This window comes from Mytilus galloprovincialis, chromosome 1, assembly GCF_965363235.1.
Source record: "Mytilus galloprovincialis chromosome 1, xbMytGall1.hap1.1, whole genome shotgun sequence".
Taxonomy (NCBI): Eukaryota; Metazoa; Mollusca; class Bivalvia; order Mytilida; family Mytilidae; genus Mytilus; species Mytilus galloprovincialis.
The window spans coordinates 86,940,008-87,012,096 of NC_134838.1; the positions used below are offsets into that span (position 1 = coordinate 86,940,008).

At 33.0% G+C, this 72,089-nt stretch overlaps 3 protein-coding genes across 3 annotated transcripts in view; all 3 read right to left on the bottom strand.

Moving 5' to 3' along the window:
• Positions 1-3,937: 3,937 nt before the first annotated feature.
• LOC143043190 (uncharacterized) lies at positions 3,938-14,394 on the bottom strand. The gene is made up of 2 exons (XM_076215609.1): positions 13,785-14,394; positions 3,938-5,210 (listed from the first exon to the last, which is right to left on the bottom strand). Exons 1-2 carry the CDS (start codon positions 14,061-14,063, stop codon positions 4,032-4,034), a joined length of 1,458 nt encoding a protein of 485 aa, XP_076071724.1. The 5' UTR covers positions 14,064-14,394; the 3' UTR covers positions 3,938-4,031.
• Positions 14,395-23,273: 8,879 nt separating this feature from the next.
• On the bottom strand, positions 23,274-31,115 carry LOC143043201 (bifunctional polynucleotide phosphatase/kinase-like). Its single transcript, XM_076215617.1, has 8 exons — positions 30,790-31,115; positions 30,490-30,671; positions 29,950-30,039; positions 29,513-29,633; positions 29,121-29,245; positions 28,684-28,815; positions 24,270-24,372; positions 23,274-23,804 (listed from the first exon to the last, which is right to left on the bottom strand). Exons 1-8 carry the CDS (start codon positions 31,022-31,024, stop codon positions 23,554-23,556), a joined length of 1,239 nt encoding a protein of 412 aa, XP_076071732.1. The 5' UTR covers positions 31,025-31,115; the 3' UTR covers positions 23,274-23,553.
• Positions 31,116-54,607: 23,492 nt separating this feature from the next.
• The window catches only part of LOC143043213 (uncharacterized), a 24,611-nt gene continuing 7,129 nt past the window's right edge, over positions 54,608-72,089 (bottom strand). The window contains exons 3-6 of the mRNA XM_076215626.1: positions 66,425-68,782; positions 60,652-62,805; positions 59,744-59,878; positions 54,608-57,874 (exon numbers count right to left, since the gene is read on the bottom strand). Coding sequence (XP_076071741.1) covers positions 57,807-57,874; positions 59,744-59,878; positions 60,652-62,805; positions 66,425-68,782 — 4,715 coding nt within the window. The 3' untranslated portion in view covers positions 54,608-57,806. The remainder of the gene's footprint in view (positions 57,875-59,743; positions 59,879-60,651; positions 62,806-66,424; positions 68,783-72,089) is intronic.

Genomic DNA, 72,089 nt, shown 5'->3' on the forward strand with positions numbered 1-72,089 from the left:
TGTGAGTACACAATCCTTCGGCTCCTTAAACTTAATGACTGGTGTTACAACAGTAAGATTGAACAATCATCTAGCTCCTTTCTATAAACAAAGACTGGTGAAACAAAAATACGATTGATTCCGATTGAACATGTTTGTGAATATGCAATCCTTTAGTTCCTTTCTAAAACTACGACTGATGCAACAAAAGTCGGACAATACATGTTTGTGAGTACCCAATCCTCAAGCTTCATGCACTAAACGAACTGGTGAAACAAAAGTAGGATTGAACATATTTGTGAGTACCCAATACTGTAGCTCCTGAAACTAAACGAACTGATGAAACAAAACAAAAGTAGGATTGAAAATGTTTGTGAGTCACAATCCTACAGCTCCTTTCTAAAACTACGACTGATGTAACAAAAGTCAGACTATACATGTTTGTAAGTACTCAATCCTCAAGCTCCGTGTACTAAACGAACCGGTGAAACAAAAGAAGGATCGAACATGTTTGTGAGTACTCAAAACTGTAGCTCCTGAAACTAAACGAATTGTTGAAATAAAAGTAGGATTGAACATGTTTGTGAGTACTCAATCCTCCAGCTCCTGAAACTAAACGCACTGGTGAAACAAAAGTTGGATTAAACATGTTTGTGAGTACTCAATAATCCAGCTCCTTAAACTAGATGAACTGGTGAAACAAAAGTAGGATTGAACATATTTGTGAGTATACAATTATTTAGCTCCATTCTATAAATTACGAGTTATGTAACAAAAGTAGGATTAAACGTTTTTTGTGAGTACTCAATCCTCCAACTCCTTAAACTAAACGAACTGGTAAAACAGAAGAAGGTTTGAACATGTTTGTGAGTCACAATCCTACAGCTCCTTTTTCTTAAGCACGTCTGATGTATTAAACATATTTGGGAGTACTTAACCCTCCAGCTCCTTAAACTTAACTGAACTGGTGAAACAGAAGTAGGATTTAACATGTGTGTGAGTACTCAATCATATATTTCCTTCAACTTAAGTAGAACTAGTGTAACAAATAGTACAGTTACCATGTTTGCGAGTATTCAATCATCCAGCTCCTCAAACTAAATTCTTGTTTCATTGATTTATTGAAATCTAACAATGAATTAAAATTTTGAATTTTGGACCCTCTTTTTTTTTATTGTTCCACATTGAGGTCAAAAGGATAAAAAAAATAAATATACATTTAGATTTGAATTTGGGTCCAGTTTTCAAGTTGGTTCAAATCGGGGTCCAAAATTAAACTTTGTTTGATTTCAGCAAAAAATAAATATACATGTATGTGGTTCTTTGATATGCTATAGCCAACTGTGTATTTAGATTTTGGATATTGGACCATAAATAGTAGGTAATTGTCCAATTTCATTTTTTTAAGCGTCAGAATCCTATGCTATGTCAAGTATTTGATCATAATCCAAATTCAGAGTTGTATTGCACAATTAAAAGAAATTGTAAGTTAACTACATAGTTAAATAGATACTGCATCAAACTCTAATTTTAGAAAAGAAATTATGTTAAGATATAATTTGAAATTTACTGTTCATTATAAGAAATTTTGAAAAATGATTACAGGTAGGTTTTATGGATTTTTTTAATGACATTGTATTAATGATGAATGGTATTTTGGTAATTGCAGGTCGTAAAATTGTTCCGGCGGCGTCAACATTAAGGTTCAGTATGTGGTTAACATTTTTTCAGTTATCAATAACTTTGTCAAACCTTCGTGGTATTTTAGGAAATTTAAACAGAAGCCTGTGTCTGACCAAAATACAATATCCAGAGCAAATGTTATATATATTATTCCTAACATCACCGAAAAGACATTAATTATCGAAATCAGGATATGGTGTACCAATTTTTGCACCTCATGTTTGCGGCATACCACATCTCCTCAAGTTTATTGTTTTCTGTTTTGTATTAAACTAATACATCTGGTGATCCGTTTATTTGGCAATGACATTCAGCAGTGTAACTGTTAAGGACATCCCAGAGTTAACACAGCCTGAACAAAACCAAAAACACATTTCTGTCTCTTCTTTTTCACTTAGTGATCACGGAATTGCCCTATGTTAAAACTGAATGCAAGGACAACATTTTTATTGCATTAAAGCTTGTAATTTATATTTGTTTAGTTCAGATTTGAATGTTTATGCACATGTATTTCAGTATTTGTCCTTGAGGAACATTTATGATAAATATGTTATTATACCGGCTACCTCAAATAATTATAGTTACTGATGATAAAATTATATAACATTCTCGTACAAAAACTCATAGGATTTACATATAAGATGAACGCTCAAATAGTTTTATCACACATTTCTTTGTTCTTTTGGCTAATATTACACAATAGTGTAAAACTGTGTTATAGAAGTCTCATTACAGTCCGGTCTCGCCTATTAACGCTCGGATACATAGGAAAATGTGATGTCAACTGGTACATCTTTGTTTATTAAAAAATCATGACTGAACGGCAAGTCTTATGAAGTTCATGCTATTATTGCACTCTCAACTTATGGTAATGCATTAGGTTTATAAATATTTTCTTTAAAGTGTTCTTTTATGGCTAAGTTGAATATCTCATTTTTCAGATATAGAAAAAATTAGGCACCGACAATTTATCTTTTAGAGTAAGGGGCCTTTTTTTCAAATAGTTTATTTCCAAATTGAAGGGATAAAAAAGTTTGTTTCTACTGAAAATAAATATTAAAAATTTGATAAAAAAAAGGTTAATCTTAATCCTGTTTGTTCAGTATTTCTTTATTAGTATTATTATGGTTGAAAAAGAAAACAACATACTGATGAATAAATTGATGTCAAATTACATATCAAACCGTCTTAAATCAGACCATACCATATCAAAGATGCTGTCATATGTACAGTTCAGATTTGGCCTGAGGAAAATCGAACACAGACTTTGTTGAAACTGTTTAAGCTTAGTTCAAGCAGTATGGTTAAAAAAAATAGTCTAATATAGTTCAATTTATTGTTATTTACAATTTTTCATTGGGCCCGTGTGTCAATACATTGAATATACATCTCAACTTCCATCTATGTATGTTAGACATTTATAAGATGAATAGCAATGGCGGATCCTTGGGCGCACTGAGCACTGAGCATTTTGATCGCCCTAAAAAAATTTAAAAAATCTCATATTTTCACGATGTACATATAATTTTTTAGTTCAGTATCGTCGATAAAATTTTGAAAATAAGATAACATATACAAACTTATGTGTATATTCATTTTTTTGACAATTATGCTCCTCCTTTTCGAAAACGCTGGACCCGCCTTTGAATAGTTAAATCCTGATATACGCAGGAGTTTCAAAGTGGAATCCTGACATTCTACCTTATTTGGAAAAACTACCTGCATATATATTGACCCTGTCAAATTTCTTTTATTTCTTATAAAAACTTACATATCACATAATCATGTAAAGGTAAGATGCCAAAATAGTTTACATTTTATTAATGCACTTTAAAAGTAAAGAAATGAAAGATTATTAGCTATTTACTGAGTTAATGAATATTTCCCAGTTGACACCTGTGGAGTTTTGGTCATTATAACCACAAATAACATTGAATATCTTCTTGGTCTATAGTATTGACATAGGTCAAGTGATTCTTAACACTTAGGTAGTTTATTAATGGTAATATGTTGACACCACAACTTAAATTGTCATTGTTAATAAATCTTATTACTTTTACTGATCAGTATGTATGTTGCCCCAGGAATATCACCTGTTATGCCATTAGATATTTATCCATATTATAAAACGTTGACATCTTCGAGATAAACTAGGATCATGTCCAATCGGGATCCAGATCAAAAACCGTTACACAAGATGTGATAATAACGGACATCGCCTAACTCTGATTAACATGATGAAGACATATAGTTACATAAATAAATAGGGCATGAATTTCCGTTACCCAGACATTTTATTATCATATTCAACAAATGTAACAGAGCATTGAAGTTTTATTATAATAAGCGACTATTTTTTACTATCACAGTTACAAGGCTGTTTCCAAAGCCAAAGTTACTTTAATGTCTGGCCTACTCGGCTCGTTTCGTTTTTTAGGACGAAAAACATCATCCATGTCTCTGTAATCTTTGTGGACTTTATTTGTCAATTCTTGTTTAGTAAGTTCGTCCTCGTCATGAAAAATGCCATCATCAGATTCAGTGCTTAGTGTTTGTATTTTATTCTCTTTTTTTGACTCTCTTTTATTTTTTGTATTAGGCTTATTGTCCATGAGAGACCTCCTTCTTTCTGGTAACTTTGGCACGGTTTCAGACAATCTCTCGTTGCTAGTCAATATCACAGGTAAACTTTGGCGTCTTATATTCATTCCTTCATTTCCTTTGGCTGCAAGAGGGAAGCTCTTTGTTGTATTTAATGTTTCTGTAGACCCAAAATAGTCTGACGTAAAACTGAGATTACGCGCATGCCCGATAGAATTTGTTTCTGATCTAAACTTTGTATTTCCTTCAGAGTTTACTTTGGTATTAGTGTTAGCAGCGTCTTGTTTGGTTAGTTTTTTATTTGTCGTCTGATCACCTGCCCATTCTGTAAGAATAGTTTTCAAATCTTTTTCAACACTGGGCGAGGTCTCCATTTTATCTTTCATTTTTATATCAGAAGAACTGCCATACTGTCTTGTAACAGCATGTACAGGAGAAGGAAAGTTATATTGAAGTTTAAAATCGGATATTAATTTGGAAACAGAATCTCCCCTTTCAAACTGTTTTGTAATAACAGCTTCACATTGGAAGCTTGCCCTACGAAGTTTTGGACGGATCGATCGGTCAATCGGAGGTGGCTTACTATTAGTTAAAGTGTCCACTTGAATACTGGCCCTGCGTCTAGGCTGAATTTGTGGCGGCTGAGCTGTCGGGAAATTTCTTCGAAAATTTTCTAAAATTTTTTCATTTGTGCGAGTTTTTATTTGGTCATCTATTTCTCTTGATGAACGATTAAGCGACTCCGTGCTTCCACTTATATTACTGTCGCTACTACACATGCTAATGTCCTTTAGTGAATCATCACTACAAATACTAAAACGGACTTTGGAGTGATGGCTTTCATCATTCGTGGTTTCGACATGAAATTCACTGTTAACCTGTGACTCTTCTTTGATAATAGCTAAACTTGAAGACGATAGTCTGACTGGACTACTTCTTATCTGGTTCTACAAAAATAAATATAAGCTGTTACTCATTTTACTAACAATATATTCTTTTTTTGCTATGTTTTAAAACATGAACAGTGTGGAATATGAAAATGAAGCGACTTGAGATATCAATATATATGAAAGATACACTTTTCCAAAAGCCTCATTTACGATCAGTTGTCTGAATGCCTTGGTTATGCTTACATTGTGTATAGAAATGTCGGAGAACGCATATATATATAGATTTTAAAAATATCAATTTGTTAAAAGATGAAAGTCAGACCTTGAAACGGGGGTCAACTGCTGTGTAAATTATTGTTCAATATTATTTTTTTATGGATACATATCATAACGGATCAAAGATAAATTAAGAACCTGAACGTAAACAAAGTCATGAAAATATTTAAAACTGATCTTATCATAAATAATAAAAGTTTTTAAACTGGTCATACTATTTTGACCTGTATATATTTTGGGACAGACACAAATGAATGATTTGAGGATTTCATTTTGAAAAAAAAACCTATTAAACATAATTATTCACAAAAGAGCATTGTTAATGTTAGTACTTATGTTCAAATGTATCGGAAGGATGGAAAGGGGGGGGGGTATATATTTTTTTTACTTTCGATACACCGACAGTTGCTGGAGGTGTGGTATTTTAAAATAGGAAGCACATGCTTTAATAAGCATAAACTCTTCGAAATTGTTTTTCAATACTAAGACCAACGGATAGCATAATTCATAGATTGTGTTTTTGTTTATGTTATCTAATTCTCAAAAGTTTTCTATAAATCAACATATTGACAAGTCTGGAGTAATTGAAATCTCGTTACAAGATTTACTGTAAATGTCCGGAATTCTAATGACCGTCTGAGAGGCCATTATCCTCAATAAAGGTTCGCTCTTATATAATTTAAATGTATTACATGTTATTTGTATGTGACTTATTTATCAATAAGATTTGTTATTGTACGAGATAAGAGATTGATATTACAATATGATACCAATAATGAACAAATAAACAACAACTTTACGGTGTAAATCTCAGTGTATTATTGAAAAAATTTGCAAAGAATTTCATTTTCATTTTAATTGAATGATATGTGATCCACTATAAGTAAAGCCTGACCAATGGGGAATACAATTGAGAATGGAAATGAGGAATGTGTCATAGTGACAACAACCCAACCGAAGAGCAGAAAACCGCCAAAAATGGGACAGGGTTAAAGACTGTTTGCGCTGAAGGAATCAACATAGCGCAAACAGAGTTACACTGCAATCGACAGAAACATGCATGTTATCACGAGTATTGTTCTTTGATACTGTAGGCCAATACTCTTTTTAATTAAATTGTTAGAGTTAAAGAATTAGCTAAGGAACAAAATAAGATAAATAATGATAAGTTATGGAACTTATTTTTGCGATATTTGATTCTATTAATTGGCGAGTAAAGGCTAACTCGGATTGTACATTATATTTAGCAATCACTTGTCTAAAATAGTGTAATAGAGATAACTTTTTAGATGCTGAACCATATTGCTAGATTTTCGATACTATTTGTAAAAACAAAACGAATACGAGAAATATAAAAAAAGTGTAAAATTTGTGTCATTTTTTTTACAAATTATTTACAACAGACCAGTTGCCTACTCGATCAAAGGATTTCTCTTCTATGTTACTGTATACAAACGTAAAACCAACGGGCTGATTTCTCGATAATCCGAATGACGCCCTTGACATGACTGAAAGTAAAATCTTATTTCAAAGCCTTTAAAAAGTAAATTCTTGATAGATTCCAATGATTTAAATATGAAATATTTGAATTTTAAACATGTGTATGTATATAGAGAAGGCATTAAATTAAGACTCTTATCTATAAAGAAGATGAAAAGATATTTATATTAATTCAACATTGGGGATTTATTTGACTTAAAATGTAAACCGATAGAAATGCGATTATATATGTATCATATCCCTGGACTTGCTGATGTGAGAGAATGTTTTTCCTAGGGCTGTCATGTTTTTCTTTGGTCACACTTTAATTGCATTTAAAGAGAGAAATCTTAAATGCTTCATTACCCCTGTCTAATTCTCCGTAAAATAATTATCGAGTGTTCCGTCTTTAAAATATTCCATATATGTATATCGCTATTATTACAGACCATGAAAATGTCTGATCGTTGTAGATGATTAGTGGAAGGTCGTAGCTGTGGACAACACGTGCGCATAAAAAGGTCCTTAAGCAAAAATGTAAATTACTTCACATACTTTTTAGTAATTAAAAGAAACATTTAGATGCAATTTTCTAAATTTTGAAAATGTCTCAATATAATTAAAATGTCTGACTGTTATTAAATTAAACAAACCATTTAAACTTAAAAAAATCTTTTTTTTTTACATTATAATAGTTCTATTAAAAAGAACTTTGTCCACTGAGGATCGCAATGAGGGTCCAGTATAATAAGGATCGTGTGGTCTTTGCCAATCTGACTTTAGATTGTATAGAATCGCAATGAGGATCCAGTATAATAAGGATCGTGTGGTCTTTGCCAACCTGACTTTAGAGGATCCAGTATAATAAGGATCGTGTGGTCTTTGCCAACCTGACTTTAGAGGATCCAGTATAATAAGGATCGTGTGGTCTTTGCCAACCTGACTTTAGAGGATCCAGTATAATAAGGATCGTGTGGTCTTTGCCAACCTGACTTTAGAGGATCCAGTATAATAAGGATCGTGTGGTCTTTGCCAACCTGACTTTAGATTGTAGATAATATCAATGATAATAAGGCCGTTTGTTTTCTTTAAAAGTATGTTTTCCCTAAGCACTGTATACCAAATAGTCTTTTTTATGATTATCGTTAGATCAAGTTATTTGACGGGTACAAAGGCTTCGTTTCAACTATATACAGCCGATTTCAATGAGCATGTAGGCACATGTGATATATTTGGTTAGCTTGCTTGCTAGCTGAATCGTGAAGTAATTGTTGGGTTAGGTAAACTACCCTCCACTTAGAGTAGACTAGTCCGACAGATAACCAATCTATTTGTCTGTAGGACTATGCTACTTCGAATGGAGGGTAGTATACCTTACCTAACAATGATCGTTTCGATATATGTTAGCGGCAATAAGTGAAATCAGGCATTAAGCTCAGCTAACGCCTAGGCAGTAAGTCTATTGCCTAAATTAAGTTAGGCAGTAGTCTTAAATCCTAGGATTTAAGCTTAAATCCTGAAAAATGTGTGCAGACATTAAGCGTAATGCCTAAAGTATAAATGCGAGTAAATAAAAGACATTTAAATAAAACTATGTTTGTTATATAATAACATTATGAGAACTGGAGCCTGTTTATCGAAACTGTCCTAAGATCGACCCTATAAGATATTCTTAGGACAGAAATTATGATAAAGTTAGGACCGACTTTCAACATGTCTCAGCATACACATCGAAGCTATCTGAGGATAATCTTAGCAAGGATGTCATAACCGCTGTCCTAAGTATTGGCATAAAAGAAAATAGCAAATGAAAAAATTGAAAAATTGTATCAAATTTAACTAACAACTTTAATTTATATACCGATTTATTATTGGCAAATAATTATTAGTTTTAAATTAAAGGGTAATAAATAATTTTGATATCATAATTGTACATTTAAACTCTTTGAAACAAAACATAAATATAACTATGTTTTATATTACAATTGAACAAACTCACTGTAAATAGTTAAAATTAAATATAAAATCGGTATAATCATTTATTTATATGCTTTGAGGGAGATGAATTCGAAGTGTCACGTTTTCATACTAAATAGATCAAAGGAAAATATCGTGCATCTTTCATTATAAATACAGAGAACTTCAACTATTTTAATTTTATTACTGCAATTAACATACGTTTGAATATGAGCAAAAGAAAAATAAAACTACAGGGCCCAGTTTCGCCCTAAATATAAAAAAGAAGATGTGGTATGATTGCCAATGAGACAACTGTCCACAAAAGACCGGAATTTAAATCACTCAGAAAACATGTTATTTATATTAAAACGCATCAAATAATAATTTTAAAATATGAAAACTTGATGGAAATTTGTGTTAAAATCATTTTGTTGTCCCAAATTGTGGAACTGTTAACAAAGAAAATGTACTTGTTCCATGAAAAGAATATGGAAAATGGTGTGAGCAATATATCATATCTTAATTTTGTCTACTATTGACCAGTTCAAACCAGTTCGACTAGTGAAGTGTACAAATTTTTAAATGGACATCATGATTATTCTATAGAATCTCCCCCTTTTTTCAAATGAATACAATAAAAAAAAAATCTTTTTAATATTTTGTAATGCCACAAAAACATGAAAAAAGTATGCGTTAGATCTGTTTTTTTTAAATGCTAAAATTACTAAATAAACTTACTAAATTTGAAGATCTGTCAAATGAATGTATATTTATATGCATAAATTCCAGAGTTTACTTATTGCCTAAATTTATGTTCGGCAATAGGATGAATAATTATCATCAGATTTCAGGAAATAAGCTTAATGCCTGAAAATTTCAGGCAATAACTTAATGCCTAGGCGTTAGCTTACTGCCTAGGATTTAAGCTTAATGCCTAATTTCACTTATTGCCGCTAACATATATATAACAAGACCAATATCGTGTCTGAACCTATTCCGCACAGTGTTGTTTTGAAAAAAAGAAGCTTTAAATGCGCTGTGCAATAAAATTTAGAGTTCTCAAAGATTGACTGATTGTTCTTTGCTTTATGTTACGTCCAGTGGCAAATGTTTCATTCACCTACGGTCAAGTTTGAGTGATTCCGAAGGAAAACCGTAAAAGTTAAACATGAAACAAACTAGGTACTTTGGCCTCTATTACCTCTATAGCATTAATACATTTGTGCAAACTTTAATTAATGTTGAAGAAAATGCAGTTGATGCATTGCACACCCTATAAATCGTCTATTTGAATGGACGGGCGAAGTTCAGCGTAAATACATGCCCCACCTTTAGCGATGGAGGCAAACAATGCGTGACAAGTAGAATCTTTCTGTAGAAAATGTTTACAGATCCCGTAGCATTCGAAACATTCGAAACGATTTTGATGATCTCATTAAGTGAGTGTTTTTTTGCAGTTTTGAAAATCGTTCAATGATTCCTGTTAAATTAGTTGGTATGATGTATATCATTATGTTCTTTGTTAAATAATTGCTTTAATTCCTCTAAAAAAGCAGAGAGTTAAATTTTGTGAATCTACTTTCTTTCAACTGACACGATTCTACAATAAGACAGGAGAATTAGAGATCTAATTAGATGTAGATAAATGTATTTAGCGACGTTTGGTGGTTTATTTGTATTAAAATCGGAAAGAAGCTACTCAAAGGAAACCCACTGGTACCAAAATGAGTTAACAGTACGTACCTACTTACATGTATCTTAGGTAACTCTTAATCTAAAACACTTAATACAATTAACAGAAGAACGGCTGGGATATCAAAACTCACAAATCGAAGAAAACCGAAAAAACGACGAAATAACAAACAACAGTCTACATAGAAAACTTCAGACAAAGCAACACAACTGTAGCCATAACTGCCAACCACGATGGCGTATAATGGACAAACGATATTCTCGAGATAGATCTATAACTAAGTCATATATATGACTCACTCAATTTTCATTGAATTTGCCAGGAAAACAACTTCTATGGGAAATGTGTGTACATAAATTTTGTTAACATAGAGTAAACTTTGCATATATTTAAAAAAATTGAATTTCTGGTTGATTTCACTTCAAAGTTAATGTGGTTGCAATCTGGGGGGAAACAATATACTAACTAGACCCCTTACAGAATGAAACGATGATTGAACTTGTCCCACGTCCAACATTTATGTCAACAATGTAACTCCGCATGAGAAAAAGGACGAACAACATTAATCTTTTGAGGGGCGATAACACATTCAATTTTTTAAATGATACTAAGTTTGGAGTAAATCAGAAATTGTCATCGTGGTTAATCATATGATAAATAGAAACTGTAATACATACAGTGAGTTATCAGAACGTTTATGTAAAGTACTTTCTGATTTTACATATTGCGATAAAAAATAATTATTTCAAACGGCAACACATTTGTTACAAAACAAGACATGTCATCAAAAAGCAAGTCATCACTTGAGGTATGCAAATATCACATAACTGTGTAAAGCAGTTTTTTCTTATCCTGTTGTTCATAGAAAATGAGCTTAATGTAAATAAATTTGATTGAACAAATAGATATAGTCATAATGTATTTCTTATAAATTGTATTTGATCTTAATTTTAAATCCTTTGGACTGGATTAAACTTTGGCTCTGTCTAGTAAAATATTTTCAATATTGTTACTTTGAAATAGATTTTCCTTTGCCAACTTAGCAACTATAAACTTAAAAGAAATGATTTAATGAATAAAAAAGACTGATAAACGACTTATCAAACTTCTTTTGCAACTAAAATGTAAATATAAGAATGAGACCTCCTTGATGTTAAATTTGTCGTAGGCCTTTGGACTGTCGGGCCTTTCAGTCATTTTGGACATTCCAAATTTTTTTTAAAGGGAGTCCAGTCTGATTTTCATATATATGTTTTGGCTCTACTTCAAAGAAATAATAAAAGAAAAAAGAGGTCCAACCTGGATCCTTCCCACTCTAGGTCAGAAAATGAGCATGCCTTTTAAAGTATCCGATGGACAATTTCTCTTGTCTATTCCATTCTTATGAAAATGAACAAAAGCGCTGCATGCTTGCAAATGAAAAAAAAAGATGTAATTCTACGAATGTTGTCATTTTATAAAGAAATATTTACTTTTAGGGTTTATCTCTGAAAGTTTAAACAAGTACTAGTATACTAGCCCTGATTTGTTTCAAATCTGATGGTCCTATATTCCATTCTTAAACATTAACAAATTGTTTTGTTATCGATTAGGCCGTTATAGTTTTCTCAATTGAATTGTTTCATATTTTTCAAGTCGGTGCCTTTTATAGTCGACCATGAAACGGGTATGGATTTACACATTGTTGAAGGCAGCACGGTTGCCTATGATTGCTTACAATCACTTCATTTGGACTTTGGTCGATAGTTCAAATTGTCCCGCATTTGCAAACATACCACATCACTTTTATATATAAGTCGGATGAATGTTTGTCACCCCTTGATAGTAACTATACATATGCCTTATGTGTCTCATGTAGTACATTAATGTTATGTGCGTTAGAAAGTTGATATTTATGAAGGGGGTAAGAATCGGTCTTAATAGAGACAAGTCAGAGGCTCGTGTTCTTTTCAATAAGCCCAATATGGACAATTTACAGACGAGCGACAGATTGTCAATTTTTGAATGGATATTAGAACAATGATTTTTTCTTCTATTTTCTATTTCTTTATCTACATTAATTACAGAGAGGTCCGAAAAATTTCCAGTTTAATTAAACATAAACCGACTACTGACTACTACCCAAGGTAGGTTTATTTTAGTTGGTTACTTAAAAATCCCCGATCAAGGTATCGATATCACTATAGACGGTGTAAGTGTAATTAAAGTACAGGACAAAATGTAAATATAGAACTTGTCATCGAGGCATTTTTTTTTGGTACTTAGTCTGTCCTTATGTACAAATATTTTCCCATAATTGCCAAAATTTAAACTAGAACTCATTTGTGGATTGTTGCCAAATAGTTTCTTAACAAGCTAAAAAAAAAAATATTTAAATAAGAATATGATTTTTCGTCCAATATAAAATAACACAATGAAAATTTGAGTCTTTTACAACTGAAAAAGGTTTCATTTATTGTGTATGCCTTGGGGTTTCATAGACCTATTTTTGAATAGCGTAAAAAATGCCTCACAGTCAGAGGTGTCGGTACAACGTTGTACAATATGTATTACTATTGTTGAAACATGCCTTAGTCTAGACATGAGACAGAAAAGTTACAATTTTATGAAGTGAACATTTTGTTTATAATATCTAAAAATTGACAAACACAAATGCTCATAGCAAAGGAGCTGCAAACGGTTAGACTAACGTCGTTTCTATTATGTGTCATGTCACTTTGTCAGACAAGAAAATCAGTGTATACTTTTGTCCTAGGCATAAGGTATTGTGTTATATTATCATTTTGTTACTTTATGACGTAAGTTTCGTAGATTATATAAGACTGCACTAAGGTTACCCTCATTTACTTTGATACAGTTGATGTATATTGATCGACCGATCGTAAATTTTTAAATGTAAATACACTATTTTCATATTGAAAAAGTCATTAAGTTTAAACATATATGGAAATTTGAAACTTGATGAGACGTCTCTTTTGACAAGTTAAACTTATAGGTGATTTTTTTAAAACAAAATTAATAATTCAAATTTACCATTCTAATTACCGGTATTTTATTTTGAATGAAAGATTGATTTTTGCTGGCTTACCGTCCAGTGACAATTATTTCATACATATTCAGGTCATCAGAATGGAAGAAGATCGGTAGTTGTACGGACTAGCACAGTTTGTTTAACAGTTCAATAACATTATACACATGTATCAACAATGAAAATAATAACAAACCTTTTCTTGAGGGACTAATGTAGCTGTTATGTCTTCCACCATTTTCCCATGTTTCTGTCGTAACATTTTTAGTTCCTCCAAACCAGCAACGTTTGCTTCATATTTTTGTTGAAAACGTGAATCTGGTTTCTTGAGTATTGGTACACGTAATCCACCAGGCAAGTCATCCAATGATCGACTTCTAGGGACATACTCTGGTGGCTTCTTTGGTTGTCTGGTATACTTAATGATGCTTTCAGCATCTTTGTCAGTCTCATCACTAAATATTTGCGTCCCCATTTTGGAAATTTACACAAGGTTACGTTTTAACATAGACACTTCTCATTTTTCTAAACTGAATAGCGTTTATTAGATTTTCTGTCCATTTTCTCACTGTCCTGTGGCGATGAAAGTGATACTTAAATAAACTAATTGCTGAATAGATAGACACTACTTTTTCATTTCTCGACGGGAATATCCAGACTATAGAAAAATTACAGATCACGCACAAAATGTTATTTAGTTTTTATGTAGAGTTACGTGCCTTCGAGCATTTCGAAATTCAGTATAAAACGTATTTATATATCAAAAACATTTTTCAATTTGAACATTTAAGGCTGCTATAACTATCTACACTGATAAGATATGCTTTAAATATCAAATTTATATACATCACCTCCAGGCGAACCAACAAATCACGTGCTTATTCAAAATTCTTAGTATTAGAGTTAAAAGATATTACAGTGAAAAGAAGGTAATATTTAACCGAGGACGGTATGCGAAAGAAATATATTTTCTACCTGAATTAACAAGTTTATTTACATACTTATTTAGAACCGTGAAACTTTATTTTCATATCAATGAATTGAATCAATATTGAAAAACATTCTTGCTTATTTTTACGAAATATTATATATTTGATATGAAAATCTATCAAAGTTATCCAACTGTAAAAATTAAATTTTCCTAATGTCAATGCTAGAATAGTGTCCTGTATTGAATAGTTGTGAGTTTGCAAGGTGTCGAATAATGAAATGTTTTAAGTAACAATTTAATGTGGTTTTGTTTTACGACAGTTCTAGCCGAATTCAAACAATATTTCCGTTACACATTGTTTTTATTTGTTCCTTTAGGCCTAGACTTCAAATTCTATTTAACATAAATTTCAAACATTGCTGAACATTCACATACAAATGATATAAAAAATCAATCTTAGTAAAAATCGTAGGACGTAAAATTTAATTTAATGAGCATTTATGTCAAAACTTCTATTATCAAAATTCCATTCAGATCTAAAAGTTTGAACAATTACTGTAAATGTAAAGTGCATCTAAATGCAATAATAATACAAAGATAAAGAAAATCTGATAGAAATATGGGATCCCTTTGCCAGAAATGAAGATGTGAAAATAACGAAAGAATTCACGATAAAATGAAGAGGATGTTAATGTAACATCACCAGTCTGTCCGTTTTTGTGTTCCATATTTGAATTAAATCCCTTTCACGTATATCAAAAAACATTTACAGATGATGTGCATTAATAAATTTTAAAAGGAATAAAACAAAAAACCAAAATCAAGTACATGTATGAACCTGGAAAAGCGAGCAACCTTTAAAATCCATACCTTGTTTGTCAGCTGAAGAGGGTTATAATGTAATTAAGCACAGTCGTCTTGAGGGAGATTTGTGGATTTTCAAGGTTTTTTTAGGGCTGTTTGTTAGAGAAATTTCTTTTTATAACTCATCTTTGTTAAAGTTAAATTTAGCCAAAAAATTTGAACAACACTGAGAATTAAAAGTATTACATGAAACTTAAGATCTCTCAAGTTGAAATAAGTATCAAATCTTTTAACTTTATCCGTAAATCTCTCTGCATACACGGTACAATGCACACACAAAAAAACCCACAAAAAAACAACACATATTACAAAAGAAAGTAGATATTTTGAGAGGAATTATTGAAGGATCTCAAATGTAATAAAAGACCTATTATTTACCTTAAATATATATATATATATATATATATATATAAGTGAAGCCGAGGTGGTCGAGTGGTATAGCGCGTCGGATACCTTGGCAGTGCAGGCGATTTGATATCACGATATCCCGGCGAGGGAAGAACCAAAAATTTACAGATCTAACATTGTTGATGATTAGACGAGTTATATATATATCAACACGATTTTATAACAACATTTTCGTTTAATAACACCTTATATCAGTACCGTTGTGCAAATCTTTAGACTGATATAATTTTTTCCTTATCTGCATAGTATCGCCTATTCTAGACGATCCGGTACATAGTAAATTTGCTGGTTGGTCCTTTTTATAGACTTTTATATATATATATATATATATATAATATATATATATATATATATACATATATATATATATATATATATATATATATATATATATATATATATATATATATATATATATGTATTATAAATATTTCTAAATATAAAATAACCGTGGCTTTTTTTCCACTATAGCCGAGGCCAATATATTAATATGCATGCATGTATTCGTTCAAAATAAGAGTCCCAAAGAATTCGGAATCATGGATGTGGATAGTCTTTAAGACTTTTTTAATATATTTTTAAAGAGTTTTTATAATTTGTTAGTGGGAGTGATAAGAGTTATGTAGGACTGGTTACCTTTATGACATTAAAGGTTTAGTCTGAAAGCAGTTCCGACATTTAATTGAAAATGTGGACGTTCGTCAGACTTGTCAAATGTGCATCTTAATCACGTATTACATATATATTCAATTTTTACAGGCATGCATACAATTCTGTTTTTGATTGATGAGTTGTTATGAGTGATGAATTTTTGGCCTTGTAAATGTATCTAAAAATATGTGTTCAGTGAAGTATTTAATGCAGTGATTTAACATTCACGTCACACTTGCCCCAGAAATGATCAAAACTAATGAATTTTAACTTGGAAAGAAAGTGTTTCTTCAATCAATGATTTACAAAAATTAAGTTAAAATTCGGCCATTTTGATTAAACTTAACTAACATCACACATGCACAAACAAAAAACACATAGCATGGTAGGCTGCAAGAGATATTACAATAAAAAATCTAAAAGAGTTTAAACTTACATCTAAATTAATTAAAACTTGTAACACTTAGGGAATTATCATTTTTTTTTATCTGGAAAGGGGCTGGTCATTTTGAAATCAAACACATAAAACTTTCCCTACCCCCTCCCCCCCCCCCCAACCTTCCTCATAATATTTCACCATTTATATTTATCATCACTTAAGGGCATACGATACAGTTTTGATCCCGTATTTTGATAAAAATGTCCATAAAGACTATTTTTACCTCATTAAATTAAATATGTAATAACAAATATACCTTCATGTGCTACTTTTTGAGTAAAATGAGGTCGAAATTTTGTATATTTGCTCAAAATTCGGCTTTGTGGCCGTATTTTCCCTTTCGAAAGAAAACCATAACTTTTTTGGTTTTAAAAGATAAACACAAATTGTTTTTTTGTTAAATAGTTTGTAATTTTTGTATTTTATAAGTATCCTAAAAATTCATTTTATTCAGAAATAACTCATATATATCAAATGTTCATGGATGTAGAAAAACATATTTTTTGCTGTATATTTATCAAATTTAAAAAAAATGCACTATTTACGTTTTCATGAAAATTGGCACACATAATCTTCTCGCTTAATCAAACCAAATGGCATTTTAAAAAAGAGGGGTCCATGAACTCGTTTTCAAGTTAAATAAGTTTGAATGATAAAAATCAGTCGAAAACTGAATCTTTTCCCGATAAGTCCTAGTTTGGCGTCGCTAAAATAACAATTTACGTTAGCAACGTCATTACCTCCCCTGTAACTGTATCATATGCCCTTAAAAGTTAAAACATTTAAAAAAGATTGACCCCCCTTTTCTCAACACGCCAAAAACTTAACTTTGACATACATGATAAGTAGGATATACTTGAATCAAAAGTTCACAATTTTTTTATTAGAGACAAAACTGACTCCCAACTTTGAATTTATAAAAGAAATTCTAACCCCCCTTCTTCTACATACCTAAAAAATTGACCACCCAAACATTTTGACCAGTCTTCCCTTTTCCTAGGTATAAAATGATAAGTCTTTTGAAAGTACTAGGTGCAGAAGAGGGGCGGGCATACACGGAGAACTGTCCATTTGGCTTTTCAAATATGGTTCAGCTATCATAAGAGTAGTCATAAATACAGCCAAAAAATCAAACCAACTATAAGCTCACATTAGCCAGAATCTCTCAATGGCAAACGAACACAGCACTAATCAGAGACGTGGATACTTGCTGCGTTCTGTTAATCGAACATGGGGTCATGAGCCGCTGAAGGTCCGAAGCGGATGTTCAGCAGAGCCCTGGTGGATCGGAAATTCAGTCCAGCCCCTCGACCCCCCCCCCCCCCCCCCCCCCGAATATCCGAGAAATTAGCAAATACAAATATAGAAATATACACTGTTAAATTGTGTTTAGGGCGTTTTTTGTTAATGTATTTGTTTAAAATCGCAATAATAAATGCACGCAATAAATAATATCTGAATTTACAGTATTTAAGGAATGTAACAACGGCAATATAAGCCAATTGATGATTTCTTTCACATGAAATTCTTGCTTATCTTTTTATGTGTACTACACCGTTTTCTTTATCTGAAAAAGTTTCCAAGTTAATATCAACAAACCTTAAAATTTGTCAAAAGTTGTCATCTAACTCTACAAAAAGACTAACCACCAAAAATTGTTATCTAAGTGCAGTAACTCTACAAGTCTAACCACGAAATTCAGTTCACTTGTGTCTAAATCTTTGTAGATCTAATCTTGTTGTTAACTATTGCTGTTCGCAGTCTCTCTCTAAATCTGCATGCAATATTATCCGATGACATAATTTACGACAGTTCATAAGGAGCGTTGTACAATATCGGACATAATTAACGACAGCTCACAAGGAGCATTGTACAATATCTGACATGATTTTTATCAAACGGTCATTTTCTGCTACCGTTAGCGACAAATTGGTTAAAATTTTATCGTAATTCGTCAAAATATTTTTATCCTGATTCGTCAGAGGTCTCAAATAATTATCGTTATCGTTTACACGGCCGACACTCGGCTAACCGAGAGATTGGTCGGTTAATCTATATTGAGTATGCGGCTATATCGGCGGTTGGTCTGTTAATCGGGTTGGCTAAAGTCTGTTAATCAGGTGTTATCGAGAAAATCATTGAAAGTTCAGCATGTTTCATTGTATAACTTTCTAAATATATTTTCATCATAAAAAGTATTGATGTCTAACAAAACAATTCATTATACTGGATTCAGTGGTGTAATTATTATTTTTCTAGCTTCGATGTACGATCTATAAAATGAAAAGGCGGGTTACTCATCAATAAATTTATACACATTTTACACACATAAAATGTACACAAAATGACACATTGGTTAAATTTACTTACATTCAATATTTTGAACATCAAAAAAAGAAAGGCATTATGTTTGTTAACCATATTGATATCATTGTGTGAAAAATCTACACGAAAATCTGTATTTTGGTGACAATAATCAATCTTTATTTAAAACCTGGTCTGTTAATGGGTCGGATGTATAAAACCCGCTCTGTTAATTGGTCTGTTAAGAGTTATGAATGGCAATAAAAGTATAATTTTATTGCTATATGGGGGTGTTATCGGATCAAATGAGTAGGCTCAAGACGAGCGGGCTAAAATATACGAAAACAACACATGAGCAACGAAACATAACATATACGAAAACAACAAATGAAATTGAAAATCGATAAAAATTGTTTCAAAAAGTATAATATTAAAGTTATATTAATTTCATCCAAGAATGATCGCATATATCATGATGATTCTGTTTAATTGTCATAAATGACACAAATTTGTCATCTACATTGGTAACCAGTATATAAATCAGAGATAAACGTCGTAATGTAACTAAACATCAGTAAGTAAAATATATTGGGATGACAAAATATGAAAAATAAAGAAAGAATAATGAGTAAGATAAATAAAATGTAGAAAAAAATTACATAACAATTTAAAGAATACAATCCGGACCCTCATGGTATACACGAGAATCTGGATGGAAACGCAGAATATAGAATAATATATAAGAACAGTAGAGAGTGATACAATGCTAAAAACGAGAGAAAAATAATACGTGTTTAAGTATACACACATGAAACACCGATGGCTGTTGAAACAGTAACGGATTGCGATGTACTTATATTGGTGACAAATTCTAGAAGTTTACATGCGGACAACTATGGTGGCAAGTTAATGCCATTTTGCGTTTTAGCGCTTTAGCGTTTTCGCCTTACATATTCTATATGGGGAAAACGCGAAATTGCGAAGTCGAAAACGCGAAATTGCGAAGTCGAAAACGCGAAAACGCGAAAACGCGAAACCGATTTCTCGTTTTCTACTTTTCCCGTTTTCGACTTCGCGATTTCGCCTTTTCGCCCTATAGAATATGAAAGGCGAAATCGCGAAAACGCGAAATGGACTTCACCGGCCACCATAGACAACTGTAGTTCTCCTCTGCACTTATGTAGAAAGAAACTAAACGGAATAAAATGAATTGAAACTTAAAATAACCAAATGTAGCTGCATTCGCTCCTTTCCGTTTACTTCTTTAGAGTGATTTGTAAACAACACATGATTAAGTAATAGAAGAAAAGAACCAATTGGATGATGCTGACGAATTAGGGTTTAACGTCCAGTGACAAATATCATGTTCATATGCAAACGAGAATAAGTTGTATGTACCCTGTGTTGTATTAGAAAGACACTTTCAGTCGGAATTGAGAACGTGCTACTTCAAACAGACACAAAAATTAAGGCTGATTGAAAACGTCAATAAAAAATTCATGCATATTCCAGAGGCCACTCCATATCACGCTATAATGAAGTGACATAACCTTCTATAAAATGCAAAGAAAGTCAAAATAAAAATGCTCTTTCTAGGATACTGTGGCACCGTATTGTCATTTTTGTTTACTCAGGAACATCTCATTCTTAAATTTTTCAAGGGGAAAATATAAAGGTAGCAAAAATATTGTTGTGGCTAAATAACTCTTAACTGACACAATTTCAATTGTCCAACCCATTAACAGACTTTATTCCCATAATTTTCACTAAAACGTGGTATTAATCACGTTATTTTACAATTATGAAATATTTACTAATGTCAATTTATTTTTTAGAACCAAAGTACTACTTTTTGTCCTTTAAATGATATCTATTTGTTTGTTTCGCCTTTTATTAAAAAAAAAATGCTATGCGTATAAGCATAAATACTACATACTTGCGCGACGCCTTTTAGTTTTACTGAAAACTGCGCAGACTAAGAAATGTTTTTACAAGTGCAAAATGTTCTATGATAGATATCATTTTGTCAGACACTTTTCTTTTTTTGATTTGGTTCTTATAACATGCCAAAAATCTGTATATTTAAAACAGTTTAACATTAAATTAAGCGTTTTACTCTTAACAGACGTATAACCAACCCGATTAACAGACCAATCGCCCATATAGCCACATACTCAATATAGATTAACCGACCAATCTCTCGGTTAGCCGAGTGTCGGCCGTGGTTTAAATGTTGTACGTTATTCGTCAAAAACAGTCGATTTTTTTTCTAAAAGAAAGTATAATCGTTTATAACGTCATTTGGCAGGAAGTTTTACATTTATTCGTCATGAAGGTAACGCTTATCATCTCGCTGTAGTACTATTCAATAGCTAATTATTAGAGCAGAGTCTATAATCCCTAGCTATACAGAACTGCCGAAAGTCGGGGACTCAAATGCGTATTTGATCAAATTTGACTTTTCTCAGTTTTACGGACGAAATTTTCGGCCTTTAAAAATGCTTAACCCATAAATTCGTTACCCTCATGTTGTAATTCTATCCAATAGCTATTCGTTAGGGCAGCGTCTATAACCACTAGCCATGAAGAACTATCGTAACAATGGGTCGAAAATGTGGGTGTCCCCAATGCGTATTTTATCGAATTAGGCTTAATTTCCATCTCTCAGACGACATTTTCGGCCTTTAAGAATGCTTACCCCAGAATTTCGTTACCCTCATGGTGTAGTACTATCAATAACTTTTTTTTATAGTTGTGTCTATAATCCCTTGCCATACACTGCGCAAATTTTGGCTTTATTTCCATGTTTCTGACAAAATTTTAGGTCTTATAAGTTGTTAAGATTACTCACCCCGAAATTCTGTACTCTCACGCTGTATGAATAACCAATATAGCTATTTGTTATAGCAGAGTCTATAATCACTAGCCATACAGAACAGCCGAGGTAATGGGTTCGAAAGTTAGTGACCCCAATGCGTATTTTATCAAATTTGACTTTTTTGCCCGTGTTACGGACGAAACTTTCAGCCGATAAAAATGCTTATCCCAGAAATTCTTTATCCTCACGTTGTAGTCCTATCCAATAGCTATTCGTTAGAGCTGAGTCTATAATCCCTAGCTACCGAACTGCCGAGGCAATGGGTCGGAAAAGTGAGTTATGAAGTGTTTTAACAGTTTTCTGTTTATATAGGAAGTAAGTCCAAGCCTGCAAGAAACATTAGCTTTATTATACCTTAGTGGACATGGCTATTTATCTTTTCAACCCACACAGCAAAATAGATACTCCATGGAATTAAGGTGTATTTAAACTGCAAGACAGGAGATGTCAAGGATGACCATACTTTAAAAAAAAACAGGTGGACTTCAACATAGGCGGATTTAGAGGGGGGGCCCAGGGGGCCCGGGCCCCCCCTTTTTGGGAAAAAATTTGGTTGCTTATATAGGGAATCACTGAAGAGTGACTGGAGCGGGCCCCCTCTTAGGTCAGTCAGTGGGCCCCCACTTATGAAAATTTCTGGATCCGCCACTGTTCAAGGATATTGTTACATATTAAAATTGTGAATCTGATCACCAGTCACTTGAATTTCTATCAATTAATGATTTAAAAAATGTAAAAAAAAACCCAACCTACATAGTCTTCATGTATATTTATGGAAATGTTATGTCCTTGCCAGGGTTGCTGATTCATTATTCACCACGATTTTCAATTTTGACTTAAAAAAATGTTTGAAATATTGATTTGATAGTACATGTATTAGGATTTTGTTCAAAAACACAGAAGAAATTGAGCATAAAAAAGGTTAACATTTTTTTCTTGTCTACCTACAAATCACCATAATTTTATACATGTAATAAAAATAGCAGGTTTTATAAAGTATATGCAAACAGCTATCGATATATTCTTTTAACCCTGAAAATAAGACAAAGACATAGGATTTCATAGATAAACATTTCAAATTTACTGCTTATATTATTTATTTTGAAACTTGTAAAAAATGGTATGTAATAACAAGAACATGTAATGATTGCTGGCAAGAAACTCAGTGGATTTGTCATAAAAGAAATGAAACTGGTCTAAAGTAAACCTCTTGTAAATCAAACATGTATAAACATTTAATAACAATTACATTGTTTAATAAACAAGTAAAAACATAGAAAAATTATTAAAACATTAAAAAAAAACAATAAAAAAATAACAATTGGTTAGCCTTTGTATTGTAAATCACAGGAGCAGGAAACATATGGTTAGTCTTACTATGAATAAATAACTCATTTCTTGGAATACTGAAAAAAACCCCATACATTTCCAGCCCCTGAGTTTTACAAAGACACTCGCATGAAACAAAATATGATAATCCTGCCTTTTATTCAAGCAGAATCAGTCCATTGTCTAAATAAACTTTCATCTGATTTGTTGTCAAAATCTGGAATAAAGTCAATTTCTGTAATTTCTGAAAATCCCTCAGTTTTGGTTGGAGCTTCAAAGTTTTTTCTGTACACATGAAATCCAACATCTGGAATTCTACGAACTTGTCCTTCTGTTTGGTTTTGCCTGACCAGATTAAGATGGTGTGCCAGTTCTAGTGGAGTTTTCATCACATAACATCTACATGGTATGCCTGGAAAACAAATGGAAAAGTTACAATTATGTATGATGATATCAAATGCATGTGATGGTAACTTTATGAATTTAGAAAGAAGGTTTCTCCCATAATCATGTTAATCAGTACAGGTTAGTACCTAAGAAAAGTTATCCTTGAAAGAATGCATTTTCTTTTATAATTAGTAGGAACTGATAACTGAATTCAAAGTGAATTGCTTATTTTTATATCTTTTTTGCATAATACAACTAAACGGACACAATCATTGGCGGATCCAGGGGGAGGGTTCCAGGGTTGGATCCCTCCTTTTTTTGGGACGATTAATGCATTTGAATGGGGACATTTAATTGGAACCCCACCTTTGTCCTGGGTTGGGAACCCCACCTTTTTAAAATGGCTGGATCTGTCCCTGACAATATCATCAAGTAACAAAGTGTTTAACTTCCTTGAATACAGTTTTTATCATTATTCTAAAACACTAACCTGCTTTCTTTGCCACATCTATAAAATCTTTCCTGGCAGCAGCTGATGGGTTAGTATTGTCTGCAATCACACTTTTACCATTCTTTACTGCTTCCTTTGCTGCCTAAATTGGAAAGTGAATAATTTTGATAGTAAAATTGTAAATTTGACTTATATCTGTACATTAGTTTTTATTCAATTGAAAACATGCAATTTTTCTCACAGATTGAGAACTCAGAGCCTGAAAAAAGGTAAATCTAGTTAAAAGTAATTTAAATTTTTTGTTTGTCCCTATGGTAATATAGTCAATGGATTAATTAAAAACAAATGTTTAACATCAAGCTTGAGTTCCAACCAACATCATTTTCAGAAACTACTCACCTTTAACATTGAATCACATTTTAAAGCAGAACATCATGAATTAGATATTTATAGTGTTTCTGTCCACATGAAGATATCACTCTGAGACATCAAATCAATTTGAATCTTGAACCACTTACACTCTTTACTCCATATTTTTCATGTGTTAGATTTAAAAACAGAAATACAATTTTCTATTCTAATATGAGGTTCTTCTTAAGCTTTGGGTACAAAGCCATTTTCTAATTCAAATAGAACATGGGCTGCACGTGATTGACGTCACAATTGAAATTGCAACGTCAGATGAATTTTGAACAACGCCAGAGATCAAAATGGACATTTTTGTTGGTGTTTCTCGCTAGTAAATTAAACAACAACAATCTAAAAGTAAGTTTAAATGTTTCTGTTTTTTTTTTATTGATAAACTGCTAATTTTCTATAACGTTTTTGGTTTATAATCAAATTGGCGACATTCCGAGCGCCTACTATAGGTCCGCTTCGAAGTGAAAAAGTTCGAATATTCCTATTAGAATCGAAATAATTCTATCCTGCCATGCTCTATGCTCATTTTAACATGGGTAGGCATTATATTTGTAAACATTTAATACCCCGCTTACGCTCGGTATTAAGATATTAACAAATATAATGCCTACCCATGTTAAAATGAGCATAGAGCATGGCAGGATAGAATTATTTCTTAATTTATTTTGTATAATCTGAATATGGAAGAAATCTACAATATGACAGAGTAATAACTATGTTACTAGTAAAAAACTAGAGGCTCTAAAGAGCCTGTGTCGCTCACCTTGGTCTATGTGCATATTAAACAAAGGACACAAATGGATTCATGACAAAATTGTATTTTGGTGATGGTGATGTGTTTGAAGTTCTTACTTTACTGAACGATTTTGCTTCTTACAATTATATCTATAATGAACTTTGCCCATTAGTAACAGAGAACTATATTTGGTAAAAATTTACATATATTTACCAAATTAATGAAAATTGTTAAAAATTGACTATAAAGGGCAATAACTCCTTAAGGGGTCAATTGACCATTTAGGTCATGTTGACTTATTTGTAGATCTTACTTTGCTGAACATTATTGCTGTTTACAGTTTATCGCTATCTATAATAGTATTCAAGATAACCAAAAACAGCAAAATTTCTTTAAAAATTACCAATTGGAGGGCAGCAACCCAACAACCAGTTGTCCAATTCATCTGAAAAATTCAGGGCAGATAGATATTGACTTGATTAACAATTTAACTTCTTGTCAGATTTGCTCTAGATGCTTTGAATTCATAGTTATAAGCCAAAAACTGCATTTTACCCCTATGTTCTATTTTTAGCCGTGGCGGCCATCTTGGTTGGTTGACCAGGTCACGCCACATTTTTTAAACTAGATACCCCAAAGATGATTGTGGCCAAGTTTGGATTAATTTGGCCCAGTAGTTTCAGAGGAGAAGATTTTTGTAAAAGATTAATTTAATTTATGAAAAATGGTTAAAATTGACTATAAAGGGCAATAACTCCTAAACGGGTCAACTGACCATTTTGGTCATGTTGACTTATTTGTAGATCTTACTTTGCTGAACATTATTGCTGTTTACAGTTTATCTCTATCTATAAAAATATTCAAGATAATAACCAAAAACAGCAAAATTTCCTCAAAATTACCAATTCAGGGGCAGCAACCCAACAACCGATTGACTGATTCATCTGAAAATTTCAGGGCAGATAGATCTTAACCTGATAAACATTTTTATCCCGTCAGATTTCCTCAAAATGCTTTGGTTTTGAGTTATAAGCCAAAAACTGCATTTTACCCCTTTGTTCTATTTTTAGCCGTGGCGGCCATCTTGGTTGGTTGACCAGGTCACGCCACACATTTTTTAAACTAGATACCCCAAAGATGATTGTGGCCAAGTTTGGATTAATTTGGCCCAGTAGTTTCAGAGGAGAAGATTTTTGTAAAAGATTACTTTAATTAACGAAAAATGGTTAAAAATTGACTATAAAGGGCAATAACTCCTAAACGGGTCAACTGACCATTTTGGTCATGTTGACTTATTTGTAGATCTTACTTTGCTGAACATTATTGCTGTTTACAGTTTATCTCTATCTATAATAATATTCAAGATAATTACCAAAAACAGCAAAATTTCCTCAAAATTACCAATTCAGGGGCAGCAACCCAACAACCGATTGACCGCTTCATCTGAAAATTTCAGGGCAGATAGATCTTGACCTGATAAACATTTTTACCCCATGTCAGATTTGCTCTAAATGCTTTGGTTTTTGAGTTATAAGCCAAAAACTGCATTTTACCCCTATGTTCTATTTTTAGCCGTGGCGGCCATCTTGGTTGCTTGACCGGGTCACGCCACACATTTTTTAAACTAGATACCCCAATGATGATTGTGGCCAAGTTTGGTTTGATTTGGCCCAGTAGTTTCAGAGGAGAATATTTTTGTAAAAGTTAACGACGACGGACGACGACGACGACGACGGACGACGGACGCCAAGTGATGAGAAAAGCTCACTTGGCCCTTTGGGCCAGGTGAGCTAAAAACAGCAAAATTTCCTCAAAATTACCAATTCAGGGGCAGCAACCCAACAACCGATTGACCGATTCATCTGAAAATTTCAGGGCAGATAGTTCTTGACCTGATAAACATTTTTATCCCATGTCAGATTTCCTCAAAATGCTTTGGTTTTTGAGTTATAAGCCAAAAACTGCATTTTACCCCTATGTTCTATTTTTAGCGGTGGCGGCCATCTTGGTTGGTTGACCAGGTCACGCCACACATTTTTTAAACTAGATACCCCAAAGATGATTGTGGCCAAGTTTGGATTAATTTGGCCAAGTAGTTTCAGAGGAGAAGATTTTTGTAAAAGATTACTTTAATTTACGAAAAATGGTTAAAAATTGACTATAAAGGGCAATAACTCCTAAACGGGTCAACTGACCATTTTGGTCATGTTGACTTATTTGTAGATCTTACTTTGCTGAACATTATTGCTGTTTACAGTTTATCTCTATCTATAATAATATTCAAGATAATAACCAAAAACAGCAAAATTTCCTCAAAATTACCAATTCAGGGGCAGCAACCCAACAACCGATTGACCGATTCATCTGAAAATTTTAGGGCAGATAGATCTTGACCTGATAAACATTTTTATCCCATGTCAGATTTCCTCAAAATGCTTTGGTTTTTGAGTTATAAGCCAAAAACTGCATTTTACCCCTTTGTTCTATTTTTAGCCGTGGCGGCCATCTTGGTTGGTTGACCAGGTCACGCCACACATTTTTTAAACTAGATACCCAAAAGATGATTGTGGCCAAGTTTGGATTAATTTGGCCAAGTAGTTTCAGAGGAGAAGATTTTTGTAAAAGATTACTTTAATTAACGAAAAATGGTTAAAAATTGACTATAAAGGGCAATAACTCCTAAACGGGTCAACTGACCATTTTGGTCATGTTGACTTATTTGTAGATCTTACTTTGCTGAACATTATTGCTGTTTACAGTTTATCTCTAACTATAATAATATTCAAGATAATAACCAAAAACAGCAAAATTTCTTCAAAATTACCAATTCAGGGGCAGCAACCCAACAACCGATTGACCGATTCATCTGAAAATTTCAGGGCAGATAGATCTTGACCTGATAAACATTTTTACCCCATGTCAGATTTGCTCTAAATGCTTTGGTTTTTGAGTTATAAGCCAAAAACTGCATTTTACCCCTATGTTCTATTTTTAGCCGTGGCGGCCATCTTGGTTGGTTGACCGGGTCACGCCACACATTTTTTAAACTAGATACCCCAATGATGATTGTGGCCAAGTTTGGTTTGATTTGGCCCAGTAGTTTCAGAGGAGAAGATTTTTGTAAAAGTTAACGACGACGGACGCAGGACGACGACGGACGACGGACGCAGGACGACGGACGCCGGACGCAAAGTGATGGGAAAAGCTCACTTGGCCCTTCGGGCCAGGTGAGCTAAAAAGGGATCACTTGTGATGCTTTTATATTTTGTTATACATGTGATTTGAAGTTAGCCATACCTTGACACATTTGTCCATTGTTCCCATAGTATCTCTGTTTACCACTTGATATCCATGCTTCTCAAAATATCTTCTTCTGAATGTGCTCTTCCCTGATGCTGGACAGCCACACATAACTACAAGCTCTTGTTTCTGTAAGAAAATGTAATCAGGTATTTTCTAATATTAGAAGATGATATATCATGCATTCTGTTTTTCTTGATTGCTAGTTTATCATTCAGAAGCCCATATTAAATAATTCTTCATAATTATATATAATGATATTTAAAATAAATATTTACATAAGTTACAAAAAAGTATGAACAAATATTTTTTTTAATTACATCAGAGACATATTATATGTCTCTGATTACACTAATCAATTTTCAGTTTTTGTCACTGTAACATGCAAAGAAAAGTCTACCAAAGTACTAAACAGAATTGAAAGAATAACTCACATTGGAATGGTGTTGTGCTTTCTTGGGTTTTTCAGCATTTGACAAAAATGTATTTGGATCCATGGAACGCCATTGAAATGGAGCAACTCGTTCTTTAAGGAAATATTCTTCTGGTGTGTGAAAATCTATCCAATATAAATTATATTTGTGTTATAAACCATGGGAGACAACTCAAAAGACTTTTTATGTTATTGATATGCTTGATGTATTTTAAATTTAATTTCTATTGAAATATTACTTTTCCTTTTATCTATGTCCCTTTGTTGTGATTTGTTTAGTATTAAAGCTGTTAATATTGCCATGCATTTATTCAGTAATAAACTCATTGACTTGAACTATTAGTGATTATAAATTTCTACCAATTTATGTCTAAATAAAAAATTATAGTGTACCTATTTCTACATTGGCTGCAAACATTCTATCACTGCAAGAGAAATCTTTAGGTTTACCAGGGGACCATTCCTTTGCTCTGCCAGCTGCATCACCAACATATAAACATTTGGACATATCAGGCTGTAAACAAACATAACTGTTAGAAGCAAACAATTACTGATAACTGAGTCAGTTTTTGGAGGCACAAATTCTAACTGAGGCAGTATATAGAGGTTGTTTATGGAGACACAAATGCTCACTGAGGTAGTATTTAGAGGCACAATATTGCTAACTGTATTATTTTGGATTTTGATGGTTTTTAGTTTTTACAACTATTCAGCTTTCATGGTATTACTGTGCATATTGAAAAAAAGATTGTTTTTTTAACACATTACATAGATTAAATGGCTTATTTGTAATACTTTTATTTTTTAATGAAATACCATAAAATTGTTACCTTTATTCCTTTATTACAATGTTCCACAAAGTGGTCCCACATCATTGTACTAGGTTTTCTAAAATGATTAGTTCCTGTGCATGCAAAAACCTACAATAGATTATAATACACTTGACATTACCTATACTAATAATGTATTTTAATTATGTTATCATAGTTATGTAGGAGAAATGTTTATATGAATGAAAAATATGTAATGTTTAATACGGAAAAGCAATTGAAATAGAATGAGAGAGAGAGAAAGGGGGTCTTTTTTTACTTAACATCCAACATTTATGCTTTATTTGATGGTTTAGTTTGATGTTGTTAAAATATCAAGGGCATTTTAACTATTATAGTCATTGACAGTTCAAATGATATATATTATATCTGCATAAATCGTATTTGCTTCATAATTAAGGGGTTAACTTAACATAAGTCCTCAGTGATCATGTTAAATTTTTCAAACTTTGTATTAGAATAAACTGGAGAAAAAGGAAAAGAGAAACAATATTTTTTTATTCATCGGTCAAACAACAAAAGTTCATCGAAATTGCTTACATAAATTGGTACACCAACTTCTTTAATTATAGCCTCGGTTTTTTTCATGAATTCTTCCGGTTTAACTTTAAGTTTCTCTATTCCAGCTTGATTTGTAAAGAAAACTACTCTGTAACCATTGTGATGAAGCTCTTGTAGTTTACTTGGAACAACTTCATCCCAAAATTCCCAATCTGATGCACCTTCAAAGAGAATCCAGTAAACGGGGTTACTATAGGTTAATTGTGTTTCAATTGATTTAAAGATATTTTTTACAATCTGATCAATTATAAACAAGGAACGTATTTATAAAATACTTACCAGTAGCAAATCTTCTACCACTTGCAGTTCTGATAACTGTAAAATCAATATCAAAGCCAGCTACTTTGTCGCAACCAGGGAGGGTGTCGGATGTAAGTTTCAAGAGGGGACACACCCCCTTCATGACATCTCCATACTGATGCCATTTGAGATCTCCTTCGAGATCGGTTTCTCCTTTGGCTCGTTTGGCCTTAACTTCAGAATCCATGGCTGCTTTTCGTTTCGGTCTGCTCATGTTGTATTATTTTGTGTTATTATAAACTGGAGAACCGTACTATTTATATATCTAAACCACAAGCGTGTTTTTACCTGTTGTTTATTTTTAAAGGGAGGTAAAGATGCACACATACAGGATCATAAAGAAACACACCATCGCATTAACATTAAATTCCTGTTGGTTTGTTTTTTTTTTTTTTAAGTCAGAATAGATATAAAACTACAAAAAAATATTCGATTAATTATATCAACTAAAATGCAGGTGTTGCTTTGCGGATTAAAGGTAGCTGATCCGTCAAATAAAGTTGGGAGAATTTAATTTGAAAAAAAAGTTCAGCGTTGTGAGAATTTGATAGTCGTCATATTTACCTGTTTTTACCTGTTGTTTATTTTTAACGGGAGGTAAAGATTCACCCATACAGGATCATAAAGAAATACACCATCGCATTAACATTAAATTCCTGTTTTTTTTTTAAATCAGAAATAGATACAAAACTACAAAAAAATATTCGATTAATTATATAAACTAAAATGCAGGTGTTGCTTTGCGGATTAAAGGTAGCTGATCCGTCAAATAAAGTTGAGAGAATTTAATTTGAAAAAAAAGTTCAGCGTTGTGAGAATTTGATAATCGTCATATTTACAGATAATTCGGTCTATCGATATTCGGATAATGTGTTACCTGATGTCTATTCTTCTTTTTCTTCTTCTCGTTCCTTGCTAAGGATTGGATTCTTGATAGATGTTATAAGTCCACTAGACGGAGAATGAGACAGCCATTCTCCTTTAACTATTCACAGATATAACGTTCCGAAATATATACAATCAAAACTATGTACACTTTGCTGCTGTCTACGGTGTTGATTTCTGAGGTGCACTATTGTTGGATGGTGTACTCTATTGTCAGAGCTTCTGTTGTAGCAGTTGGGAGGTGGTCCACTCTTGTATCGTCCGAGGGAAGAATGAGTATTTATATACTTTTTGGTTTGCTGGTGGTTGGTATAGACGTTTGTCTCTAGTACGTCGATCGTTTGGGCGTAAGATAGAACTGGCATCAATGTCCACTAGCTCATGCTGGATCTTGTAAAGCATGACGATTCGATGGTTACTTCGTCTGTAAGCTAGTGTTTCCCATCCTAGTGTCTTTACCATAGTAATGACACACCCAGGTGTATTGTCAGTATACTTGTTTGTTGCAAACCTAGCGGCCCTGCTTTGTACTTGTTCTAGTCAAATTATGTCCTCAGTGATATGAGGGTCCAATGCTGCACTTGCATATTCTATAGTTGGTCTAACCAAAGAGTCATAGGCTTCATTCTTTTAGGTTTATTCGGGTTACGTCTAAGGAATCTGATGGATTTGGATGCTTTATTGGCGTGACGTCGACATGATGTTTCCATTGGAAGTCCTCGCTGAAATTTACTCCTAGATATTTGCTGGTTGGTAGTTTCGAGAGTGTGGCCATGTACAACAAATGGAAGTTTTTAACGACCTTGACTGGCTATACAGCCCTTGCACGGTCAGTAGTGGCCATGTAATTTGAAGTAGGTCTCTTTTATTTTGAATTTATAGTGTTAGGGAGCTACCATTTGATTTTTAGGGGGGGGATAAACTGGAACCATCTGGAAGACTCAGTAGTGTGCGCCACTACTACCGAGGAGTTTAAATCAGCACTCCTCAGCAAGCGCGACTAATTGTGCGCAGACCAACCCGTCACATAATAGCCGAAAGGAATCTGTGACGTACCCATCCTAATTACACAAGTGGGAAATACAGATACAGAAACTAGCGTTATACTAGTATAATATTCCCAGGTTATATATATAGGCTTTGAAGACTGTGCAGTAAAGGTTTGCTTTATAGAGTGTGGGTTAGATTGAGATTGTCTATTGATATGCTAATTTAACACATTATATCATAATAAATCGAGTTGATATGGTCTAATTCTAAAATTTCTGCTTTGACGTAGGAATATATTGTTAAATATTTTTCTTGTCTCCAACAAGGGTTTCTATCGTAAGTCTTACTGTAGTAAAGATAAATTTTGTATCAATTTTTATTGATATTTCTGCCTTTTTTTTGCAGAGTTATCTCCCATATCAATGTAAATCTCCGTAGGAATTTGAATTATGATTGTTTAGTCTTCAAGTTAAATTTTATGAGACTTTTTTCTGTGTATACTTGGGGTATAATGATCTATAATGCCATACCTGCCAACTTTTCAAAATGCCCATGGGGGTTTTGCGTGCAAGATGACTCTCATAGTCCTACAAAACCTTTAAGGGGGACTTCAAATATATCGAATGTTGTTTTTTGGCTTCTTTAAACTTTTACAAGCCTATAGCCATATAAAATGAATTGTTTTGTTTAAATTGTGGACACAATTGCTCTTTTAAAATTTCCATTTGGGAGCCTCCATGGGGGAAATCCCCCACAAATAGTGACAGTTGGCAGGTATGTAATGCTCAAGATTAAAACTTTAAAATCTTCTGTTGCAATTACTTCGAGGTTAGGGTCATATTTATGCTAGATTGACTGGACTAGATTCAAGGCAGCCATTCACAAATGACTAAATGCGCATATATTAGAGGAAACAGTAGTTATCTTGAGTCGATTTCACAAAAAAACTTACGATTAAGATTAATCGTAAGTCATGAGCAATTCAGTATACTTAAGATCAATCTTAGTCGTGAAATCGACTCCTGGTGTTCAAATCTTGTATGACCTTATATCCATTTATGAGATAATACCAAAAAGTGAGGGAATAGTGTAAGCATCTCATGCTCTACATGCATCAGACGCCATTCAAAACCGCACTTAGTCAAAAGTAACAAACAGGAATAGGACACAATCTTTATATTTACAAATTAGATGACTGCCTTTGGTTTCTAGAGATATTCAGACACTTTGTATTGATGAAATGGTAAAACAAATGCAGTGCAGATTTCCATTGTTTTTCCTCAAAACCCTGCTGGAGCAGTTTTTGTGTCAGTAATGTGCCATTTAAAGCTTCCCAATTGTGAACTTATCATTTTAAACAACATTATAACGATATAAACCAGTCACCAAAGTTTCATGATACCTGTTCAAAGCAGTGTTCGAAAAACTGGAAAAATTCCCCCCTTTTTTATGAACAAGAGTGCACACGCTGACATGTCTCACCTTCTTTACTTATCATTGATATTATATTGATAGTCCGAAATATAAAGCTTTTTACAACTGTCACATAAACTTAACATAATAACCCAGAAAACTAAAAAAATGACCAATGAACCATGAAAATGAGGTCAAGGTCAGATGAACCATGCCAGGCAGGCATGTACAGCTAACAATTCTTCCAAACAACAAATTTAGTTGACCTATTGCTTATAGTTTAAGAAAAACAGACCAAAACACAAAAACTTAACACTCAGCAATAAACCGTGAAAATGAGGTCAAGGTCAATTTAAATCTGAGCGACTGACTTATAAATCATAAAATATTTCCATAAACCAAATATAGTAGACCTATTGCATACAGTAAATGAAAAACAGACAAAAACACAAAAAATTAACTATAACCACTCAACCATGAAAATGAGGTCAAGGTCAGATGACACCTGCCAGCTAGACATGTACACCTTACAATCATTCCATACACAAAATATAGTAGACCTATTGCATACAGTATAAAACTAGAGGCTCTCAAGAGCCTGTGTCGCTCACCTTGGTCTATGTGCATATTAAACAATGGACACAGATAAATTCATGACAAAATTGTGTTTTGGTGATCATGATGTGTTTGTAGATCTTACTTTACTGGACATTCTTCTTGCTACAGTTATCTCTATCTATAATGAACTTGGCCCAGTAATTACACTGGAAAATATATTCTACAAATTTACAGAAATTTACAAAAATTTATGAAAATTGTTAAAAAATGACTATAAAGGGCAATAAATCCTTAAGGGGTAACTTGACAATTTTGGTCATGTTTGACTTATTTGTAGATCTTACTTTGCTGAACATTATTGCTGTTTACAGTTTATCTCTATCTATTATAATATTCAAGATAATAACCAAAAACTGCAAAATTTCCTTTAAATTACTAATTCTGAGGCAGCAACCCAACAACAGGGTATCTGTTTTGTCTGAAAATTTCAGGGCAGATAGATCTTGACTTGATAAACAATTTATCCCTGTCAGATTTGCTCTAAATACTTTGGTTTCAGAGATATAAGCCAAAATCTACATTTTACCCCTATGTTCTATTTTTAGCCATGGCGGCCATTTTGGTTGGTTGGCAGGGTCACGCCACACATTTTTTAAACTAGATACCCCAATGATGATTTTGGCCAAGTTTGGATTAATTTGGCCTAGTAGTTTCAGAGAAGAAGATTTTTGTAAAAGATAACTAAGATTTACGAAAAATGGTTAAAAATTGACTATAAAGGGCAATAACTCCTAAAGGGGTCAACTGACCATTTCGGTCATTTGACCTTTTTGTAAATCTTACTTTGCTGAACATTATTGCTGTTTACAGTTTATCTCTATCTATAACTAGAGGCTCTCAAGAGCCTGTGTCGCTCACCTGTTAATGTGTTTACTGATGTCGGCCATCTTCGTTGGTAGGCGGGGTCATTAGACACTTTTTTTTTAAATAGATACCCTAGTACAATGTATTATGATTGTAGCGAAGTTTGGTTAAATTTGGACAAGTCGTTTTAGAAAAGATTTTTATACAAGTTGCAAAAATGACGAAAAGTTGTTCAATATTGACTATAAAGGGCAATAACTCCTTTAGGGGTCCTCTAACAATTTTGATCATGCTGACTTATTTGTAGATCTTACTTTGCTGAACATTATTGCTGTTTACAGTTTATCTCTATCTATAATAGTATTCAAGATAATAACCAAAAACTGCAAAATATCCTTAAAATCACAAATTTTAGGGCAGCAACCCAACAACCAGTTGTCCGATTCAACTCAAAATTTGTGAGGGGATATATCTTATTCTGATGGACATTTAAATGTTGAAAGATTTGCCCTAAATGTCTAAGTTTCAAAGATATAAAGCAAAAACTGCATTTTACCACTATGTTCTAATTTTAGCCATGTCGGCCATTTTGTTTAGTAGGCTGGGTCATCGGACACATTTTTTAAACTATAAACCACAATGATAATTGTGGCCAAGATTGGTTAAATTTGGCAAAGTAGTTTTGGAGAAGAAGATTTTTAGAAAAGTTACAAAAAATGACGAAAAGTTGTTAAAAATTTACTATAAAGGGCAATAACTCCTTAAGGGGTCAACTGACAATTTTGGTCATGTTGACTTATTTGTAGGTCTTACCTTGCTGAACATTATTGCTGTTTACAGTTTATCTCTATCTATAATAATATTCAAGATAATAACCAAAAACAGCAAAATTTTCCTAAAATTACCAATTCAGGGGCAGCAACCCGACAATGGGTTGTCCGATTCATCTGAAAATTTCAGGGCAGATAGATCTTGACCTGATAAACAATTTTACCCCTGTCAGATTTGCTCTAAATGCTTTGGTTTTTGAGTTATAAGCCAAAAACTGCATTTTACCCCTATGTTCTATTTTTAGCCATGGCGGCCATCTTGGTTGGTTGGCCGGGTCACGCCACACATTTTTTAAACTAGATATCCCAATGATGATTGTGGCCAAGTTTGGTTTAGTTTGGCATGGTAGTTTCAGAGGAGAAGATTTTTGTAAAAGATTACTAAGATTTACGAAAAATGGTTAAAAATTGACTATAAAGGCCAATAACTCCTAAAGGGGTCAACTGACCATTTTAAATATGTTGACTTATTTGTAGATCTTACTTTGCTGAACATTATTGCTGTTTACAGTTTATCTCTATCTATAATAATATTCAAGATAATAACCAAAAACAGCAAAATTGCCCTAAAATTACCAATTCAGGGGCAACCCAACAACCGGTTGTCAGATTCATCTGAAAATTTCAGGGCAGACAGATCTTGACCTGATAAACAATTTTACCCCATGTCAGATTTGCTCTAAATGCTTTGGTTTTTGAGTTATAAGCCAAAAACTGCATTTTACCCCTATGTTCTATTTTTAGCCATGGCGGCCATCTTGGTTGGTTTGACGGGTCACGCCACACATTTTTTAAACTAGATACCCCAAGGATGATTGTGGCAAAGTTTGGTAGAATTTGGCCCAGTAGTTTCAGAGGAGAAGATTTTTGTAAAAGTTTACGGACGACGGACGCAGGACGACAGAAGCCAAGTGATGAGAAAAGCTCACCTGACCTGAAAGGTAAGTAAGATAAAGCGAAACCCAACGTCCACGGCTTCCCTCTTCATCTTCACACAATTACTATCATTGTTTTCATAGAACATTGCAAGGTTCATGTTCGGAACCATATCGAAATATATTGGTTTTACTAATGTCCTGCAATCACATAATCTATAATTATGTTTATAAAGAGATAGATTCCTTCTGATAAGAAGTTATCAAGTTTGTATTATATATGCTATTTATAAATTTTATATGTTTGCAATCAATCCTACACTAATATAGCGTTTCGGCGGTATTTTTTATGATAAATAAAATATTGTTATATAGGTCCGCCATCATCAGGGATTGTCCTATATATTTCAAAAATTATGGTTTCTTTACTTTGGTCGATGTCAGAATATCTGATAAATTTCTGTGCCTTTTATAAGCAATTATCGGTGTTTTTGTAAAAACTTCATTGCAAACCACATTATCTCTTATGAGATGCCAATGTTTTAAAAGGTGTTTTCGTAATTTGCTTATGCAAGGATTATATTTAGTAGCCATTACAAGAGGAATTTCCTCTTTACGTTTCCCTTCCTTAGTTGAAAACAAATGTTTTCTCTCTTTGGTTAAGGCTTCATTGAAGCTAGACATGATTTCAGTGTCAGTGTAACCCCTATTTATCAAATTCTGTTTGAACTTTAAGAGAATTTCTCTAAGGTCATTATCATTGTTTGTTGATCTTCTGTAACGAATTACTTCTCCCCGGATAAATGCTTTAAACACGTGCTCCTTATGAGAGCTATTTCTGTGCAAATATAGAAAAGAATTCGTAGGTTTGAAATGGGTTTTCATGTCTAATATATTATCTGCTATAAATCTTCTGCCCTTGAATAAATGAACGTCTAGAAATGTTGTGTCAGATTCTGAAATTTCATATGTGAATTTGAGAAATTTGTGATGGCTATTAGCCAATTTAAAAAATTCTTCAAGTTCAAGTCTTTTACCGTGGTGTATTATTATTCCATCATCCATGTATCTGGCATAATAAAATATGTTTGTCTTGTAAGGAAATGACGAAATAATTTCTTTCATTATTTGATATAATAAAATATTACAACACTCTGGTGCACAGCAGGCCCCAATTGCAGAACCTAGACATTGTTGATATAATTGATCATTAAATTCAAAGATATTATGTTGCAGAACATATCCCAAGAGGGAAACTAAATCATCTGTAGAGGGATATTTTATAGTGTAATGCGATTTATCAAATGCATCATATGCTGCTCTTACTGCTAAAAGAATTTCTTCAATTGGACAGTTGGTAAACATCTGACTTATGTCAAAACTACATAATAGGCAATTGTCTAATGGTTTGATTGTTTCTATTTTTTGTATAAAATCAGATGAATCTCTGATGAAAGTATGGTGTTTCTTAACTATTGGCACAAGAAAATAATCAACATAACGACCTATGTATTCAGTGATCGTACCAATCTGGGAAATGATAGGTCTCCCTGGAGGAACTATTAAATCAATATTAAATCCTATACTCATGACATTGTCATAATCTACAAAATTTATTTTATGTATTTTTGGTAATATATGCATTTGTCCCGGTCCGTAATTTTTCTGATTGCCATTTATCATGTATTTGAATGAAATTTCGTCAATTTCATTATGAATGTGCATTCTAGTGACATAATCATTGATATGATTTCTGAGAACCTTGAAGTCAAAACCGTCAAGACTTGTGTAGTGATGCGATTGTAATTGCCGATAAGCTTCGGATAAGTAAATACTCTTATCAAGAACAACAACATTGTTGCTTTTATCAGCTTTCTTAATAAGAATTGATTTGTCTCGCAAAAGTGAAAATATGCTTGACCTCTCACCAGGTTTCAGATTGTCTCTAAATCTCCGAGGCTGCATTGACGACAACTCATGTTTTGTTTGGAAAATATAATTTTCAAGTGCATCACAGCTATAGTGAGGTTCATATTTGCTATTCTCCCTGAATGGGTGTATATTTTCATTCTTTGAATAAAATAGAAATTTACATCTTAATTTTCTAGCAAATTCATTAAAGTCTCTCATTAAATAATTTTTTGCCCCTTTCAATGCGGGAGCAGGTATGAATTTCAACCCTTTTGAAAGCAGCCAATATTCATTGTCAGTTAAAGTTTTCATTGACAGATTAACCACATGCTGTTTAGCCTGTTTTATTTGGAATTTTATTTTTGATTGTTGCATTGCAACTTTGTTTCTTTGGCGCTTGCCATACTTTTTCTTTTTCATATGAACATTAAAGCGTCTAGCCATGACTGCCGCAATATCGCAGAGATGAAGTTGTCTTATGTGTCAAATAAGTAAGATAAAGCGAAACCCAACGTCCACGGCTTCCCTCTTCATCTTCACACAATTACTATCATTGTTTTCATAGAACATTGCAAGGTTCATGTTCGGAACCATATCGAAATATATTGGTTTTACTAATGTCCTGCAATCACATAATCTATAATTATGTTTATAAAGAGATAGATTCCTTCTGATAAGAAGTTATCAAGTTTGTATTATATATGCTATTTATAAATTTTATATGTTTGCAATCAAGTAAGATAAAGCGAAACCCAACGTCCACGGCTTCCCTCTTCATCTTCACACAATTACTATCATTGTTTTCATAGAACATTGCAAGGTTCATGTTCGGAACCATATCGAAATATATTGGTTTTACTAATGTCCTGCAATCACATAATCTATAATTATGTTTATAAAGAGATAGATTCCTTCTGATAAGAAGTTATCAAGTTTGTATTATATATGCTATTTATAAATTTTATATGTTTGCAATCAATCCTACACTAATATAGCGTTTCGGCGGTATTTTTTATGATAAATAAAATATTGTTATATAGGTCCGCCATCATCAGGGATTGTCCTATATATTTCAAAAATTATGGTTTCTTTACTTTGGTCGATGTCAGAATATCTGATAAATTTCTGTGCCTTTTATAAGCAATTATCGGTGTTTTTGTAAAAACTTCATTGCAAACCACATTATCTCTTATGAGATGCCAATGTTTTAAAAGGTGTTTTCGTAATTTGCTTATGCAAGGATTATATTTAGTAGCCATTACAAGAGGAATTTCCTCTTTACGTTTCCCTTCCTTAGTTGAAAACAAATGTTTTCTCTCTTTGGTTAAGGCTTCATTGAAGCTAGACATGATTTCAGTGTCAGTGTAACCCCTATTTATCAAATTCTGTTTGAACTTTAAGAGAATTTCTCTAAGGTCATTATCATTGTTTGTTGATCTTCTGTAACGAATTACTTCTCCCCGGATAAATGCTTTAAACACGTGCTCCTTATGAGAGCTATTTCTGTGCAAATATAGAAAAGAATTCGTAGGTTTGAAATGGGTTTTCATGTCTAATATATTATCTGCTATAAATCTTCTGCCCTTGAATAAATGAACGTCTAGAAATGTTGTGTCAGATTCTGAAATTTCATATGTGAATTTGAGAAATTTGTGATGGCTATTAGCCAATTTAAAAAATTCTTCAAGTTCAAGTCTTTTACCGTGGTGTATTATTATTCCATCATCCATGTATCTGGCATAATAAAATATGTTTGTCTTGTAAGGAAATGACGAAATAATTTCTTTCATTATTTGATATAATAAAATATTACAACACTCTGGTGCACAGCAGGCCCCAATTGCAGAACCTAGACATTGTTGATATAATTGATCATTAAATTCAAAGATATTATGTTGCAGAACATATCCCAAGAGGGAAACTAAATCATCTGTAGAGGGATATTTTATAGTGTAATGCGATTTATCAAATGCATCATATGCTGCTCTTACTGCTAAAAGAATTTCTTCAATTGGACAGTTGGTAAACATCTGACTTATGTCAAAACTACATAATAGGCAATTGTCTAATGGTTTGATTGTTTCTATTTTTTGTATAAAATCAGATGAATCTCTGATGAAAGTATGGTGTTTCTTAACTATTGGCACAAGAAAATAATCAACATAACGACCTATGTATTCAGTGATCGTACCAATCTGGGAAATGATAGGTCTCCCTGGAGGAACTATTAAATCAATATTAAATCCTATACTCATGACATTGTCATAATCTACAAAATTTATTTTATGTATTTTTGGTAATATATGCATTTGTCCCGGTCCGTAATTTTTCTGATTGCCATTTATCATGTATTTGAATGAAATTTCGTCAATTTCATTATGAATGTGCATTCTAGTGACATAATCATTGATATGATTTCTGAGAACCTTGAAGTCAAAACCGTCAAGACTTGTGTAGTGATGCGATTGTAATTGCCGATAAGCTTCGGATAAGTAAATACTCTTATCAAGAACAACAACATTGTTGCTTTTATCAGCTTTCTTAATAAGAATTGATTTGTCTCGCAAAAGTGAAAATATGCTTGACCTCTCACCAGGTTTCAGATTGTCTCTAAATCTCCGAGGCTGCATTGACGACAACTCATGTTTTGTTTGGAAAATATAATTTTCAAGTGCATCACAGCTATAGTGAGGTTCATATTTGCTATTCTCCCTGAATGGGTGTATATTTTCATTCTTTGAATAAAATAGAAATTTACATCTTAATTTTCTAGCAAATTCATTAAAGTCTCTCATTAAATAATTTTTTGCCCCTTTCAATGCGGGAGCAGGTATGAATTTCAACCCTTTTGAAAGCAGCAAATATTCATTGTCAGTTAAAGTTTTCATTGACAGATTAACCACATGCTGTTTAGCCTGTTTTATTTGGAATTTTATTTTTGATTGTTGCATTGCAACTTTGTTTCTTTGGCGCTTGCCATACTTTTTCTTTTTCATATGAACATTAAAGCGTCTAGCCATGACTGCCGCAATATCGCAGAGATGAAGTTGTCTTATGTGTCAATGCAGACTGGGAAACTCAATGGGGTGTGGCTGGATAGCATAGCTATTATCTGATTGGTCATTGATATAAATTTACTGATTGACAGGAAGTAACGAAAACATTGGAAGTTTAACACATTTTTATATTGGTAATTATCCCATATGAAAAATATCAAAACAATAAAATATTTACTGTTCATCATGCGTTATGGAATACAAAAAGCGACTAAATAATGTCTGATAAAAAAGAATAACATACCATTAAATAGAAAATTAATCTCAATGTGAAAAAAGATATAGTCTGTCAATTAATCACGTTCAAAATTTTACGCACTAATCCAGTAGGTATGAACAATATGTTAATGTTTACACAGTATAATGTTTATTACACAGTTAATTAGTATGGTCTTCCTCTCCTGTTGTTGCCCTTTTTGAAATGGATGTTGGATCTCTTCCATGTAGGGATGGGTTGTTTGGCACGTATGTCGGTTTTGAACTCTGCTAGATCCTTCTCCTGGCGTTCCTTCATGTCCAAGAATCTCTTAGCCAAATCGGATCGAGCTAGGCCGGCACATTTGGTTGCTACACCAATGATAGTTTTGGTGTTATCTAGTTTTTTCTTAATTTCCCCATCAATGTCAGAAATTTTATTGTCTAGGAATTTAACGGACTCTGTAAGGAGGGTCGTTTTGGTTTCCTTCAGCTTGGTTGTCCATATTTCTACCAGTTCCTTTGCATAATCTCTATTGAGGAGGTCCGGTCTACAATCGAGAAGGATTTTGCAGAATGGAGGAATGTTCCCATCCTCTTGCAGGCCATAGGCCAATCCCTCTCTGGCCTTAGCTATGGCCAGTTTGCTGTTCATAATAGTCCTCAAATCCCTGACTGCGCCAGATACCACATCCGAGAAATCACTTTCAGTTTTGTCCTCCTCCTTCTTCGGTGCCGACGAAATATTTGTCAGGGGAAGAGATAGGTCAAAATCCTCTGTATCAATAGGGTCCTTGAAGGCATCCTGTGTTGGAGGAATTTCCTCCTTTTTGGATTTATTTAGAGACAGCTTACTCATCTTTACTAGAAATGGCGTGCAGTACATTAAACGTTCAAAGTATAAATGACCAAAGTCTACTAGTGTCAAAGATCACTAGAATGGCAGGAAGTACATTGTCTTATAGGATCTCATAAATCTTATGAGGGTGAAAGGGGGACCGGTAAAATCGACAAATTTTGCTACTTGTTGGTAATTATAAATTTGTTACGGTTGAAATTTTCAAAGGCCACCGAAGCACTATCAGGCTGGTTTGAGCAAACAATTAACTGTAATAAATTATAGTCATGGAGTCTTTGTTAAAACAATAGAGCTTATAACATGGTTTATATATGTATTATGATCTCTTTGTAAATATTACAATTCAATGACATTAATTGAGTGAAGTATGGGAAAAACCGGATAATCAACTAAATGATTATTCTCGGGTAAGTTCCGGTGGGCAAAAACCCAACATAAACAAGTAAGATAAAGCGAAACCCAACGTCCACGGCTTCCCTCTTCATCTTCACACAATTACTATCATTGTTTTCATAGAACATTGCAAGGTTCATGTTCGGAACCATATCGAAATATATTGGTTTTACTAATGTCCTGCAATCACATAATCTATAATTATGTTTATAAAGAGATAGATTCCTTCTGATAAGAAGTTATCAAGTTTGTATTATATATGCTATTTATAAATTTTATATGTTTGCAATCAATCCTACACTAATATAGCGTTTCGGCGGTATTTTTTATGATAAATAAAATATTGTTATATAGGTCCGCCATCATCAGGGATTGTCCTATATATTTCAAAAATTATGGTTTCTTTACTTTGGTCGATGTCAGAATATCTGATAAATTTCTGTGCCTTTTATAAGCAATTATCGGTGTTTTTGTAAAAACTTCATTGCAAACCACATTATCTCTTATGAGATGCCAATGTTTTAAAAGGTGTTTTCGTAATTTGCTTATGCAAGGATTATATTTAGTAGCCATTACAAGAGGAATTTCCTCTTTACGTTTCCCTTCCTTAGTTGAAAACAAATGTTTTCTCTCTTTGGTTAAGGCTTCATTGAAGCTAGACATGATTTCAGTGTCAGTGTAACCCCTATTTATCAAATTCTGTTTGAACTTTAAGAGAATTTCTCTAAGGTCATTATCATTGTTTGTTGATCTTCTGTAACGAATTACTTCTCCCCGGATAAATGCTTTAAACACGTGCTCCTTATGAGAGCTATTTCTGTGCAAATATAGAAAAGAATTCGTAGGTTTGAAATGGGTTTTCATGTCTAATATATTATCTGCTATAAATCTTCTGCCCTTGAATAAATGAACGTCTAGAAATGTTGTGTCAGATTCTGAAATTTCATATGTGAATTTGAGAAATTTGTGATGGCTATTAGCCAATTTAAAAAATTCTTCAAGTTCAAGTCTTTTACCGTGGTGTATTATTATTCCATCATCCATGTATCTGGCATAATAAAATATGTTTGTCTTGTAAGGAAATGACGAAATAATTTCTTTCATTATTTGATATAATAAAATATTACAACACTCTGGTGCACAGCAGGCCCCAATTGCAGAACCTAGACATTGTTGATATAATTGATCATTAAATTCAAAGATATTATGTTGCAGAACATATCCCAAGAGGGAAACTAAATCATCTGTAGAGGGATATTTTATAGTGTAATGCGATTTATCAAATGCATCATATGCTGCTCTTACTGCTAAAAGAATTTCTTCAATTGGACAGTTGGTAAACATCTGACTTATGTCAAAACTACATAATAGGCAATTGTCTAATGGTTTGATTGTTTCTATTTTTTGTATAAAATCAGATGAATCTCTGATGAAAGTATGGTGTTTCTTAACTATTGGCACAAGAAAATAATCAACATAACGACCTATGTATTCAGTGATCGTACCAATCTGGGAAATGATAGGTCTCCCTGGAGGAACTATTAAATCAATATTAAATCCTATACTCATGACATTGTCATAATCTACAAAATTTATTTTATGTATTTTTGGTAATATATGCATTTGTCCCGGTCCGTAATTTTTCTGATTGCCATTTATCATGTATTTGAATGAAATTTCGTCAATTTCATTATGAATGTGCATTCTAGTGACATAATCATTGATATGATTTCTGAGAACCTTGAAGTCAAAACCGTCAAGACTTGTGTAGTGATGCGATTGTAATTGCCGATAAGCTTCGGATAAGTAAATACTCTTATCAAGAACAACAACATTGTTGCTTTTATCAGCTTTCTTAATAAGAATTGATTTGTCTCGCAAAAGTGAAAATATGCTTGACCTCTCACCAGGTTTCAGATTGTCTCTAAATCTCCGAGGCTGCATTGACGACAACTCATGTTTTGTTTGGAAAATATAATTTTCAAGTGCATCACAGCTATAGTGAGGTTCATATTTGCTATTCTCCCTGAATGGGTGTATATTTTCATTCTTTGAATAAAATAGAAATTTACATCTTAATTTTCTAGCAAATTCATTAAAGTCTCTCATTAAATAATTTTTTGCCCCTTTCAATGCGGGAGCAGGTATGAATTTCAACCCTTTTGAAAGCAGCAAATATTCATTGTCAGATTAACCACATGCTGTTTAGCCTGTTTTATTTGGAATTTTATTTTTGATTGTTGCATTGCAACTTTGTTTCTTTGGCGCTTGCCATACTTTTTCTTTTTCATATGAACATTAAAGCGTCTAGCCATGACTGCCGCAATATCGCAGAGATGAAGTTGTCTTATGTGTCAATGCAGACTGGGAAACTCAATGGGGTGTGGCTGGATAGCATAGCTATTATCTGATTGGTCATTGATATAAATTTACTGATTGACAGGAAGTAACGAAAACATTGGAAGTTTAACACATTTTACTGATAGTGCTTCGGTGGCCTTTGAAAATTTCAACCGTAACAAATTTATAATTACCAACAAGTAGCAAAATTTGTCGATTTTACCGGTCCCCCTTTCACCCTCATAAGATTTATGAGATCCTATAAGACAATGTACTTCCTGCCATTCTAGTGATCTTTGACACTAGTAGACTTTGGTCATTTATACTTTGAACGTTTAATGTACTGCACGCCATTTCTAGTAAAGATGAGTAAGCTGTCTCTAAATAAATCCAAAAAGGAGGAAATTCCTCCAACACAGGATGCCTTCAAGGACCCTATTGATACAGAGGATTTTGACCTATCTCTTCCCCTGACAAATATTTCGTCGGCACCGAAGAAGGAGGAGGACAAAACTGAAAGTGATTTCTCGGATGTGGTATCTGGCGCAGTCAGGGATTTGAGGACTATTATGAACAGCAAACTGGCCATAGCTAAGGCCAGAGAGGGATTGGCCTATGGCCTGCAAGAGGATGGGAACATTCCTCCATTCTGCAAAATCCTTCTCGATTGTAGACCGGACCTCCTCAATAGAGATTATGCAAAGGAACTGGTAGAAATATGGACAACCAAGCTGAAGGAAACCAAAACGACCCTCCTTACAGAGTCCGTTAAATTCCTAGACAATAAAATTTCTGACATTGATGGGGAAATTAAGAAAAAACTAGATAACACCAAAACTATCATTGGTGTAGCAACCAAATGTGCCGGCCTAGCTCGATCCGATTTGGCTAAGAGATTCTTGGACATGAAGGAACGCCAGGAGAAGGATCTAGCAGAGTTCAAAACCGACATACGTGCCAAACAACCCATCCCTACATGGAAGAGATCCAACATCCATTTCAAAAAGGGCAACAACAGGAGAGGAAGACCATACTAATTAACTGTGTAATAAACATTATACTGTGTAAACATTAACATATTGTTCATACCTACTGGATTAGTGCGTAAAATTTTGAACGTGATTAATTGACAGACTATATCTTTTTTCACATTGAGATTAATTTTCTATTTAATGGTATGTTATTCTTTTTTATCAGACATTATTTAGTCGCTTTTTGTATTCCATAACGCATGATGAACAGTAAATATTTTATTGTTTTGATATTTTTCATATGGGATAATTACCAATATAAAAATGTGTTAAACTTCCAATGTTTTCGTTACTTCCTGTCAATCAGTAAATTTATATCAATGACCAATCAGATAATAGCTATGCTATCCAGCCACACCCCATTGAGTTTCCCAGTCTGCATTGACACATAAGACAACTTCATCTCTGCGATATTGCGGCAGTCATGGCTAGACGCTTTAATGTTCATATGAAAAAGAAAAAGTATGGCAAGCGCCAAAGAAACAAAGTTGCAATGCAACAATCAAAAATAAAATTCCAAATAAAACAGGCTAAACAGCATGTGGTTAATCTGTCAATGAAAACTTTAACTGACAATGAATATTTGCTGCTTTCAAAAGGGTTGAAATTCATACCTGCTCCCGCATTGAAAGGGGCAAAAAATTATTTAATGAGAGACTTTAATGAATTTGCTAGAAAATTAAGATGTAAATTTCTATTTTATTCAAAGAATGAAAATATACACCCATTCAGGGAGAATAGCAAATATGAACCTCACTATAGCTGTGATGCACTTGAAAATTATATTTTCCAAACAAAACATGAGTTGTCGTCAATGCAGCCTCGGAGATTTAGAGACAATCTGAAACCTGGTGAGAGGTCAAGCATATTTTCACTTTTGCGAGACAAATCAATTCTTATTAAGAAAGCTGATAAAAGCAACAATGTTGTTGTTCTTGATAAGAGTATTTACTTATCCGAAGCTTATCGGCAATTACAATCGCATCACTACACAAGTCTTGACGGTTTTGACTTCAAGGTTCTCAGAAATCATATCAATGATTATGTCACTAGAATGCACATTCATAATGAAATTGACGAAATTTCATTCAAATACATGATAAATGGCAATCAGAAAAATTACGGACCGGGACAAATGCATATATTACCAAAAATACATAAAATAAATTTTGTAGATTATGACAATGTCATGAGTATAGGATTTAATATTGATTTAATAGTTCCTCCAGGGAGACCTATCATTTCCCAGATTGGTACGATCACTGAATACATAGGTCGTTATGTTGATTATTTTCTTGTGCCAATAGTTAAGAAACACCATACTTTCATCAGAGATTCATCTGATTTTATACAAAAAATAGAAACAATCAAACCATTAGACAATTGCCTATTATGTAGTTTTGACATAAGTCAGATGTTTACCAACTGTCCAATTGAAGAAATTCTTTTAGCAGTAAGAGCAGCATATGATGCATTTGATAAATCGCATTACACTATAAAATATCCCTCTACAGATGATTTAGTTTCCCTCTTGGGATATGTTCTGCAACATAATATCTTTGAATTTAATGATCAATTATATCAACAATGTCTAGGTTCTGCAATTGGGGCCTGCTGTGCACCAGAGTGTTGTAATATTTTATTATATCAAATAATGAAAGAAATTATTTCGTCATTTCCTTACAAGACAAACATATTTTATTATGCCAGATACATGGATGATGGAATAATAATACACCACGGTAAAAGACTTGAACTTGAAGAATTTTTTAAATTGGCTAATAGCCATCACAAATTTCTCAAATTCACATATGAAATTTCAGAATCTGACACAACATTTCTAGACGTTCATTTATTCAAGGGCAGAAGATTTATAGCAGATAATATATTAGACATGAAAACCCATTTCAAACCTACGAATTCTTTTCTATATTTGCACAGAAATAGCTCTCATAAGGAGCACGTGTTTAAAGCATTTATCCGGGGAGAAGTAATTCGTTACAGAAGATCAACAAACAATGATAATGACCTTAGAGAAATTCTCTTAAAGTTCAAACAGAATTTGATAAATAGGGGTTACACTGACACTGAAATCATGTCTAGCTTCAATGAAGCCTTAACCAAAGAGAGAAAACATTTGTTTTCAACTAAGGAAGGGAAACGTAAAGAGGAAATTCCTCTTGTAATGGCTACTAAATATAATCCTTGCATAAGCAAATTACGAAAACACCTTTTAAAACATTGGCATCTCATAAGAGATAATGTGGTTTGCAATGAAGTTTTTACAAAAACACCGATAATTGCTTATAAAAGGCACAGAAATTTATCAGATATTCTGACATCGACCAAAGTAAAGAAACCATAATTTTTGAAATATATAGGACAATCCCTGATGATGGCGGACCTATATAACAATATTTTATTTATCATAAAAAATACCGCCGAAACGCTATATTAGTGTAGGATTGATTGCAAACATATAAAATTTATAAATAGCATATATAATACAAACTTGATAACTTCTTATCAGAAGGAATCTATCTCTTTATAAACATAATTATAGATTATGTGATTGCAGGACATTAGTAAAACCAATATATTTCGATATGGTTCCGAACATGAACCTTGCAATGTTCTATGAAAACAATGATAGTAATTGTGTGAAGATGAAGAGGGAAGCCGTGGACGTTGGGTTTCGCTTTATCTTACTTGTTTATGTTGGGTTTTTGCCCACCGGAACTTACCCGAGAATAATCATTTAGTTGATTATCCGGTTTTTCCCATACTTCACTCAATTAATGTCATTGAATTGTAATATTTACAAAGAGATCATAATACATATATAAACCATGTTATAAGCTCTATTGTTTTAACAAAGACTCCATGACTATAATTTATTACAGTTAATTGTTTGCTCAAACCAGCCTGATAGTGCTTCGGTGGCCTTTGAAAATTTCAACCGTAACAAATTTATAATTACCAACAAGTAGCAAAATTTGTCGATTTTACCGGTCCCCCTTTCACCCTCATAAGATTTATGAGATCCTATAAGACAATGTACTTCCTGCCATTCTAGTGATCTTTGACACTAGTAGACTTTGGTCATTTATACTTTGAACGTTTAATGTACTGCACGCCATTTCTAGTAAAGATGAGTAAGCTGTCTCTAAATAAATCCAAAAAGGAGGAAATTCCTCCAACACAGGATGCCTTCAAGGACCCTATTGATACAGAGGATTTTGACCTATCTCTTCCCCTGACAAATATTTCGTCGGCACCGAAGAAGGAGGAGGACAAAACTGAAAGTGATTTCTCGGATGTGGTATCTGGCGCAGTCAGGGATTTGAGGACTATTATGAACAGCAAACTGGCCATAGCTAAGGCCAGAGAGGGATTGGCCTATGGCCTGCAAGAGGATGGGAACATTCCTCCATTCTGCAAAATCCTTCTCGATTGTAGACCGGACCTCCTCAATAGAGATTATGCAAAGGAACTGGTAGAAATATGGACAACCAAGCTGAAGGAAACCAAAACGACCCTCCTTACAGAGTCCGTTAAATTCCTAGACAATAAAATTTCTGACATTGATGGGGAAATTAAGAAAAAACTAGATAACACCAAAACTATCATTGGTGTAGCAACCAAATGTGCCGGCCTAGCTCGATCCGATTTGGCTAAGAGATTCTTGGACATGAAGGAACGCCAGGAGAAGGATCTAGCAGAGTTCAAAACCGACATACGTGCCAAACAACCCATCCCTACATGGAAGAGATCCAACATCCATTTCAAAAAGGGCAACAACAGGAGAGGAAGACCATACTAATTAACTGTGTAATAAACATTATACTGTGTAAACATTAACATATTGTTCATACCTACTGGATTAGTGCGTAAAATTTTGAACGTGATTAATTGACAGACTATATCTTTTTTCACATTGAGATTAATTTTCTATTTAATGGTATGTTATTCTTTTTTATCAGACATTATTTAGTCGCTTTTTGTATTCCATAACGCATGATGAACAGTAAATATTTTATTGTTTTGATATTTTTCATATGGGATAATTACCAATATAAAAATGTGTTAAACTTCCAATGTTTTCGTTACTTCCTGTCAATCAGTAAATTTATATCAATGACCAATCAGATAATAGCTATGCTATCCAGCCACACCCCATTGAGTTTCCCAGTCTGCATTGACACATAAGACAACTTCATCTCTGCGATATTGCGGCAGTCATGGCTAGACGCTTTAATGTTCATATGAAAAAGAAAAAGTATGGCAAGCGCCAAAGAAACAAAGTTGCAATGCAACAATCAAAAATAAAATTCCAAATAAAACAGGCTAAACAGCATGTGGTTAATCTGTCAATGAAAACTTTAACTGACAATGAATATTTGCTGCTTTCAAAAGGGTTGAAATTCATACCTGCTCCCGCATTGAAAGGGGCAAAAAATTATTTAATGAGAGACTTTAATGAATTTGCTAGAAAATTAAGATGTAAATTTCTATTTTATTCAAAGAATGAAAATATACACCCATTCAGGGAGAATAGCAAATATGAACCTCACTATAGCTGTGATGCACTTGAAAATTATATTTTCCAAACAAAACATGAGTTGTCGTCAATGCAGCCTCGGAGATTTAGAGACAATCTGAAACCTGGTGAGAGGTCAAGCATATTTTCACTTTTGCGAGACAAATCAATTCTTATTAAGAAAGCTGATAAAAGCAACAATGTTGTTGTTCTTGATAAGAGTATTTACTTATCCGAAGCTTATCGGCAATTACAATCGCATCACTACACAAGTCTTGACGGTTTTGACTTCAAGGTTCTCAGAAATCATATCAATGATTATGTCACTAGAATGCACATTCATAATGAAATTGACGAAATTTCATTCAAATACATGATAAATGGCAATCAGAAAAATTACGGACCGGGACAAATGCATATATTACCAAAAATACATAAAATAAATTTTGTAGATTATGACAATGTCATGAGTATAGGATTTAATATTGATTTAATAGTTCCTCCAGGGAGACCTATCATTTCCCAGATTGGTACGATCACTGAATACATAGGTCGTTATGTTGATTATTTTCTTGTGCCAATAGTTAAGAAACACCATACTTTCATCAGAGATTCATCTGATTTTATACAAAAAATAGAAACAATCAAACCATTAGACAATTGCCTATTATGTAGTTTTGACATAAGTCAGATGTTTACCAACTGTCCAATTGAAGAAATTCTTTTAGCAGTAAGAGCAGCATATGATGCATTTGATAAATCGCATTACACTATAAAATATCCCTCTACAGATGATTTAGTTTCCCTCTTGGGATATGTTCTGCAACATAATATCTTTGAATTTAATGATCAATTATATCAACAATGTCTAGGTTCTGCAATTGGGGCCTGCTGTGCACCAGAGTGTTGTAATATTTTATTATATCAAATAATGAAAGAAATTATTTCGTCATTTCCTTACAAGACAAACATATTTTATTATGCCAGATACATGGATGATGGAATAATAATACACCACGGTAAAAGACTTGAACTTGAAGAATTTTTTAAATTGGCTAATAGCCATCACAAATTTCTCAAATTCACATATGAAATTTCAGAATCTGACACAACATTTCTAGACGTTCATTTATTCAAGGGCAGAAGATTTATAGCAGATAATATATTAGACATGAAAACCCATTTCAAACCTACGAATTCTTTTCTATATTTGCACAGAAATAGCTCTCATAAGGAGCACGTGTTTAAAGCATTTATCCGGGGAGAAGTAATTCGTTACAGAAGATCAACAAACAATGATAATGACCTTAGAGAAATTCTCTTAAAGTTCAAACAGAATTTGATAAATAGGGGTTACACTGACACTGAAATCATGTCTAGCTTCAATGAAGCCTTAACCAAAGAGAGAAAACATTTGTTTTCAACTAAGGAAGGGAAACGTAAAGAGGAAATTCCTCTTGTAATGGCTACTAAATATAATCCTTGCATAAGCAAATTACGAAAACACCTTTTAAAACATTGGCATCTCATAAGAGATAATGTGGTTTGCAATGAAGTTTTTACAAAAACACCGATAATTGCTTATAAAAGGCACAGAAATTTATCAGATATTCTGACATCGACCAAAGTAAAGAAACCATAATTTTTGAAATATATAGGACAATCCCTGATGATGGCGGACCTATATAACAATATTTTATTTATCATAAAAAATACCGCCGAAACGCTATATTAGTGTAGGATTGATTGCAAACATATAAAATTTATAAATAGCATATATAATACAAACTTGATAACTTCTTATCAGAAGGAATCTATCTCTTTATAAACATAATTATAGATTATGTGATTGCAGGACATTAGTAAAACCAATATATTTCGATATGGTTCCGAACATGAACCTTGCAATGTTCTATGAAAACAATGATAGTAATTGTGTGAAGATGAAGAGGGAAGCCGTGGACGTTGGGTTTCGCTTTATCTTACTTGAGGAGAAGATTTTTGTAAAAGTTTACGGACGACGGACGCAGGACGACAGAAGCCAAGTGATGAGAAAAGCTCACTTGACCTTTCAGGTCAGGTGAGCTAAAAACCAGACCAAAACACAAAAACTTAACTATAACCACTAAACCATGAAAATGAGGTCAAGGTCAGATGACATGTGCCAGTTGGACATGTACACCTTACAGTCCTGCCCATACACCGAATATACTAGACCTATTGCTTAAAGTATGAGAGATATGGACTTGACCACCAAAACTTAATCTTGTTCAGTGATCCATGAAATGAGGTTGAGGTCAAGTGAAAACTGTCTGACAGGCATGAGGACCTTGCAAGGTAAGCACAAACCAAATATAGTTATCCTATTACTTATAATAAGAGAGAATTTAACATTACAAAAAGTCTTAACCTTTTTTTCAAGTAGTCACTGAACCATGAAAAAGAGGTCATGGACATTGGACATGTGACTGACAGAAAATTCGTCACATGAGGCATTTATATACTAAGTATGAAGCATCCAGGTCTCCCACCTTCTAAAAACCTTTTAAGAAGTTAGATTACGCTGTAGCCGCCGGATCACTATCCCTATGTCGAGCAATAAAATCACATAACTCAGATACAAAAATCTAAAATTTGTAAAAATCGAAATGGAGCTAACATCAATAGACATAAACAATTCACCAAGGTTTCAGGAATACTGCTGAAACAATTTTTGAGTGATTGTCCAAAAACTGGAAAATACCCCTCATTAATGAACCCCATAACTCGGAAAGGTAAAATCAAAAATTTATAAAAATCAATAGATGCAAACAGTTTACCCAAGTTTAATGCCAATTGGTTCAAGTGTTTTGAGTTATTGTCTGACATGTTGACGGTGGAGTGACAGATGGACAGACAGACAACAGTATATCATAATACGTCCTGTAAACAGGCTTATAAAAACACTACCAACAAGTTATCCCACTGCAACCAAGTGCCTACAGAAAAACAATAAAGACAGCACCACATAAGTATATGACAAAAGTCATAATGACAACAAAAAAAACAACACTAAAACTTTCATGATGTTTTAATACAAAAGATTGAATAAATAGACATATACATCAAACTTAATAATACAAACAGTGTCCCAATGTACTCCCCATTCTAGTTCTGAATATATGTGTCTGAATGAAGATCTTCACAGTTGTGAATGTTTTTGTTTTTCATTCCAACTTCTAGAAACACCAGTAAGTATAAATCCCTTAACTTATAGACAATTTCAATGAAAACTGTATGGTAAGTGTTAAGAAACAATATAGTCCTGCTTTACAGATAACCATTATAACATCATTTAAATAGAGTGATAACAGTGTAATAGATTTTTTTATCTCTGTGCTTACAAGTTCTGTGAGGTTTTGTTTATGATAATCATTGTAACACCTATTTGGATTAGACACCAAAAAAAAAAGGTTTGTAGTGCTTCACTTTTTATAAATGATTTTAAATCAAAATATCAAGCAATTTTAAGAATTAGATTTTTTTTCGGTTACGTCACAACAAAAAAGTTCAAATATTTTTAAAAAAAAAATGAATGCATACTATAAACTGGTCTTTACGATCACTTTTGATTTTTAAATTTGAGTACAATGCACATCAATTTTCACATGTGAGATTTCAAACATTTGAATTTGTTAATAACAATTGATAGTTGTTGATAACTGGTCCAGTAATAAGATCTAATAAATAAGTGACAACCCCATTAGTGTTTATTTCTGAACTTATAAAGAACTTGGTAACACAGAAGTGAAAATCTATAAGTTTTATATTCTTATGGATGTGAATATAATTTTTTCCACAAGTAAATAGTAAAGGGAGTCCAATTAAAAGCTTCTTAATTTCCTGTGTGCTTTATCAAGTTAACAAGGGCACTAGTTGGCTCTGGGTGTTTTAGAATTATATATAGTTCATAACTACATCACATCTTATCAAAACTACATGTGTAAAATGCTTTGCTTTGTTGTAGCCTGTATTTCTTGGAAACTGTCAAAAATTATAAAATAAACCACTAAAAATGTCAAAGTTCATACTTTTGATAGTTACATGCCATTTTAAAATGTAATAGATTAGCACAGCTATTTCAATGATGTCATAATAAGGGAGGACAGGAATTGAACAAGTGGTTAACACTTAAGCATATATAATATATACTCATAATCAAAATTTATTAGAAAATACAACAGACATGTAAAATCAGAGGACTTATTTCCTAACATGATATGTAACAAAAGAAATATATTTATCACTTTTTGGTTAAAATAAACAAGTCAAAAACACTGAAATATCTGATTAAAATACAATAACTTTCTAAAATCTTAACTCCATATTGATTAGGACCCTTTTTTCAACAACAATTTAGTAAATCTTTTGAAATTGGAAGTTGTCAAGTCAAAACTAAATATATAATACTGGAGACCAAACATTATTAATGCAAGATCTTGCAGTGTGTATCAAATCAATGCCAGTAAAGAAAAGTAATTCAGTATTTAAGAAAAAATATAGAGTCTTTCTAAAAAAAAGAAATCACTTTCAGTACTGGATACAATGTTACCATTAAAGCCTATATAAGTGACAAAATCAATTAACAAGGTAAGAGTTAACAAGCATTAGTTTGGTGTTCTACTGATTATGGCAGACACATACCAGTCATATCTCCAGAACCAAATGTTTTAAAATTTTATTCTTTGATGACAGAAAGTTAAAAACTCGAGTCTCACACGAAAAATGTTTATAAAATGTTACAATAATCAACAGTGTTCATGACCCAGCATGTGAAATGTAAGATGGCGATAACAGCATTACCTACATGTTTTAGATGGACTACTATATATATTATATACACATTTTATGTACAGACATTCAGTACTGTTCAACATTCTTTGAAATCATAAACTCTTGGAAGAAATAAATCTGTTAAGAGGATTGTAAAGATAAGTTCTATGAGGACTAGAAAACAAGAATATATCAACAAACACAAAGCCCTTATAAAATAAACAATCTTCAAAAAGCAATACTCTGCATTCACACACAGTTATACACTTCTCATTTTATCCATTTAAATAAAATGCTTTTGTTTCCAACATGACTGAAATCAAGGGAGCCCTATTGTTCAGTCATGTCAAGGAAATAAATATTACTGCACTGAAGTTCCATTTTGTAGTAAAATCAGAAGCTACAAGTTTTTCGGTTTTTTTTTTGTTTGTTTATGTCAAATGTATGTTACAGTTAATATATGCTAAAAAGAAATTATGAGAGAAAAGGAATGGATTATTTGTATTTATCAAATATACTATTATTATACTTATGGAATTTTACAGTCCAAACTTTTAAGGTTTATTGTTTAAATAAAGGATAATCAGGTAATTTGTGTTTTTCTTTGTTTTTATGTCAATTGACGGTAATAAAAATACCATAAACGATTTTGATCAATCAAAACAATAACATCTGAATTTCAAATATAACTAGTAACCAGCACAGTTAACTTTGGTAATTAAACTTTTTCATAGTGGTATTTTTTTAATTGGATTCAATGTGTTGGATTTCATGATAAGTTTTAGTACTGTAATTCCTGCTTCCTAAGTATCTGGTTAGTTATTATAAAGGTCTTTAAGCACAGTAACTACAATGAATTAAAGATCTCTACTGACCCAAAACATACATATTCATTGGTAACTAAAAACTGAATAAGTTATGAGGTAAGAAAGGGTAGAGATATCAGTCAGGTTCTACTTATCAAAATGTTCAAATATCAGTTTGTGTACTGGTAATAAGGAAAATAAAATGCAACAAAAAAAGCATGAACTAGAAATTTCGTTTGAGCATTAAGAACTTAAACCTGTAAGAATACACATATGCACTTAAATGGACAAAATGTGAAGAGTATACTTTTGTAAACAGCAATAGACAAAAACTTATTAAAATATATTCCATCTGGCAGTTAAACAAAAAAATCATTATAAACTCTATCATTACAACAAAATTATCACAATACAAAAACCATTAAGTGTTTTATTAAAAAGTACAACCTCCCCGTCTACAGGGAGACTAAGTGAATATCACATGATCTATACACAATGGATATCAAAGCACTATTCTTATTAAATTATACACTATTTTACATCATGTACATTATATGCCATTTCTTGTCAACAATAACACTGGCTATTTATGAGGATATATATCAATATATACATTTGTACAGAGATGAGACAGCTTCCTATCTGTGGTCACGAGATGTGGTGCGACGTCTCTTGCTTGGAGGGGGAGGAGGTAGATCGGTTGCATCTGTAAACAGAATAGCACATGCCAATATGAAATCATATTTTTCATTTATGTTAACATACATAACATAATAGATTTTTTTTTGCAAGTTCCAATAGCATGGTTATAACAGTATACCAAAGTTTCCAAAACTCTCATATTTTGTGTAATTGTCCATCAAATTTCAATTTGAGTTTAGGTGAGAGGTAGTTGAACCAGGCACCTGATATCAATCGGAGTTTTTGGTGGGGTTCATGTTACTAAGTCTTTGAATGTCTCTCTGGTATATTTTGCCCCCTCTCTGAAATGGCATTGATATTATTTTATAATTACATAAACATTTGAAGTTTATGCAATCTTTTTTTTGTTTTCACAATAACACATTTTCAGTCATTTGTCAGTTCATAAAGTTGTGTGAGGAGTAATTACTATACAAACAAGCCCATATTTAATTCCCCTTCACCATAATTGATGTTACACTATTGTTTCAGGTAATGGTTTTACACTTATTTTTTGGGCCCTGTTTAAGTGATTCTAGCATAAGTTTTTAGAAAATTAAACACATACTTTAATATTGAAACACTGACAGTGACTGAAACAAGTAATCTGAGAAGTAAACTCTTTAATATTTGATTTGCTTTAATTGCTTTACTTTAGTAAAGAGATTAAAAACAAGAGGCTCTCAAGAGCCTGAATCGCTCACCTGGTAAACAATGCCTTATTAACTAAATTAATAAATTAATGTTTGTTGTAAATTAAACGGAGTAACAAAGGCCATGTACTATCCTGGAAATACCTTTTAAAGCCTCTTAGGAACCTCTGGAAAGAAATGGGCATGAGTTCGCCCTACACTTGATTAAGATACAGTCTAGGTCAATCTGATGATTCACAATACAATTGCTATTAACAGTTTATCTGTATCTATAATAATATTCAAGATAATAACCAAACACTGCAAAATTTCTTTAAAATCATCAATTCAGGGGCATAATACCTGAAAAACCAGTTACCCAATTCAGCTGAAAATTTCAGGACAGGTAGACCTTGACCTAATAAATACTTTAACTTTCTTGTCTTATTTGCTCTAAATGCTGGAGTTTTTGAGATATAAGCCAAAAACTGCATTTTACCCTGTGTTCTATTTTTAGCCATGACGGCCATGTTTTTTGACGAAATAGAAAATAAAACACAAACTTTATTTTATACACCCTACTGATCATTCAGTTGAAGTTTGGTTGAATTTGGTTGAGTAGTTTTAGAGGAGAAGATTTTTTAAAGTTAGCAAATATGATGAACAAATTGTGAAAAATTGTCATTAAAGGACAATAACCCCTTAAGGGGTCAATTGACAATTTTGGTCATATTAACTTGTTTGTAGATCTTACTTTGCTGATCATTTTTGCTGTTTATAGTTTATCTTTATCTATAATAATATTCAAGGTAATGACCAAAAACTGCAAAATTTCCTTAAAATTACCAATTAAGTGGCAGCAACCCAACAATGGGTTGTTTGATTCATCTGAAAATTTCAGGGCTGATAGATCTTGACCTAATGAACATTTTTACCCCAGTCAGATTTGCTCTAAATGCTTTCATTTTTGAGATATAAGCCAAAAACTGCATTTGACCCCTATGTTCTATTTTTAGCAATGGCGACCATGTTTGTTGATAGATCAAAACTTCGGACACAATTTATAAACTAGATACCCTAAGGAACATTCAGTTAAAGTTTGGAAGTATTTGGCCTAGTAGTTTCAGAGGAGAAGATTCTTGAAATAGTTTACGACGACAGAAGACGACGGACGCCAAGTGATGGCATAAGCTCACTTTGGCCCTTCGGGCCACGTGAGCTAAAAATGTCATACTGGCTTTTCCTAAAGTTACAGAACATACCATTTTGTGTATCAACACTCTGAATTTTAGGCTTTGCTGATCGTGTTGATCTCTTACTATTATCATCTTCAGCACTGGGGGAAATCTGTCCACTTCTAGTTCTAACAATTCTTCCAGGTGACTTTTCTCTAGCTTCTACAAATTATATAATGCATTACAGTGATATTGTTTGCCTCAAATAACAGCCGAAATTCAGCCTTTTCCCCTAGAGAAAATTCCCAATTACTGAAAAAAAAATGGCTTAAAATTCCTCCCAAAAAGTTTTACATTTTCCCCAAACAGTGATGGCATTGGTAGTAATGTTTGTAAATATCGTATTCATTTTATTATTTTGATATTAGAAAGCACTTTTGAGATCCGGTTTTCTGATCAGAATCATCATGGTGTTTGTAACACAGGTAGTTTTCAATGCATTAAGTACCATCATTGCTTCTGTTTCTTTTCCCTCTCCGAAAAGTATCTTTCAGGTTGAAAATGTCTGACAACCAAAATATACAAGAAAAAACAGTGCAAAAAAGACAGCAAAGGTCAGCAAAAAATTGGAGATGTGTTTAGAATAAAATATACAAATTTCCCAATTTCAATAAAAAATATGCATTTTTCCCAATAAAAAACGGTAGAGGTAGTTTTGAAAAAAGACAACAATATCACTGTGATTATTAAAGAAAGACAACTCTAACTTCCAACCTTTATGGAAATAATGTTACTTGAATCAGTGATTTAGAAAATCACTGATTTAAGTAAGTCCCCTGACTGTGTAAGTTAAGTTTGAAAAGATTTTCTTCTTATTTCTATCATGTCTATGTAAATAAAAATTATGTATTAACTATTAACCTAAACTGTTTTTCATGTTTGTTTCTGTATTTCTTTCTAACATTTAAGAAAAACTTAACAATATCATGAAATACCTTTAGTTTGTTGTTTGTCAATGGTGGTTGGTGACTGTCGACTCTTGCGATTTTGACTGTTACGTTTCACATTGTCTTCTTCAACACTTTTGCTCTGTTTTAGCTCTTTAGGACTAACTTTGATCTTTTCTTCAGGTTTATTTTGAGTCCTAGCTCTAAGACCACTTTTCACAGTATCAAATAATGTAAGACCTTCACCAATTTCAGTTTGCATTTCTTCACTTTTACCTAATTTCTCATCAGTTTCTTCTGAACAGTTTTCAATATGAAGTCTCTTATCTGAATCTTGTGCAGGTTCACTGTCCGATGTAGTTTTTCTTCTTCTTGACTGCCTCAGAGATTTAGATGAAGGATCATCCACTATTTTATATTGTTCCACTTCTTGTTCAACAGATTTCTGACGTACTGGTTTAGGTGGCCTTAAATTGTGTGTTGATTCAGATGCATCCGATGCTTTCCTTGCTCTGAGAGACATAGTTAGTGATTGAGATTCCTCTTGTTTTTGTTCTGTAGTTGGTTCAACAACAGCTGGTTTTCGAGATACCTTCAACACTAATGGTGGAACAGTTGGTTCCCCTGCAGAGTTTTCGCTCTTCCTATGATCGGATCGTGTTATCACAGTTATATTAGTTTCATTTGCTAACTCCTCTTTGCTAAATGGTTGTGAATTTGTTATAATGCCATGAGAAAGATGAAGCTTGATAGGTCCCTTTTCATCTGATTTACCTTTTTTCACTGGTGACACACTTGTAGATTTCTGACTAGATTTGGGAGAAGTTTTTTCAGAATCACAGTTAACTTTTAATGAAGAATATTCAACACCTGTATTGCACGAACTATCAGATTTCTTGTTCAAATTTTTATTTTTCACACTTTTTTCAAGCAATTTATCATTTTCAGGATTTATAGGATTTATTCCTGAACCATTATTATTTGTTGGCACTTTAGAAAGGTCAATTTTTGATGTTGTAACAGTTGATTCTAAGCTTGTTGAATCCATTACTGAAACCTCAATTGGCACTTTCACATGATCACTTGCATTTTGTTTATGATTCTCCTGAATATTTTGCTCAGAAGAGTATTTAAAACTACTGTCAGAACCAGATTTGTTTGACTGGTTATAAATATTAGAAACAGCACTAACACTAGAGGGAGCACTTTCCTGAGAAGGTAAGGAATGATTTCCAGATCCTAAGTTTCTAGTATCACTTCTACAATCACCATTCTTGTCACTATCATGTGCATCATTTGATTTGGGAGTTTTTTCACTTAAAACATGGTTAAAAATTGAAGAGTTTAAACTATTTTTTACTCCATTTTCAGCTTCTGTTTTCAGAGGATCTGAAGAGGAATTTGATAAAATATCACTATTTACTACATGGTTATCATTGTTTAGAGTTAGATCCGATTCCATTGGACCATTTATCACATTGTCTGAACTGTCCATGGAATCTTTTAGTCCATCACTTTTTAGTGACTGAGGAGAAGTGCAGGCTCTAGAACCCACTGATCCTGGTGAACGTCTCTGAGAATGAGGTAGAGTTGATGATTCAGGAAGAAGAGGTTTAACTAGTTTTTGAACAGATTCAGTCAATTTTTTCGGATCAAAAAATTGCTGCGGTAATGGATTTAACAATGCTGAAGCAGGAGATCTTCGTTTGTACGACCCAGACTTTGATAGTTTTGTAACGTCATTTTCACTTGATCCAAGAATATTTTCCGGTCTTTTTATATTGTTCAAGTCATTTTTTAGAATACCCTGAGCATTCATTCCTTCTGCATGTTTACCTATAGCACTATTCACAGACATCATATTTTCTAAAGAGATCAATTCCATAGCTGCTGATACAGTTAAATTCCCACTTATTGGTGATTTAGCTTTTCTTTCATGGTTTTTCTGTGTCAAATAAGATGAAATTATATCATTTTGCATTGATTCCATTTCAGAAACAGGTGTTTTATCAACGTTATGTCTAGTTTTATTGCACATGTTGATGTCACTTGTTTCTTTCGGATCATGATTTGCAAACAATCTTGGAGAAGGAGTTCTTGCACTAGTTTGTATGCTTGTTGGAGAATGTAGATTATCTATTCTACTAGGGACAGCCAGCCTTGAATTTGACAATAAATGCTGATTTGATTTATCTTGTTTCCCTGAAATGAATTATATGATCAGAGTGAATACAGTTAAAACTTTATAGCATTGATATATATAACAACTAGAAAACAAAGTAGCTGATTAAATTAGTACATATTTAATCATGTTAATCAGGGAGCATATGTTAAATGCAACTTTATATGCAAACATTCCTCAGGAGCCTGTAATTCAGTGGTTGATGTTTGTTTATGTGTTACATATTAGTTTTTCGTTAATTTTTTATACAGAACCAAGGATTTGTATAGTAATACTATACAAATCCTTGACAGAACCAAGGCCATTAGTTTTCTCGTTTAAATTGTTTTACATTGTCATTTTGGGGCCTTTCATAGCTGACTGCAGTATGGGCTTTGCTCATTGTTGAAGGCTGTACAGTGACCTATAGTTGTTAATTTCTGTGTCATTTTAGTCTCTTGTGGAGAGTTGTCTCATTTGCAATCATACCACATTTAATATTCAAATATAAAAAAAAAAAGACAATGTCATACTAATACACCTGATAGCAGTCATTATTCCTGCAAAGTACTATTTTTCTTATATTAGAATTAGATGTAAAATACTGCTTTCTTGGCATTTTTTCACCCATTTCATTTCCTCAATAAACAATTAAAAAAACAGGTTTAATATATGTTGATATACACCAAAACACAGAGGCATAGATCTTTACATAGTTATTACAAGAGCAATGTTTGATGAAGTTTGATTCAGTCTTTGTCTAAACTCTTGTTATAAATTCAATGATCTACATCTAGAAATGTACTCTGGATACTCAAATAGATTTACAATGATATCTTGATTATAAATAGAAATAGCTGTAATACATTACTGTGCTATAAACATCTAACATGTGGCGATTGTTTTGACAATGTTGCTGAACACCAATTTTTTTTATAACAGGATAGGTGCATTCATTCTTATGCTGTTCTGTTATACCACTGTCCCAGGTCATGCAGGTTAGGGGAGGGTTGGGATCCCGCTAACAAGTTTAACCCCGCCACATTATTTATGTACGTGCCTGTCCCAAGTCAGGAGCCTGTAATTCAGTGGTTGTCGTTTGTTTGTGTGTTACGTATTTGTTTTTCGTTCATTTTTTTTTATATAAATAAGGCCGTTAGTTTTCTAGTTTGAATTGTTTTACATTGTCATATTGGGGCCTTTTATAGCTTACTATCCGGTATGGGCTTTTCTCATTGTTGAAGGCCATACTGTTACCTATAGTTGTTAATTTCTGTGTTATTTTGGTCTCTTGTGGACAGTTGTCTCATTGGCAATCATACCACATCTTCTTTTTTATAGGTACATTTTTTTGATATATTATGAGATGGTCTTGGATGGGGGGTAATTTCTGTACAATATATATATACTTTTTATTTTTTTAAAGGTCATTATAACTCTAATCTCTATATTTTTTGTCCCCTATTCTTTATTCAGTACATGTATGCTTTGAAAAAGTATATACAGTCTAGATAGAGTGTCCATAAAGTGTGAAATGTACATCATGTTAACCAAAATGATTCTGAATATATATTATTTGATCTTTATGCGAAAAATCTGAAAAGCATTGATCTGTTCCACCTCAATGAAGATCAAAATTAAACATCAAGGTCTCATTACAACTATTGATACTTTGTGATGGATGCAATATGGACATTGATTCCGTATTCATGAGAATATCAATTTATCTCCTTAGCCAGCGATGGATAATGCATGAATCGTATGTGATCAGTTATTTTAAGGAAAAGAATGTCAACATTGAACATGATGAAATTGAAACAAAGGTAAATCATTTGACTGACTGATTGCATCCACAACAAGAGGCTGTCACAACGACAGCAAACCGGATTTATTAATATTTATTTGTGTCCTGGCAATATCACAAGAACCATTACTGATGAATGGTGAAAGTGAAAATCGTCAATATCAAATTTGACCTCCATTTTGTCATCAGTATCAACATATTAAAATTTGAAAAGCTTAGATTGAATGGTTCATGAGTAAATGCAACAACGTGAATGGAAACGCCATTTTACAATCTTTCAAGAACCATAACTCCTGAACGGTAAAAGTCAAAATCGTCATTATTGAACTTGACCTCTATTTTGCCATCAGTAACAACATATAAAAATTTCAAAAGCTTTGGTTGAATGGTTCATGAGAAAATGCACCGACACGACTGGAAACACCATTTTTCAATCTTTCAAGAACCATAACTCCTGAACGGTAAAAGTCAAAATCGTCTTTATTAAATTTGACCTCTATTTTGTCATCAGTAACAACATAATAAAATTTGGGAAGCTTTGGTAGAACAGTTCATGCGTAAATGCACGGACACGACTGGAAACTCCATTTTTCAATCTTTCAAGAACCATAACTCCTGAACGGTAAAAGTCAAAATCGTCATTATTGAACTTGACCTCCATTTTGTCATCAGTAACAACATATTAAAATTTGGGAAGCTTTGGTAGAACAGTTCATGCGTAAATGCACGGACATGACTGGAAACTTCATTTTTCCAATCTTTCAAGAACCATAACTCCTGAACGGTAAAAGTCAAAATCGCCATTATTGAACTTGACCTTCATTTAGTTGTCAGTAACAACATATTAAAATTTTAAAAGCTTTGGTTGAACGGTTCATGAGTTAATGCACGGACAACATTTGATTGCCGCCCGCCCGCCCGCCGTACATCCCCAAATCAATAACCGACATTTTTGTCACAAAAATCCGGTTAAAAATCATTCTTACACAGGTTAAAACGATGATTAACCTATATTTGTATAAATTATATGATATGAAATTAAATAGGCCTAGAAAAATTCAATTGCACAAGTTCTCTTAAATCTATATTTATGTTTATATCCCTTTTATGACCATCACAGGTTTTCAGAGGTCAACTCAGTAGTTAATTAGAAGGCGTATAAACATAAATTAAAAAAATCCTGAGTCAATTGACGATTCCAATTTTGTTGACTTATTTGTAGATTTTAATTTACAAATCATTTCTAATAATTTAATGTATCTCTTACATGTCTTAGGTGATGGAATGTTTTCAAAAGAATTGCCTTGAAAATAATAAATTGGTACAAAAACATTGATCTAGGGCAACAACAATTTTAAGGTGTTTTCTTATCATTCTAGATCTGGTATGACTAAATAGTATATATAACACCTCTATGATAATTTGTACCCTGTCAGATTTTCACAATGGTTTTCAATATACATGATATATGAAAACAATTTATAATACTACTTAACATAATTTGTTTACACAAGCCAGAGTTGGGTTGATTTCTTTAAAATAGTTTATAATCATGAGGACAAACACCAAAATATGGACTATGCCATTAAAGATATGATATTAATTAGATTTAATCTTCTGCATCCGTTGAAAATCCTGCTAACTGTTTTCATTCTCAATCTGGAACCCTGCATATTGAATACAATATACAGGTTTGAAAAGAATCATTCAGTTGTTAATTTTTTTCTTCAACTATTTTTCTAGTAACTGTTCTGTTAACTCTTGTTCTAGAATTTTAGGCTTCAAAGGTTCTTACAAATATTGAAACTGAATTTATTTATGCGTTTGTGTTTTCTCCTTTTAATTTGTAAACCTACCATGTGGATGAAAATTGTCCTGTAAATACTGCATACTGTCAACTTTCTGTAACAACTGAAGGTGTTCCTTTGTAAGAACATCTTCGTGCAAGAAATGCTTTGGGCTTTTCTTTTTGTTCTTACTAAATAAATGCATCATTGCCACTTGATGGTCTGTCAAATCATTGTTTTTAGTCAAATCACTATTTTTCTTTTTCAATGCAGGGTGCCTTAGAGCTTTATCAATTGCCAAAATATTCGAAACATCATTGCTGTACTTCTCATTTTGTTGTTGATTCGACATGGCATAGCCAACAGTTATCACTTGTTGGTCAGGTTTGTTTAACAAATTCTGTTTTTGAACTATATTTTCATTAAACACAGATCTAGAAAATTCTTCCACATGATTGTGATTGTTAGCAGATTTAAAATCCGATTCACCAGGTTCTGATGGTGTATCGTCTGATCTCTCAGATGAACTCCCAACACCAGAGTCATTATAGTACACTTTAGAATTTATTTCAGTTGTGCATCCCGTAGTAACAGCACCAATATCATTTTGCATATGAGTGTCATGTATGGATTTTGTATGACTGGAGTGTTCAGTGTTAACACCAGTACTACTGTTCGAGCAGCTGCCTGTTTTTTTGGCTGGATTTTTCAGAGGGTTGAGCAAATTTTCAGAAGTGATAAATTTCATATGGTCCTTATTGGATAAATGTTTATGAGATGAGTAAGTAGATTCAGCAGTGCTTGTTCTAGAACCACTGGAAACTGTGATGTGATGACCATGTAATGCTGCAGTTTTGTACAGATCTTTATTTGAAGAAATGCTCATAGAACAAGTTTGTGATGGAAAGTTACTTTTTCCAGACATATCTAATAGAATATTGGACCGTTTACTGACACTTGCTATGGGACTAGATTGCACTAAATTGTAATTTTGTGATGACGATAATGCCAAACTACTACTTCTAGCAGATACAGTCACAGATAATGATTCGCTGCCTTGAATACGAGATCCCACAGTCAATGCAGAATTTGTTTGACACTGCTGTAAAGGAACAGAACAGTATGTACTTGATGCTGGCATATTTGAGTTACAAGTACTTGGTAACTTGTTATGTGATATTATATGATTCATTCTCTCTTTGGACAGCAGTGTTTGTTCACGACTATTCAATCCTAGAGGTGAAAGTCTATCAAATGTTACACAGTTTTTGGCAGGATTAGAATCCGAATGCTCCATTGGTTCCAGATGTCCTGTATAAGGATTTATGATCTTTCCTACAGTGCTCTCTGGTAATATTGGTTCAGTCCCTGTAGATGACATAATTAAAGCCTTACTACTCACAACTTCAGGATAATTTGCTCTATCATCATTAACTGAAGAAAACATCATTTCTGATGTTGATGGCACAGATTTAGAAAAAGTAACTGAAGGTTGAGTGTTAGCTGCCAAAGCCTGTGTTACCATAGGAACAGGTAGAATGTTATTTCCACTACCAGATGTCGGCATAGAGTAAGACGATAAAATGGGATTTGAAACACTTTGTATAGTAGCTTCTCCTTCACAACCCGCCTTTGGCTTTCTTGGTTTACGCTTTTTCTTTAACGGTGGACTTGATTCTGGGGGTGGCGGTATCATTTTAGAGTTCATAAAATTGTTCATTCCAGCTAATGCGAAGGCAGGATCAGTTTGTAATAAATTGACCAGTAATGGGCTTGTTGTTGGAGGAATTCCTCGAATGCCCCTTGCTATATTATTAACCCAAGCACTCCCCTCAGGATAGGGTGGAGGAGGTTTATCCATACCTACAGCATTTTGTTCAATTTCAGCTGGAAAATGACTGTATGAAGGACCTTGTGCTTTACTGGATGAAGCTGTATGAGATGCAACATTTTGAATATTTTTGTCAGTATGGAAATTTGCACCCCCAATTATATTAGGATTCCTTCCTACATGCACAGTATTCTGAGCACTTTCACTCTCTGGTGTAAGAATGGAATCAAATATAGATGCCCCCTGTCGAAGATAGTCTGCAATATTCCTACGGGTTGACTGAACGTTGGTAGGACCTGGAGACCCATAATCATGGGCTCCCCCTCCAGAGTCAAGTAATGATAAGTTAGGAGCATCAACAGTATCATCTGCTGTCCTAAAAATAAGTTGTGTTCTTGCATTATTTCTTCCTGCAATTGTCAGTGAAATAAGCTGATCTCCCTCTATCTGAACAGCTAATACTCCAAGCTGCCTTAGAGTAACATTGCCTTGTTGTGCAAGTTGTTTCAGTCTCCATGCCGCTTCTCTTGGTATATTAAATGTCACACGCACACTATTCCAAGGTTCTACTTTCTTTAAAATCAGCTTTCTTTTATCTGCAAAATGCAAGTAGTAAATATTATTATATAAACATGTTGTCAGTGTAATCATTAGTAAATAAACATAGCATGGCAATACATCATTATACATAGTCCCCTACCGGTTAAGAATTCATTGTACTGGATCAAAATGCTTACTTGATCTACATGGTCTCTAAGTTGTCATGGTGTAAACTAAATAACAAATATCAAGTCAATATATATTAAAGCATGAACGAAAAATATGTGGAAAACTGATTATTTGATTGAATTTTATAAGTCCAAGGACCATAACTCTGCCCAAAATCATCAGACCAGGACAAAATTTGAACTTGATCTGTAACTTGTTATGATAAACTATATTCCAAATTTAAAATCAATATCTTCAAGAATGAAGGAAATAAATGGGGAATGTGTCCCTTCAGATGATGTCCCTGCTATCATATAACATTATAAAGGGACATAGCTCAAGAACTGTAAAAGTGAAGATGCCAAAATTTGAACTTAAACTGAGTTTAGTGGTAATAAGCATTATATATACATTTCATTAAATTAAGTTAAGACAAACTTAAGTTCAGAGAACAGTCACGAAAAAATTAAGCAATTTTTCCATTTGTAAAGGGGCATAAACCTAGAATGGTAATTATAATCAAAGTGTTTGTAAGCACTGAATGGTAAAAATTGCTTTAATTTATCAGTTGGTAGTAAAATTGAAAATGGCATTGTATAAAGCTTTGGTTTAAGTTGATTCAACAACCATTCTAAGAAAGACAACTTCAATTTTCATAGAAGATTTTAAAAAGCATTGATTGTAGTAGATTTAACTATAATCATGGACATTTAGGAAGATACTACAATTTAAAACACAAATTTTTGATTGATATTTTGAAATTTTCCAGCAATTTTTCCATTCGTAAAGGGCATAACTCTAGAACAGTAAATGTGACGGCACCAAAATTCAAACTTGATCTGTATTTTGAAGTAATAAGCATTGTGTAAAAGTTTCATAACATTTAGTTGAGGCAAACTAAGGTAAGGAAACGGAAATGGAAAATCAAGCAATTTTTCCATTTGTAAAGGGGCATAACTCTAGAACGGTAAAAGTAACACCACCAAAATTCAAACCTGATTTGTAAATAGTGGTAATAAGCATTGTGTATAAGTTTCATAAACATTTGTTGAGACAAACTAAAGTAAGGGAACGGAAACCAACTTTGGGACGCATGTACATACAGACGGACAAGGGTAAAGCTTAATGCCCCCTCCGCTAGGTCGGGGGCATAAATGGGGGCATAAAAAGTGTGGAAAACTGATTTGCCATACTAACGGATGGATACACACAGACCGTTCACGAACAGACGTAGCGCAAACCTCAAGTCCCTTACCGACGAAGTGCAAACCAAAAGTCAACTTCGACTTTGTCGGTAGGGGACTAATAAGCACTGTTTTAAATCTCAGCTAAAGGTAGCAGGAGCAAATATGAAATTTTATTTCTTTAACTATCCAGTTCAAACTAATGGAAGTATTTAAGGACTACAACAGTGTTCTTACTTGGATAAACATTTTATCACTTAAATGATATAACCTTGTTTATATGCCTGATTCCCAAAGTTTTGTTTATCAATAATCATGGATGTCTACTCATGATTAAAAGTATATATTGTTTTGATTTCAACCTGTTTGTGTGATGATTGCTTATTAGTTTTTGAAAGAATCTTTCTTTTTACGATTGTTTTCTTGATATAAATAGGGAATGTGTCCATGGGACATAGATGATGCCCCCCATTGCATTCTGATAAAGTGACATTACTGAAGAACAATTAAAGCGATGCTACCCTAATTCGTACTTGATCTGAGTTTTATGATAATCAGTTCATTAAAAATTTTCCCAATCTTCATTTGATCTTTGTAACTACATTTCATTTAAAATTTTCCCAATCTTCATTTGATCTTTGTAACTACATTTCATTTTAATAAGTGACTGGTTCCAATCTCTTAAATCCTTAAAAAAAAATTACTACTTTTTAACTGACAGAATTTTAACTTGCAAAATCAATATTTTCAAAAGCTGGGCAGTCAGATTTCAGGAAAACCCTAGCCCTTCAGGGATCTCCATCATCCAGCGATGAAAATTGAAGGATGGAGGAACTTTCACCACGACGAAAACCCTTGTCTATGATGTACGATGTAGCGTGATCAAGTGGACACATTGCTTATCTAAATTGTATTTATTTGAATTTTAATTATAGATTAACTAATATTTTCATTAATTGTCATTGTAACAATTCCAATACCAAGTTCTGCATGGCTCCCCTTAGTCGAGAATGACAAAACCCATGAATTTTCTTGCTATTTTGGTAGTTGTTTAGGGGGTTTGAAACTGAGGGATACATGTTTTTCATTGTCAAATTCAGAAGTCATAAACCGGTATTGCTGATTTTCAGTATCAACAACAACAGGATTCATAAGTGTTTTGAAAAGCTTGAAGAGATTGGGGGGCAAATGTTTATGACTGAATAGGTTTTTAATAGCAAATTGCATAGTATTATATATTATCACTATGCAACATGCATCTTTCAATTCTAAATGTAAACCGTAAGTATCAATTTGATTTTAAACTACAAAATCAGTTTGGAATTACGATACAAGATATCTTCACAGTTAATATTTATGTTTTAACTTTTTTAACTTGAAAAGTGATACTATCTTTATTGCTGTATTCTTGTTATATGGCGTGACATTATTTTCTGTTTCACGTTTTATTTTGTACATGTTTATAAGGGAGCTACCATTTGATTTTTATGGGGGGGGCTAGGATGAAAAATTTTGTCCTGCATTTTTTTTTAGCTGTAATCTCTGTCCTGCCTTTTTATTTTTCACTCTGTTCGGTCCTGCTTTTTTTTTAAAAGTTTATACTGACTTTTTATTACCTAAATTGTAGTCCTGAAATATTTTTTTTGCAAGTGTCTCATCCTGCCTTTTTTTTTTACTCAAAACTCCTGTCCTGCCTATTTTTTTCAAATTTCATCCTAGCCCCCCCATAAAAATCAAATGGTAGCTCCCTAAAGGGGATATAAATGATTGCGTAAGTCAATAAAGAAGCATGTGTTAGACTTGATAAACTTGGATTATCATACAAAAAGCCTTAGGGTAATGAAAGTGCCTGCATTCGATTATATTTGCTACAAAATATGGCGATAGATATAAACCAGATGCTCCGCAGGGCGCAGCTTTACACAACCGCATAGGTTGAACCCTGAACGGTTGGGGCAAGTATGGACACAACATTCAAGCTGGATTCAGCTCTAAATTTGGATTGTGATTA

What these genes read in the sequence shown, in the direction of transcription:
- LOC143043190 (XM_076215609.1), bottom strand. Translation starts at nt 14,063, where the DNA reads ATGGGGACGCAAATATTTAGTGATGAGACTGACAAAGATGCTGAAAGC. An exon ending in CATTAGTCCCTCAAGAAAAG is followed by an intron (nt 5,211 to 13,784) that starts GTTTGTTATTAT and finishes TTATTTTTGTAG; the next exon opens with AACCAGATAAGAAGTAGTCC.
- LOC143043201 (XM_076215617.1), bottom strand. Translation starts at nt 31,024, where the DNA reads ATGAGCAGACCGAAACGAAAAGCAGCCATGGATTCTGAAGTTAAGGCC. An exon ending in ATTGTAATAAAGGAATAAAG is followed by an intron (nt 29,634 to 29,949) that starts GTAACAATTTTA and finishes GTTTGTTTACAG; the next exon opens with CCTGATATGTCCAAATGTTT. An exon ending in TGCAGCCAATGTAGAAATAG is followed by an intron (nt 29,246 to 29,512) that starts GTACACTATAAT and finishes TATATTGGATAG; the next exon opens with ATTTTCACACACCAGAAGAA.